This window comes from Dasypus novemcinctus, chromosome 30, assembly GCF_030445035.2.
Source record: "Dasypus novemcinctus isolate mDasNov1 chromosome 30, mDasNov1.1.hap2, whole genome shotgun sequence".
NCBI lineage: Eukaryota > Metazoa > Chordata > Mammalia > Cingulata > Dasypodidae > Dasypus > Dasypus novemcinctus.
In genome coordinates, this window is record NC_080702.1 from 6,821,714 (window position 1) to 6,893,802 (window position 72,089).

Consider the following 72,089-nt stretch of genomic DNA (forward strand, 5'->3'; position numbering starts at 1 on the left):
AGCTGTCGCAGTAAGATGACACAACAAAAAAGAGACACAGAGGAGAGACAATAAGAGACACAGCAGACCAGGGAGCTGAGGTGGCCCAAGAATATGATTGCCTCTCTCCCACTCTGGAAGGTCCTAGGACCAGTTCTTGGTGCCACCTAAAGAGAAGACAGGCAGACACAGAAGAACACACAGCGAATGGACACAGAGAGCAGACAAGGAGAGAGTGGGGGAAGAAATAAATAAATCTTAAAAAAAAAATTGGAAAATCTAAAAATAACCAAACCTAAGCCAGCCCTCTCTCTTTAAATGGAACACACATTTGCACTGTACATAGACCTCGGCATTCTTGATTGTGTTGCCAACACTGAACCCAATTAATAAAAGACTTTTATCATTTTATACCCAATCCATTTTACTCATTTATGTTACTTGTAGGACATTTGTACGCACTTGAAATTGTTTTGTTGTTGTTGTTCTAAAGCATGTAATCATAGGGATAAGTTTTACTGAAAAGATAAAGATTAGTCAATGTTTACACAACTCCAAAGCAGCTTGTTATTATAATGTAGAAAAGTAACAGTTCATAAGCTGACCATTTATTTACATTTACATTTACATTTCCTTGTCAATTAAGTCCAAGTAGTACTGGTATTTGGAGATAATTCTCCATGGGTCTCCTGTATTTCTTCATATCTTCTGCTCAAGGTACTGTTGCCTTTTATGCACAATCATCTCAGAAACATCTGTGTAAGGAATAGAGTTGGGGGATAGAGCTAGTGATGCCCTCCTGAAGGAAGGAAGTCATTCTTACTACCATTGGAAAAGATTCCGGTTCCCTAAATTCAGGATTTCTCCCTTATAATGCTACCCACCGTGTGAGCAGACATCAATCTGGACCCTTGTGTCTTCGGCCAGCATCCATGAAATTGCTACTGCCTAACTTGTTAGCTTGCAAATAGGGTAAAATCTCAGACCTTTCACAGATTGAATCTTGGCCATTAGTCTGGTCACTAATTTTCATGAATTAATTGAATCATTGGAGCTAACTCTAGTCTAAATCATGCCATATGATTTCAAAGGGCTCATCACCTCACTCATATTCACACAAGGAAAAATATTTAGGGCCATACAAACCTACAGAACTATTCAGAACATTCTAAGTGAATTGTTCATGGTCAGGATAATATACTCTAGGTGATGTGCTTTAATGACTATGAACTCAAGTTTTCGATCAGACAGACCAGAAAGTAAAGGTCCTCCCACTTATCAGTTGTGCAAACTTTGGAAAGTGCTTTACTTCCTTAAGCCTCAGTTTCCCCATCTATGAAATGGAGTGATTCTTTTTCTCTTATAATGCTGTTGTAAGCATTAAATCTAATATTTCAAAAGTATATTAGTAGGAAGAACCAGCAAGATGGCAGTGGAGTAAGAAGCTCCTAGAGTCAGCTCCTGCTACAGGGCAGACAGTAAACATCCAGAGCTCTCTGGAGCTAGCTGAAGCACCTGTTTGGGGGCTCTAGGAGACCAGAAGAGCATTGTGCAATGTCCTTGGGGGAGTGGAAGGAGGAGACTGCCCATCTGCAGAGAAGACTCATAAATAGAGGCTCCACGCCCTGGAGGCTGGTGCCCATCCTCCACTGGAAGCACAAGCTGCCTCGGGAGCTGTCTTGCAGCTGGAATTGAAAGATCCACTTCCCCAAAACTGGGGAGAAAGAGATGGTTGAGCACCAGTTTCAGCTACTCATGAGTAAATTCAGCGGGCTACCGTATAAACCTAAAGTTTGAGCCTTTCAAAATCAGAAAGAGGCTGGGAGCTGCCATCTTAACTCCGTGCCTGGCATGAGGGGAAACGGGGTGGACTGAACATCCCAGTGCTGGTGGGGACCGGCTTCTTCCCACCCAGGTCAGATTGCAGGTTTAGCCTAGGACCCACTGCCACCTCTGGCAGGGAGGAAGCTGCAGGGACGTGCGCCAGCCTCTTTGGGAAATTACCGGCTAAGCCACAGAGGCCGGTGACTGTCCTACTCTGGCGGCATGAGCCACCCCAGGGGGTATTCTGTGGCTGGAATTGGAAGCTCTATTTCCCAGAAACAGGGTAGGAGGAGATGGTTGACTGCCAACTGTGGCTACTTATTAGTAGACTCAGCTGACTGAGACATAACCCTGGGAACAGCTGGGGTGTGAACCAGCCCAAGTCAGAGAGAGGCCAATAGCCCCCATTCTGACTCTGCCGCCAGCATGAGGGGAAACTGGGCTGAGTGAAACTCTCAGTGTCAGCAGGTACCAGTTTCTTTTACACAGATCAGCCTGCAGCCCTAGCCTAGGCTTCAGCCCTGCCTCTGGCAGGGAGGAGGCTGAGGAGCCCTGCACCAGCCTATACATGTAACTGCAGGTAACTTTGGCTGGCATAGACTGAAAATTAGCAGTCTACCAGCAACTGTGGTCATCTTGAACCCACACTGCAGATTGCTGCCCACACCTGTAGCCCCTTCCCTGCCCCAGGCATAGGAGAAAGGGATGTGAAGCTTCATCAATCTCTCTGGGCAACTACAGCCTAATCCTGCACTTGGATTATTCCACATAACTTTGACTCTGTACCTACCCCTGGCAAAGGAGAAAGTTGGAAGAAAAAAGTGAATGGCTGGAAAACAATCATACAACCAAAAAAAGGCAGGAGTAGCTATATTAATATCAGACAAAATAGACTTTAAATGTGAAACAATTGTGAGAGACAAAGAAGGATACTACATTTTAGTGAAAGGGACAATCTGTCAAGAAGATCAAACAATCATAAATATTTATGCTCCTAACAAGGGTGCCTCTAAATACGTGAGGCAAATGCTGGAAAAACTAAGTGGAAAAATAGATGCATCTATTATAGTGGGGGATTTTAATACACCACTATCAACTCTGGACAGAACATCTCAAAAGAGAATCACTAAAGGAACAAAACATTTGAACAGTATATTAGAGGAGCTGGATCTAATAGACATATACAGATCATTACACCCAAACACAGCAGGATATACATTTTTCTCAAGGGCACAGAGATCATTCTCCAAGATAGACCATGTGCTTGGCCACAAAGAAAGGCTTAATGAATTCAGAAAGATTGAAATCATACAAAACAATATCTCTGACCACAGTGGAGTCAAGCTGGAAATTTGCAAGGAACAGAGGCCCAGATTTCACACCACGATTTGGAAATTAAACAGCACATTCTTAGAAAAACAGTGGGTCAAAGAAGAAATCTCAAAAGAAATCAATGACTACCTTGAAACAAATGATAATGATAACACAACATACCAAATTTTATGGGACGCAGCAAAAGCCGTACTGAGAGGGAAATTTATAGAAATAAATTCATATATCAAAAAAGAAGAAAGAGCAAAAATTGAAGAACTAACTGCACATTTGAAGGAATTAGAAAAACAACAACAAAGTAACCCAACAGGAAGAAGAAGGAAGGAAATAACAAAGATAAGAGAAGAACTAAATGAAATAGAAAATAAGAAAGCACTTGAAAAGATAAACAAGACCAAGAGCTGGTTTTATGAGAAGATGAACAAAATTGACAAACCTTTAGTGAGAATAATAAAGAAAAAAAGAGAGAAGATGCAAATACACAAAATAAGAAATGAGAAAGGCAATATCACCACTGACCCCACAGAAATAAAGACTATCATAAGAGGATATTTTGAAAAACTATATTCCAACAAAAATGAGAATTTAGAGGAAATGAACAAATTCCTAGAAACACATAAGCAGCGCATATTGACGAAAGAAGAAATTGATGATCTTAAAAACCAATCACAAACAAAGAGTTAGAATCAGTCATTAAAAATCTCCTAGCTAAGAAGAGCCCAGGGCCAGATGGCTTCACAGGTGAATTCTACAAAACATTCTGGAAAGAACTAACACCAATCCTGCCGAAACTATTCCAAAAAATCGAAACAGAAAGAACATTGCCGAACTCCTTCTATGATGCCAACATTACCCTAGTACCAAAGCCAAACAATGACACCACAAGAAAGGAAAATTACAGACCAATTTCTCTAATGAACCTAGACGCAAAAATACTTAACAAAATACTTGCTAATCGTATTGAACAACACTTTAAATGAATTATACACCACGACCAACTGGGATTTATTCCAGGTATGCAGGGATGGTTCAACATAAGAAAATCAATCAACGTAATACACCATATAAACAGATTGAAGGAAAAAAATCACATGATTATATCTATAGATGCAGTAAAAGCATTTGACAAAATACAGCACCCTTTCTTGATAAAAACACTCCAAAAGATCGGAATACAAGGAAATTTTTTGAACATGATAAAGAGTATATATGACAAACCTACAGCCAACATTGTTTACAATGGAGAAATCGTAAAATTCTTCCCTCTAAACTCAGGAACAAGACAAGGATGCCCATTGTCTCTGCTCCTATTTAACATTGTCTTAGAAGTACTTGCTCGAGCACTGAGGCAATAGCCAGATATAAAAGGCATTCAAATTGGAAAGGAAGAAGTAAAAATTTCCTTATTTACAGATGACATGATCCTATACATGGAAAACCCTGAGAGGTCTACAACAAAGCTTCTAGAACTCATAAATGAGTTTAGTAAATTTCCAGGTTATAAGATCAATGTGCAAAAATCAGTAGCACTTCGGTACACCAATAATGAGCAAGATCAGGAGGAAATCAAGAAACAAATACCATTCACAATAGTAAATAAAAAAATCAAATACTTAGGAATAAATTTAACTAAAGAGGTAAAAAACTTATACACTGAGAACTATACAAGACTGTTCAAGGAAATCAAAGAAGACCTAAATAAATGGAAGAATATTCCTTGCTCATGGATAGGAAGACTGAATATTATTAAGATGTCTATCCTACCAAAACTGATCTACACTTTCAATGCAATCCCAATAAAAATCAACACAGCCTTCTTTAAGGAACTAGAAAAACTAACTATGAAATTTATTTGGAAAGGAAAGAGGCCCCGAATAGCCAAAGACATATTGAAAAAGAAAAACGAAATTGGAGTAATCATACTTCCTGACTTCAAAACATACTACAAAGCTACAGTAGTGAAAACAGCATGGTATTGGCATAAGGAGATACACACAGACCAGAGGAATCGAATTGGAAGTTCGGATATAGAACCTCATATATATAGCCATATAATATTCGATAAAGCCACCAAACCCTCTCAACTGGGAGAGAATGACCTATTCAACAAATGGTGCCTGGAGAACTGGATATCCATATGTAGAAGAATGAAAGAGGATTACCATCTCACACCTTATACAAAGATCAACTCAAGATGAATCAAAGACCTAAATATAAGAGCCAAGACCATAGAGATCTTGGAAAGCAGTGTAGGGAAACATCTACAGGACCTTGTAATAGGAAATGGCTTCATGATAATCACACCAAAAGCACAAGCAGCAAAAGAACAAATACATAAATGGGACTTCCTCAAAATTAAAGCCTTCTGCACCTCAAAGGATTTTGTCAAGAAAGTAAAAATGGAACCCACACAATGGGAGAAAATATTTGGCAACCATATATCTGATAAGAGACTTATAACTTGCATATATAAAGAACTCCTATATCTTGAAAATAAAAAGATAAACAACCCATTTAAAAAATGGGAAAAAGATTTAAACAGACACTTCTCCAAAGAAGAAATACAAATGGCTAAAAAGCACATGAAAAAAAGCTCCAAATCTCTAGCTATCAGGGAAATGCAAATCAAAACTACAATGAGATACCATCTTATTCCCATAAGATTGGCAGCTATGAAAAAGAATACAAATACTGAATACAGAAGAATACAAATGCTGGAGAGGATGTGAAGAAGGGGAACCCTCATCCACTGCTGGTGGGAATGCAGAAGGATCCAACCATTTTGGAGGACAGTTTGGCGGTTTCTCAAAAAACTAACCATAGATTTGCCATATGACCCAGCAATACCACTGCTGGGTATATACCCAACAGAACTGAAAACAAGGACACAAACAGATATATGTACACCAATGTTCATAGCAGCATTGTTCACTATCGCCAAAAGTTGGAATCAATCCAAATGCCCATCAACAGACGAGTGGATCAATAAAATGTGGTATATACACACAATGGAATACTACTCGGCTATAAGAACAAATACACTACAAACACACGTGATAACATGGATGAATCTTGAGAACCTTATGTTGAGTGAAGCAACCCAGGCATTGAAGGGCAAATACTACATGACCTCAATGATATGAAATAAGCAAGCTGCCTCAGAGAGCTAGAGACTGGAAAATAGGCTTACAGGAAACCGGGGGGTGGAGGAAGGATGTGAGCTGACGTCTGCAGGTTGGAATTTATGATGAGCTGGCAGTAAGTATGAGCACAAAGAAGAGATAAAATGGGGGCAAGGGGTTGCCTTTGGGTGGGGCTTTGCAGGTTTGAGGGGGGCTGGGGATGGGTGGATGGGTAATATTGCCCAAAAAGTGGGGGGAGGGAGGGACAACATATGAACATAGGAGAGTGTCAGGTGTTGGTTGAGAGTAAAATGCTGAGATTCGTATCAAAATATAATTAGGAGGGTTACCTGTTTAGGATGCTTGGAGGGGATGGTCTGATGCGGGACGGACTCCTGGGGAATGTCTGAATGCTCATTTTGCCAGGGTGGGTTGTACCATTGGGTAGAGACCCAAGAAGTGAGAAGTGAGAAGTTGAACCACAGAGTGGTTCAACAATGGCGGTGGAGGAATACTGGTATGGGATGTTATTGACAGGCTATATATGGTTGACGGGAAGTTATACAGGGCATATGTCCAGGGTGCATGGTAATGTTTAGATATACTCACAGTGGAAACAATTAAAAACAACAGCTGGGGGGGTACTGGGTTCCTGGCCAGGGGGGCTCTGTCGTGGTCCCTAGGGGAGCAGCGGCAGTCCCCCAGGTGCAACCGTAAGAACCAGGAAGGAATGAGGGTCCAACAGTGGGCTCCTGATACTAATGACTATGCTTGTGAGTCTATACGTCTGCAATAAGAACAAGGCCTAGAGCAGCATTGTGCCTGGGAGTTTCCTCCTGACAGCCTTCATGTTACTCAAATGTGGCCAGTCTTGAAGCCAAACTCAGCATGTAGATGCAGTGCATTCCCGTCAGCATGGGACATGACACCCAGGGATGAGCCTCTCTGGCACCGAGGGATCACTACCAAATACCAGCTGAAGATGCAACTAGAAAATGACCTTGAATTAAAGGTTCAATGCGGATCAGCAGAATATCCCTGTCTACATATAATAACATGACTTTAAAATGCTGTTTGACCTAATGTAAGGGGGAAATGGAAAGGGGAAATGAGTTCATATGGCTACGAGTCTCTAAAAAAGTGTCTGGAGGCAATCTGAAGGATTGCCCTTATGCACACCTGAGCAGAGTCTCAGAGACAGATAAAGTAGATACAACCCCAGATATTGGTTCTTTTGAGGGATAAAGAGACCCATGGGTTCTATGGTCAAGGCAGATGGGATTCACTGCCATGTCAAATGGCCCTTCTTTGGAGCTGGTGTTTCTGCGTGATGGAACTGGACTCAGATGGGATCTCTTTTCACAAGACTTTCATTCTACTTTACTGGAATTATAGTTGGTGTTGGGGTTTAAGATATATTTAGGGGATTTGAATCTCTGGACTGACCATATGATAGCCAGGCCCTTAGCCTCAACAGGCTTCAGCTCCTACACTCTGATTTATTGGACTTACCCCACTCAGCTCAGCTAACATGGAGTTGAAGAAGGACAACCACCACACCATGGAGCCTAGAGTGCCTACAACTGAAAGCAGGAGGATTACATCCAGTAGCCATGTGGAATCTAAGCCCCCAGTTGACATAGATGTGCAATGGACACAACCAATCCAATGTCCACAGAGAAAATGTGGAATGGGTGTGGGAAGGGTGGCCATGGTGGCTGCTGGGTGTGGGGAATGGGAGGAAGGGATGAGATGGGGAGGCATTTTCCGGACTTGGAGTTGTCCTGGGTGGTGCTTCACGGACAACTACGGGACATTGTAGATCCCCCCAGGGCCCACTGGATGGAACGTGGGAGAGTGTGGGCTATGATGTGGACCATTGACTATGGGGTGCAGCGATGCCCAGAGATGTACTTACCAGGTGCAATGGATGTGTCATGATGATGGGAGAGAGTGTTGCTGTGGGGAGAGTGGGGGGTGGGGGCGGTGGGGTTGAATGGGACTTCATATTTTTTAAATGTAATATTTTTTTAAAAAATGAACAAAAAAAATTTTTTTAAAGTATATTTTATAAAATAGACAATTATTCTGTACTGAGCTGAAAAGCTACTTATTTCTCACCATGTATCTCAGGAAATTTAAAGTGTAACTATAGTAATTATAGAATAAAGAAAATGCAATATAAAACTTGACATAGGAAGTGGCTGTGGTTCAATCAGATGAGCTCCCATCTGGGAAACCCTCGGTTTGTGTCCCAGAGCCTCCTTGTGAAGGCAGGCTCACCTGCATGCTGCTGAGCACCACCCAGCCCACAGAAGCTGCAGAGAACCAACTGAGCAAGGTGACACAACAAAAAAAGAGAGAAGGGAGACAAGCAAGAACACAGAAGAGCCCACAGTGAATGGACACAGAGGGAGACAGCAAGCAAGCTGCAAGGGGGGAGGGGAAACAAAATAAATAAATACAGACACAGAAGAATGCACAGCGAATGGACACAGAAATCAGACAGCAAGCGAAAAAAAAGCTGCAAGGGGGAACAAAATAAAAAAATGATGTAGCATATCAAATGAAAATATATGGAAAACATGTTGGGCAAAAAGAAGGAATAATATAATAAATGTTAAACTCAATACCAATTATAAACAATTTTGAATTGTATTTTCTCTAACTTTCTACAGATTTTAGATATTTGCTATTTTTAATATTATCTGTATTGCATCTCAAATAAAAAATTGGAATATGTTTGTATATTATGCACTGAATGCTACTTATAAAATTACCTTCAATATTCACAAAGTGAAATGGTCATTGCTATTTTGTATCCAATAAGACATTCCTCTTATTATTCTCATTAAGAATCTTAGAAAGTATTTAACGTGTTTGTATCCGATAGAAGAAGTTGCTGGGTACACAGGTGTTGATATAATATTCTTTTATCTGTGAACGTCACATAGTAAAAAAATTCACTCCTTGTTCAAAGTTTATGTGTTGCGCTGAATTATATACCACAATTTGGACATGTTCTTGGTCTTGGCTGCATTTTGGCGAGTGTAGACCCATTGTAAATAAGATATCTTAAAGGTTACATAAATTAAGTTGTGGCCCCTGTGAATCAGGCAGGGCTTTACTCCAGACTACTAGAGTCCTTCATGAGCAGTGTAAAAGTCATATGGAAAGAGAAGCCTAGAGAACTCTATGTGCTTTGACATGTGACAGAAAAGCCAAGGACCAAGGAGAGCTTGCAGTTAGACCCGAAAGTGAGTCTTCTGGGGGAGAGCACCTCTTTGATGATGACTTGAATTTACACTTCCTTCTAAATTCAAAAGGGTGAGTCAATAAATTCCCATTGTTTACAACAAGCCAAACCATTATACAATTTTTGTATTAGCAGCTAGAAAATTACAACATTTAGAAAGCCCATCAAATTTCTAAATATGGTAGTAGTAGTCTGATTAGAATTTGTATTAATTAATCACTTTGAATGTCTCAAACTAAGGAATGAAACAGCATAGTATAGGATAAAACTATGTATAAATGTGGAAGTAGCCATTTTTAATCAAGATGATCAGATATGTCACCAATAATTTGGCAATAAGTTTGTCATAAAATAACAAGAACAAAAACTACTTAATGAACATTTTTGAGCATCCTGAAATAAATATCACCAGAGATGAGTGAAAGAGTCTTGCTATAGGAAGTTAGTCTGAAAGTGACACTTTCTAACCTTTTAAGAGTTTGAAGTTCTCTATATTACAGGTAATTATGTTCATCATGATACTCCATTTTTTACGATTATGAACATAATTACCTGTAATATAGAGAACCTCTTCAAACTCTTAGAGAGCAGGAAAGTGTCATTTTCAGACTAAGTCCCTATAGCAAGACTCATTTATTCCTCTCTGCCTCACCATCCCAGAATCCTCAGGATTGGGGAATAAATAATATAGTAGAATTACTGTTATTCTACCACAGACTTTTTGTTATTCTAGTAATGGAAGACATTTTATCATTGATGTGAATGCAATGGCCACTGGAAGCTCTAAAGGGAGGGAGAGAGAAAAATAAGTATAATCTGGGAACATATTTAGGACATTTGAATTGTCCTGAATGACATTACAAGGTGAGATACAGGCCATTATATATCTTGCCATAATTTACAAAATTGTGTGGGAGAGAATTTAATCTATAATCCACATTTAGTGATAATGATCCAATATGGGTTCATCAATTTTAACAAGTGTACCAGACTAGTGAAGGATGTTGCTAATGTCTGTTAATGTGGGAAAGTGTGGGAAGGTAGGGAGTAGGGCACATGGGAATTCTTTACATTTTAATCTATGATTTATATATATAAGCATCTTTTAAAAATAAAAGTAATAAAGTAGAATTATAATAAAATGCTTTCATCAATTAAAAAAAAAAGGCCAGGAAATAAGATGTGTGGGACACAGCAAAATGCTCAATTAACAGTGAGAAACTGAGAGTATAATATAAGCACTTCATAAGACAAGTACATTCCATGGTTTCAAATAAGCAAGCCCAAGACAATATGGGATGTTTTTAGGATTTAGTATGTGCTTAAGATAGGATGCTGCAATATTTTCTGTGGGAGACACAAAACACAGGCTACTTATTTACCACTAAGAGGAATAGTAAATAGAGGACAGCTTAGCAAGGAATTAGGTGGTAGTACTGTTGTAGAATTCGAGAGAGGCTCAATTATTTGAGTATAGAGAGGCCAGGACTCAGGAATGATTTTGAGAAAGAAAAATGGTTTATTGACGGCTGGCCCGACTCGGGAACTTCTGTTTGAATCCCGAGCCCCAAACAAGATTTTCAAATGTCTTTTATACAGAGAGGAAAGGCCAAATGGTCCCTTTGTTTCAGTTCTCAATAGGCTTCAATTAGCATATATCTCTTCCACATCTTAGGTAAGCTTTTAGCATGGACTCCAGATAGTCTAGATAAGCTTTTAGCATATTTACTTTTTGCATTTCCCCTAAATACTTAAAGTTTATAGCCCTTGCATTGTTAAACATTTCCTGGGACTGGAGCCGCTGCCACTGTCCCTAAGGGCAGGACTGCAGCCTCTTACCGTTCCACACCCACAAGTCAAACAACTTAGTTATCTCTGAAGGGACAAAGAGCCTTCCACCCATAGCCCACATCATTCCCCCCCTTTTGCCAAAGTTTACTTGCTAAGCTTTGGCATAATTATTGTTGGAGCTATGAGGTGGATGTCTGTTTGTTGTCTTGATTGATTATTTATCAGTCTTTAGTACAGCATCCAGGACGGTTTTTAGAAGTTTAGAACTTTTCATTCTGGACAGCAGAATCTTGGGCAGGGGCCTCCTGCAGTTATTCTGCTGCCACTGGCACTCACGTGGATTTCCAGTCAGGTTCCAGATCCATCTATTACTTTTATTTTACTCTTAAAGAGTTTACACCTTTAATTTAAAAGGGGTGCTGAAGGGAGACGATCTCTTTTCTGTAACTGCTTCCTGCTGGCCATGGGCTGTAGTCATTGCCTAATAAGGTGTAAAACTCTTTAATTTATTCTAACTAGAGGAAGATGGATCTGGCATTCTGTACGAAGTTGGATGAAGTTTTCATATGGTTAATAAGATGTTCACTCTGAGAGAAACAAACTTAATTAAAAATTGGAATACCTGTTTTTAAAAGAGGACACATTGGATTACAGAGGTAGACAAGGTTAGGTGCCTATAAAGATGGCATTCCTTAAAAGCTGGTGGGAACAGCATATATATTCTTTTTTAAGTTATCCATCTTTAGAGAGAAATTGCAACAGACACTTAGCTTTGTCTGAAGACACATTCCAAGCTGTTCAATGATTGACACTCATTCGCTCTGTCAGATGCTCCTGGTGAACTGGCACTCCTTGGGCAACTGGCTTCACTCAGGATTAGAACACTAATTTGGAAATACTCTTAGTTCTCACCTGTGGGAGTGATCAGAACTACAGAATAAAGATTTTTACACCTTGGTTTTCATTGTACAATTTCTAGCAATTTTGACTTGTTCAATAGGTGACTCACCATCAGCAAGCAAGCCTCACTTTTGCTACACAGCAGAGTACAGCAGAATATAGAAGTTGACTGAGACTGGCTGAGACTGCCACCTTATTCTATAGACATGTTATTAACTGTTTAGAAAATGATTTTACCAGGAATTTAGCATGTCTAATATACTTCTGCACTTGATCCAAAATAGAAAAGATAACATTACAATTACTAGGCATATATTTAGTACAGGATAAAAGTACAGCACTTAATATTAACTAATGTATTACTTAATGCATAAGGATTCAGAGTTGCAATTATTAGTTTTGAGTTTCAGGTTTGTAATACTTTACATGTTATCTCTCCATGAGAGCAGGCCATAATGCCAATTGTGTTTAAGTTCACTTACAATATCCTGGTATCATGGCTCCACTTAGCATGTTCTTCAATGCAGTGAGCAAGTTGCAGCATCCTTCATCTTAGAGAGATTTTCCAGTATTCCACTAGCCTGGTGCATAGTGCTCTCTGGCACTATGGAACAGTGCCAGTCTGGAGGCGATATCCATTGTACACTTGGCTGTACCGAGTCATTATTGGCTGCTGCAGGAGATTGAAACTGCAATATAGTTTCCATCGACTTCAGGAGCAGAACCAGAGACTGATATAGCACATATTTTAATTGAGGGGTCAGTGACCAGCCTAGCCAATAACTCACATGGAGAGGCCACTTGTAATGTATTCAAGGCCTGGTTTGAATGCACAAGAGTTTGACAATGTTAAAGTTTATTCCTTGTTTTTATATATATTTTAAACAACTTAATGCAACACATATATCAAATGACTGTTTACTTACACAATTTTACTATGAAGATAACAGTAGGTACTTTACTTTAGTAAGAGGAAAAAATATTTTTCATTGTTAAAATGAAAACAGAAGACTTCCAATATAATCAAGATAACTTTTTATTACCATTTACTTAAATATGTACTTTGCGGTGGCCTTCAGACAGGTTTTATTATCATTAAGTTATTTCTGCTACCAATACCAATCTAAGTTTTAGTTAACAATGACTTCTCTAGAACTAGAACTATTTAAACATTTTCAGTTTGGCAGATGTTTTACAAACTCCTTATAATTGACTATAACCACATTGACTAGCCACCTCATGTTTAAATAAACTTACTAAATTACAATTACCAATGAAAGAAATTCACTCTTTATTTAAGAGAGCATATCTACAATCTTTTTCCTTTAGCATAATCTCACTAATGTGAACTTACAATATTCATTACTCTAAAGATTTCGTACATAATGTTAATTTAGTTTATAAATTAACTATGGGAGATTACACTCAAGTTAAATAAAATTGAAACCATAATAGTTTATTGCAAGGAATGTTCTCTTTTTCCCTTACAGGAAGCTAAAAACTTCTTTTCTTTAAGTTATGAAAATTATTAATTTAAAAGCATACTGACTACCAGGTTTTAAAACACATGCATACTGACTACCAGGTTTTAAAACACATTACACAATTACTTAATTTTTTAAAAATCATAACCCAGGAAAGATCTCTCCATAGTTTTTATGGACTTTCCTTTACTTACTGAAATTTGTTAATAGAGCCACTAATTACCTTTATTTTGTTGGAAAGAAATCTTCTGGAAGAAAATAAGGCTCACTAGATTGTGGAGAAGAAGAAAATAATTTATTCTCAATCTTGCAAGAAGGGGCGCAGAGCCAGATATGGCTGGTGCCCTGAACAAAGAAAAATGACACAATTTATACCCCTAAGCCTAGCATGCAAGCTCTTCCTCTGTTTTTCCATAGATTGGATACTTCAGAAGTTACAGCTTATCTGAGATTTAACTTTCCCACGCAAAAGTTTGATTTAACTGCTTCCTCTATCACATTCCAACCATTTTAGTTTTTACCTGCTCCCCCCTTTGTCAAATAAGGAATAGAATTTAGTGCTGAAATGGCACCGACTTAGTCCTTCTTGGGCATCCTTCCACTGCCCATAGGACTGGCTTAAACTGGTCTCCTCCACTGCTGTCCAACCCAGGAGTGGGAGACTGAGGCAGCAGGCCGCCGGGTTACATCAACATTTTCTTATGTGAAAATTAACCTAATCTTTGTTTTTTTTTGCATTTTATGGCTGACAAAGGTTTAAACTGGGAAATTACCAGGCAAACTGATTCTTAATTCCCTGGCCTAGTAGATAGGTTTAATCTGCCACACCTAGTCTTGCCTTAAAAGCTCTTGCAAAGAGGAGGCCCTTTCCCAATTGTTTCTATAATCAGATTTCTATGACTTTTTCATCCTGCTTAGTTTAATTTGGGCTTTAAGAATATTTATTTACATATATAACTGCATATTCAATTAACAATTTGAATAGAGCTCTTTTAAGAATTTTCATTTGTTAATTTGATATTATTATCCTGATGTATGAAAACATACACTGAGCAAATGGGCAGACACAAAGAGTTAGACACAGAAACAAAACTCATTGATATTATTTATAATTTGCATTATTTTATATACTGTTTAGCTTAATTTGGGGTCCCAAAATATATATTACTTATAACTGCATATTTAACCTCAACAATTTGAGCAAATAGGCAGACATGAATAGTTTGACACAACAACATGACTTTAGTTACTTTAAACTTCTAATTCTTACAAAACAAGTGTGACTGCAAAACATTTCAAAGACTTTTGAAACTCTTCTTAATTTGCACTATGACCATGCAGTTTACCACAAGAATTTTCCTTCTTACTTAATGGATTGTAATAACCAAAATGTTCTCAATGCCTTAGCACCATTTTGTTTTAGAACTTTATATTTTACTTTGAAATTAGCAGAATTTTGGATAAGCAACAAGATTAATTTTATATATATTTACTGAGGCTATTTGAAGCCCCAGGGAGACAGACTGCTTTCTCTCATGAATTGCCACTCTTAGGAACACTGACCGTCAAGGCAGGAGACTTCTCCCCCTTCACCCCCCCTTTTGGTTTTGGAGATAATAAAACTCCAGTGGTCATTTAACCTTATTCTATCAGGCAGCCATTTATTTAGTTTACACTTGAATTCATGAGAGAAAGGGTTACTAATACCAGGAGAGGAGACAGTGATGTCCCAGCTCTTCTCAATTATGAAATAACCATAGGCAAAGGCAAAGGGTGAGGTTAGGCTTGAAGTAACCATAAACAAAGGAAAGGTTTAGAATTTACACTTAAATAATAGTTTCAGGCTAAATTCACCCAGCTATAATTTCAGTTATTGTCTTTCCACTGTTTTATAATATAAATGCATTTATAAATGATTTTAACTCTTAGTTACAGTTTTTATTAATTTTTTTTAAAACCTATTAATTTTATAACACCTTTAAATACCTTTCATTCAACTTATAACATATTAAATGAACTTAACCATTACTTTAATTTTTCCTTTAAAGTAAAAGAATAAATCTCTTGCAGTTAGTTTGAAATAAAAGGCTACTTTTCAGGATTTGATTTCTAGAACATAAAATGTTCTTTTAAAAGAGGTAAGACTCTTCTTCAAACACTGAGGAAATGATGAGGTTAAAGCACAAGAAGCTATTGATAAAAGATTTTCTTTGTATATTGATCTTACTCAATTTAAGCATAAAAATTTTCCTTCCACAAACCTTCTACACTTTCAGTATTCATTCAGGTTCTGTCCCACACTCTACTCTTTCCAATAATCAATCATTTTATCTTAGGACAAAATCATCTTCTGTTTCCTTAACAATAAAAACACACTCCATATATCCCACATACTAAGTTACCAGGCAAACTTCTTACAACATATAATTGCCATTAATACTAAACAAGCTTGTTAAAATAATGAACTTTTCTTCACTTTAAATACTTAGTAGCATGTAATACCAGAAACAGTTTTTTTGGAAGCAAGTTGGCAGGGGAGATTGGCTGCCGAATAAGTTTGTTATAAAAATTGCCTTTTATTATTATTATTATCAATTCAGTTTTGTTAAATAATGACCTTCTGCAATTAGCCACTTAAATACCTTAATTTAAACAATGCTTTGTAAAACTTTTATAATTTATACCCTTAAGACAAATTTTACCTTCACAGAACACATTCTCTTACTTAAGGTTACTACAATACCTTCTAAGAACCTGGGCAGAATGCAAACGTATTTTGGCTTTGACACCCTAAGGAGGGAACTTTACTGCATTTATTCTGATTCTGCTTTTCACCCCCTTCACTTCCCCCCCTTCCAGGCAGTCGGTTGCACAACAAACAGGAATGCAGCTTATGAATAGAAGGGTGGACTCACTGGAAAGGGGCAAGCCGCTCCCCGATTTCCAGCTTTCAGCCAAAATGGGCAGACAGAACCTACTCAAATTTGGCAACTCTCCCAGGAATCCAGCCGCCCTGACTGGGACATTCCCAACAAACTTGGGTGCTTGGCACGGACACAGATGGCCTCCAAGCCCTGGCAAAGGGCCAGACCAGAGACAAGACAGCAGAGCATGCACAAACATCTAGACTCTGCAAACATCCAGACTCCTCAGCTTTTGCCCCAGAATCATTTCACTCCCTTGCCAATGGCAAGGGAGGGTTCCAGCTCAGCTGTAATTCCACTTTACATAAGGACACAACTCCAACACTAGCATTGAGCTGACACAGACAGAAGCACAAAGGTCACTAATCTGACTCACAAGTTTATATATTTATTTTCACCATGGCTGCCCCCACAGCCATCACAAACCTCAGAACACTTAACATTTGGTATAAAGCAAATTCATTCACAAATTAGCACCCTAACAAAAGATTTCAGCTAGACTTTTCCACTGTTTAAACTTTACACCCAGACCAAGCTCCACCAGAAAAGCCGATCCATTTTCCTTTAACCAAGTTTTGTTTTCCTTAATCTAGACCAATTTCCAGGACATTAGGACTTGAACCTATAAATAGCCCTTCCTATTAAAATTGAGACTCCACTCCTTTAGTGGATATAAGACAAGTACCAGATTCTAACATGCAGTTAGACAAACCCAAAACACCAGGGCTTTTCCCCGGTTTTCCTCCTTTTCCCAAGCCTAGAGAGAACGGCTTCCCCCCAGCCTTCTGGGGCTACTAGGGTTCTCTCGGGAGGTGATCAGCCTCCCCTTCCTAGCAATTAAAGCTAGGGCCTTCCAGACTGTGCTCACCCGGGGAGTCTTACCTTCTTCCATGTTCAGAGTTCTTTTTCGTTCCCAGAATCTTTCTCTTCAGACCTTCCATTGCCCTCGGTTTTTGTCGGGAAGATTCTGGTGGAGCCCACATCTTTTCTGGATTAAATTTAATCCAGGGGTGCCCAGATTTGGGGTTCACCCGAGTCCTCCCGGCTTCCTCGGGGATTTGGAAGGGGCAGCAAAATGCTACCGTCTCTGGCCTTCATTTGTTGTCCCACCAGAGTCGCCAAAAATGTTGTAGAATTTGAGAGAGGCTCAATTATTTGAGTATAGAGAGGCCAGGACTCAGGAATGATTTTGAGAAGGAAAAATGGTTTATTGACGGCCGGCCAGACTCGGGAACTTCTGTTTGAATCCCGAGCCCTGAACAAGATTTTCAAACATCTTTTATACAGAGAGGAAAGGCCAAACGGTCCCTTTGTTTCAGTTCTCAATAGGCTTCAATTAGCATATATCTCTTCCACATCTTAGGTAAGCTTTTAGCATGGACTCCAGATAGTCTAGATAAGCTTTTAGCATATTTACTTTTTGCATTTCCCCTAAATACTTAAAGTTTATAGCCCTTGCATTGTTAAACATTTCCTGGGACTGGAGCCGCTGCCACTGTCCCTAAGGGCAGGACTGCAGCCTCTTACCGTTCCACACCCACAAGTCAAACAACTTAGTTATCTCTGAAGAGACAAAGAGCCTTCCACCCATAGCCCACATCAGTACAGCATCCATCAACTCATCCGTCATCTATAATTCACACATTTTGCATATGTACACAGTCTCTTTTTATGTAACAGCTTACTGAAATTTTGAAATAAGTTCAGGTTTATTGAGATTGGCTGTTGCCTCCGTTCCTTCCGGGATAACTCAGTGTTTTACTAGGTCTTCTTCTTCCTTGATATTAGCCACTGCCGGGATCTTTGGCTACCAGACCTGGGCTTGCTCTAGCTTGTTCTGCAGCCTGCTAGCCAACAGCAGGAAAGGTGACTCCTTGTTCCTTCAAGTTCTTATATTATTGCTGCTATCAGAGTCAGCTGTGGGTCATTCTTAAATTTATCTGTCCACTCAACCATAAGAGCTTTCAATTTTTCATAAACTTTAGGATAACCCTTTTTTAAAAATTTCTCTCCCCTTCCCCAACCCCCCCCCAGATGTCTGCTCTCTGTGTCCATTCATTGTGTGTTCTTCTGTGTCTGCTTGTATTCTTGTCAGTGGCACTGGGAATCTGTGTCTTTTTGTTGCATCATCTTGCTGCATCAGCTCTCCGTGTGTGTGGCACACTCCTGGGCAGGCTGCACTTTTTTCGTGCTGGGTGACTCTCCTGATGGGGTGCACTCCTTGTGTGTGAGGCTCCCCTATGTGGGGGACACCCCCACATGGCTTGGCACTCCTTGCATGCATCAGCACTGCACGTGGGCCAGCTCATCACATGGGTCAGGATGCCCTGGCTTTGAACAGTGAACCTCCCATGTGGTAGGCAGACACTCTATCCACTGAGTCAAATCTGCTTCCCTAGGATGATCCTTAATGAATATACCAAAGTCTCTAGACTTCACAACCAAAGTCTCTAGAACATACTTCTAAATGAAAAATTTTGCCACAGTTTGATACACACATTCCTAGAAGTGTCAAGGCTTGCATAGCAACATGCAGATCTTTATGGCTGACCCTTCTCATAATAGAAGGAGCTGAAAGTCAGGAGTGGCATCTCTGATGCCTGCAGTGGTCCACAAGGAGCCCAGGTGTCCCAGGCATGGGAGGATGCAGACAGAGCAAACACCCACTCAGCAGTCAGACTCCTTCCAGCACACCCCCCCATTTTTCTTTTTTTAACATATTTTAATTTTTCTTTTATAAAAGAAACTTAGATTACATAAATGTGTTACAAAAATATAGGGGATTCTCATATGCCCTACTCCATAGCCCTCCCAGCCACCCACTGGTCAAGTTCACAAACAGAAGCCACTTTCACCCTCTGCTGTGCCATTCTCTTCCCAGGGAGGAAGACATCTGTTCCCCTCTCAGTTGCTACAGTGAGTCATGGGTTTTATCCAGGCTGTTCACCTTGAGGGTGAATGGAGGGTGCCATTCCTGGCCACAGAGACCCATAACTCATGGGTTTGGTTTCAGTTTTTTTATCTCTCTGTACCTCAACTCCTGAATGATGCACAGCTTTCTCCTAGTCTGCAGATCCCCAAAGCAGTTTCCTCAGGCAGCTTTGTTCTTCCTCCATTATTTTTGTAGAGTCGAGCTCTGCCTGCCTACTCTCATGCCACCTTCCTGAAGGTCTACAAGGTTTTTTGTAGATTTCAAATAAAAGATTTTATTCATTTTCTAAATCTATGCTCAAGTATTTTATCATTTTTCTATATGACAATATTCTTTTTAATTTTCTTTTGGAATTTTCTTTGCTAGAAATAGATCTTTGTATACTAATGTTATACCTTGCAACCTTCCTTAACTCAGGTTTTACTTTTGTTAGTAATTTTTTAATTAGATAAAAACTCAGTTAATTAACCAGTAGCACATTTGGAGCACCCTGAATATCAATTGAACACTTTATGCAATATTCTTCTTTTTCTTTAAAAACCTTTGCTTGGAGGCACCAAAACAGGATACAATTTGGGTGGGTACAAGAATAGGTGCTCCCTGAATTGCAATTCTAAGACATCAAATAACACCTTTGTTGCTTACAATTTAGTTTGTTATTTCTCTGTTGACATTATGTTGTGTCAGAAAGAGGATCAACAGAGATCTTCTCTATCATACCTAATCTGAACTCCCCTCCTATGATTCCAGACAGCCCTCATCTTATTACACCCTTCAAAACTACAATGTAAACTAAAATCCACGTTGTGTGGCAGTGCTCAAAATGTGTTCATCAATTGCAATGAATGTACCACATTAATGAAAGAAGTTGTTAATGTGGGGAAAAGTGGGGAAAAGTGGGAGGTATGGAGACTGGAGCATATGGAAATCCCTTATATGTTTTTATGTAGCATTTTTGTAATCTAAGTATGTTTTTAAAATAAATAAAAAATACATATTTAAAAACTAAGCCAAATGAAGAGGGAGCAGGCATTTCACCTGCTATACCCTGGACAAAGACCATTATTGAGGTCCGGAATTAAAGATTTCCCAAACACTAATGAATACTCAGTAAATTTTGAAAAAAAATTTATCACTCAGACTTTCGGGCCTTTACTAATTAATTCACATGACTGTTGGTGAAAGTCATGTCCAAATTTGAATAGCTTTGCAAAGGTTCTTTAAATAACTTTTCAAAATGAAGAGCTACTGAGAAAATGGAAACACTTAAGACAGTAAAAGAAATTCATAAGGACTTACATGAAGTTTATCCCCAAATTATTGATTGGACTAAAATCCAATAATGTATACAGAAACTTGATGAACCCATATATGAACATTGTAACAGGTTTTAAAATTCTTTAGTAATTCTCAGATCTTGACAATATTAACTATGAAAGCTCTAGTCTTTTTAATTATACTTTTATTAATGATCTTTCAGGAAAACTAAGCACCACTTTAAAACATAAGCAACTATATTCAGCTACAATGGAATCTAATGATTTAGTAAATCTTACAGATCAATTATATTGTTGTAGAATTTGAGAGAGGCTCAATTATTTGTGTATAGAGAGGCCAGGACTCAGGAATGATTTTGAGAAGGAAAAATGGTTTATTGATGGCCGCCGGACTCGGGAGCTTTCTGTTTGAATCCTGAGCCCTGAACAAGATTTTCAAATGCCTTTTATACCGCGAGGAAAGGCCAAATGGTCGCTTTGTTTCAGTTCTCAATAGGCTTCAATTAGCATATATATCTTCCATATCTTAGGTAAGCTTTTAGCATGGACTCCAGACATTCTAGATAAGCCTTTAGCATATTTGGTTTGCATTTCCCCTGAATACTTAAAGTTTATAGACCTTGCATTGTTAAACTGTTTCCTGCTCCCCAAGGGCAGGACTGCAGCCTTTCATCATCCCACACCCACAAGTCACAGATAGTTTAGATTATCTCTGAAGAGACAAAGAGCCTGCCACCCATAGCCCACATCAATATAACACCTTTAAAAGGCTGACAAAAAGAAATCCTCCCAAGCTAAAACTGTACAAACACTAGTACAAACCATGAGTTTTAAAATACAGAAGCAAAAAAGCCTTCAATGAATCTTTTAAATTTACACATAAGCACCAGGGTTCATAGTGCCAGTACTTGTAGTTGTAAAAGACCTGGATCTTCAAAGAGACTGTCCAAAATCCTTAAATAAAATTGTAAAAATCTCAAAAACTGCAGTAAACACTCAAATGTCCTCTTTGGCCTTTCTCTAATTGCTCTCTTCACATGTTTAGGTGAAATATATCTGATAATTGGAAACCAGGGAATAGGGGCTTTAATAGATACTGGGATCACCCTCTCTGTCTTAAATCCCACGCCCTCATTAACCCTTCTCTTGAGTAGAGAAACCACTCAAATGGTGGGAGTTCCCAGCAAACCCACAGCCACCTTTGACTCCCTCCCAATTTTCTTTCAGTTAAGACTTTTATGAGGCACACCTCAATTTTCATTAATCCCCTCTGCCCAATTCACCTTTTCAGAAGGGATTTCCTTTGATTATTCCAAGTGCACACATCTTTCTCCCCAAAAGAGATACATTAATTTGAAATTTCTAATAAGATCTAAATACAAAGATTAAATACATGGAGTTCAAACCTAGAGTATAGGTTATTCAGAGATAAGCATAATGTGAAGGAATACTGATGATTAATGTCTGCAGAAGTTTTAATAAACTTGACTGTAAAAGCGTGCAAATGGATAGAGTTGATGGTACATTATAATGAGTAGCAGTTGGGTTAGAAATGGGATTGTGGCTGAAAAGTGTAGTCGAGGGACATAAATATCAATTGAAAAAAGCTAGAGGATAATCTAGGGACTGAAAACATAGTGAACACAGAGGTGGATGAGAATTGTGGCTAACAGTACAAATGCAAGAATGTCCTTCTATAAACTATTAATAGAACAAATGTACACCACTATTGTAAGGTAGTGGGAATGTGAAGCATGGGAAATACAATTAATGTAACATATGGACTATGATTAACAGCAATACTGCAATAATCTTGTATCAGTGCCGAAGATGTACTGTGTTAATAATAGGGGGGGTATGGAAAAAATATACCAAATGTACATTATAAACTATAGTTAGTGGTAATAGATGATATTATCTCATAATCTGTAAAAGATGTCCCACAACGATGTAGTGTGTTAGTGGAAGGGTCTTGTATGGGAATTCCACACGTGCAGATTGTTTTGTAAGTTCACAACTTTTCTAAAGAAATATATTTTTAAAAAATTGGTCATTAATGTAAGGGTTTATTTCTGAACTCCCAATGTTATGGCATTTATATATATGTCTTTCATTATGTCAGTACCATGTAGTTGGTAACAGCAGCTTTTCAATAAGTTTGAAATCTGGAAGAATGTCCTCCACTTTCACATTTTTTCCCCAGATTGTTTCAGCTATTTTGAGGCCCCTGTATATCCATATGAATTTTAGATTAGCATATGAATTTCTTCAACAAAAAAGTTAACTGAAATTTTAATGGGAATTTCATTGAATCTACTAATCCATATAGGGGTAGTGTCATCTTAAAATTATCAAGACTTCCCTTCCACGAACTTGCAATATAGTTCCTGTATTTTTTTTTAATTTTTTTTATTGACTTTGTAATAATATTACATTAAATATATATATATATGAGGTCCCATTCAACCCCACCACCCCCACCCCACCTCTCCCCCCCCCCCCCCAGCAACACTCCTTCCCATCATCATGACACATCCATTGCATTTGGCAAGTACATTTTTGGGCACCTCTGCACCTCATGGTCAATGGTCCACATCATGGCCCATACTCTCCCCCATTCCATCCAGTGGGCCCTGTGAAGATTTACAATGTCTGGTGATTGCCCCTGAAGCACCATCCAGGGCAGCTCCATGTCCCAAAGACGCCTCCACCTCTCATCTCTTCCTGCCTTTCCCTATACCCATCAGCCATCATGTCCACTTTACTCAATCCAATGCCACCTTTTCTATGTGGACATTGGATTGGTTGTGTCCACTGCACCTCTATGTCAAGAGGAGGCTCAGATTCCACATGGATGCTGGATGCAATCTTCCCACTTTCAGTTGTAATCACTCTAGGCTCCATGGTGTGGTGGTTGTCCTTCTTCAACTCCATCTTAGCTGAGTGTGGTGAGCCCAATAAGTCACATTGTAGGTGCTGGAGTCTGTTGAGGCTCAGGACCTGGCTATCACATTGTCAGTCCAGAGATTCAAATCCCCTAAATATATCTTAAACCCCGACATTAACTGCACCTCCAGCACATTAGCATGAAAGTCTTATGTAGAGAGATCCCATCTGAGTCCAGATTCATCACACATAAACACCAGTTCCAAAGAGGGGCCATCTGACCTGGTAGTTAACCCCATCGGCCATGACCATAACTCCCATGGGTCTCTATAGCCCTCGAAGGAACTGATATCTGGGGGTTGTATCTGCTTTATCTGTCTCTCAGACTCTGCTCAGTTGTGCATTAGGGCAATCCTTCTGACAGCCTCCTGACTCTTTTTTAGAGACTCGTAGCCATATAAACTCATTTCTCCTTTCCATTTCCCCCTTACATTAGGTCAAACAGCATTTTAAAGTCATGTTATTTTATGTAGACAGGGATATTCCGCTGATCTGCATTGAACCTTCCATATAAGGTCATTTTCCAGTTGCATCATCAGTTGGTAGTTGATAGTGGTCCCTTGGTGCCAGGGAGGCTCATCCCCGGGTGTCATGTCCCACGCTGGGGGGAAGGCATTGCATTTACATGCTGAGTTTGGCTTCGAGACTGGCCACATTTGAGTAACATGAAGGCTGACAGGAGGAAATTCCCAGGCACAGTGCTGCTCTAGGCCTTGTTCTTATTTTAGGCTTATCAGCTCACAAGCATATTCATTAGCATCAGGGGCTCACTGTTGAAACCTCACTCCCTCCCGGTCCCCGCCGCTGCACCTGGGAGACTGTTGCTGCTTCCCTAGGGACCATGACAGAGCACCACTGGCCAGGAACCCAGTACCCCCCCTGCTGTGGTTTTTAATTGTTGCCACTATGAGTATATCCAAACATTGCCATGCACCCTGGACATATGTTCTGGACAGCTCCCTGTCAGCCATATATCCCCTGTCAATGGTATCCCATACCAGTATTCCTCCATTGCCTTTGTTGAACCACTCTGTGATCCAGAACTCCCTGAAATTTGAAGCCCAATATAATGTCAGGGTCCCTTACTAAGAAATGGCATATAGCGATGGGTTTAAAGGTTAGATAAAGAATACGTGTTGACTTGGAAAAAATTCTACATCCTATCTTCCCCCCCCCCCCCCAATTATTGAGCTTCTCTTCACAGGAGCCCTAGACCACAGCAATGCATATATATAGTATACAGCACTCCCATACATCCACCACAAAACCTTTTCCTTTCCACAGCGATACTCTTACACCCTATTCACATCATATTTACTTAACGTGATGTACAGAGTCTGAGACAATAGCTTTCAAACAAGGTGACATCTGTGCTTACATTGTGGTGCATACTTTAGGATACACAGTTTTTTACATTCTTAGTTATCCTATGTTTTACATTATGATTTACATTATCAGTCTGTCATCTCCTATATGTTATGGTGTAATATTACATGTTTTATATCCATCCTTGTGTACTCTCACGAAACTCCTCTCTTACCCCCCATTTACCTTGGTTACACACATTTAACGTCCATTTTCCCTTCCACCTTGGTGCCCACAGTGACAGCCAGCCTCCGTTTCCCGAGGAGCCACTTCCAGATATAGATGGAATAGTGTTCAAGGCCTAACTTGCTCAACTGCCCCAATGCCCTGGGAGCCAACCTTTCTCTCGAGGGATACAGTTCCCTCTATTTGATGGCATTAGTCCTCCCCAGGATGTGGGTCCACCCCCACTCTCACTACTTGGGTTTCTACCCCATGGTGTCACCCACTCTGGCAGAATGAGCATTTAGACATTCCCCAGGAGCCCATCCTGCATCAGACCCTCCCCTCCGAGCATTCTAAACAGGTAACCCTCTTTATTATATTTTGATATGATTTTCTCGGCATTTTACTCTCCACCACCACCTGACCCTCTCCTGTGTTCGTTTGCTACACCTCTCTCCCCCCACTTTTGGGCAATGTTACCCATCCGCCCATCCCCAGCCTCCCTCAAACCCGCAAAGCCCCAACCAAAGGCAACCCCTTGCCCCCCTTTTATCTCTTCTTTGTGTTCATACTTACCACCATCTCGTCTTAAATTCCACCCCTGCAGACATCGGCTAACATCCTTCCTCCACCCTCCGATTTCCTGTAAGCCTATCGTTCAGTCTCTTGCTGTCTAGGGCAGCTTGGTTATTTCAAATCATTAAGGTCATGTAATATTTGTCATTCAATGTCTGGGTTGCTTCACTCAACATAAGGTTCTCAAGATTCATCCATGTTATCACATGTGTTTGTAGTGTGTTTGTTCTTACAGCCGAGTAGTATTCCATTGTGTGTATATATCACATTTTATTTATTTATTTTTTTTTAATTTTTTTATTTTTTATTGACTTTGTAATAATATTACATTAAAAATATATATGTGAGGTCCCATTCAACCCCATCCCCCCACCCCCCCTCTTCCCCCCCAACAACACTCGTTCCCATCATCATGACACATCCATTGGATTTTGTAAGTACATCTTTGGGCACCTCTGCACCTCATATACATTGGTTCACATCATAGCCCATACTCTCCTCCATTCCATCCAGTGGGCCCTGTGAGGATTTACAATGTCCGGTGATTGCCTCTGAAGTACCATCCAGGGCAGCTCCATGTCCCAAAGACGCCTCCACCTCTCATCTCTTCCTGCCTTTCCCCATACCCTTCATCCACTATGTCCACTTTTCCCATTCCAATGCCACCTCTTCTATGTGGACATTGGATTGGTTGTGTCCATTGCACCTCTATGTCAAGAGGAGGGTCAGATTCCACCTGGATGCTGGATGCAATCCTCCCATTTTCAGTTGTAATCACTCTAGGCTCCATGGTGTGGTGGTTGTCCTTCTTCAACTCCATCTTAGCTGAGTGTGGTAAGTCCAATAAATCAGATTGTAGGTGCTGGAGTCTGTTGAGGCTCAGGATCTGGCTATCACATTGTCAGTCCAGAGATTCAAATCCCCTAAATATATCTTAAACTCCAACATTAACTGCACCTCCAGCACATTGGCATGAAAGTCTTATGAAGGGAGATCCCATCTGAGTCCAGAGTCATCACACATAAACAGCATTTCCAAAGAGGGGCCATCTGACCTGGTAGTTAACCCCATCGGCCATGACCATAACTCCCGTGGGTCTCTTTAGCCCTCAAAGGAACCAATATCTGGGGGTTGTATCTGCTTTATCTGTCTCTCTGACTCTGCTCAGTTGTGCATGAGGGCAAACCTTCTGCCAGCCTCCAGACTCTTTTTTAGAAACTCGTAGCCATATAAACTCATTTCTCCTTTCCATTTCCCCCTTACTTTAGGTCAAACAGCATTTTAAAGTCATGGTATTTTATGTAGACATGGATATTCTGCTGATCCGCATTGAACCTTCCGTACAAGGTCATTTTCCAGTTGCATCATCAGTTGGTAGTTGATTGTGGTCCCTCGTTGCCAGGGAGGCTCATCCCCGGGTGTCATGTCCCACGCTGGGGGGAAGGCATTGCATTTACATGCTGAGTTTGGCTTCGAGACTGGCCACATTTGAGTAACTTGAAGGCTGACAGGAGGAAATTCCCAGGCACAAAGTTGTTCTAGGCCTTGTTCTTATTTTGGGTTTATCAGCTCACAAGCATCGTCATTAGCATCCAGGGCTCACTGTTGAACCCTCACTCCCTCCCGGTCCCCGCCACTGTACCTGGGAGACTGTCGCTGCTCCCCTAGGAACCACGACAGAGCACCACTGGCCAGGAACCCAGTACCCCCCCCACTGTGGTTTTTAATTGTTGCCACTATGAGTATATCCAAACATTACCATGCACCCTGGACATATGTTCTGTACAGCTCCCTGTCAGCCATATATCACCTGTCATTGGTACCCCATACCAGTATCCCTCCATTGCCATTGTTGAAACACTCTGTGATCCAGAACTCCCCGAAATTTGAAGCCCAATATAATTTCATGGTCCCTTACTAGGGAATGGCATATAGCGATGAGCTTAAAGGATAGATAAAGAACTTGGATAAAGTTAGATAAAGAACTTAGATAAAGAATGTTGACTTGAAAAAATTCCACATCCTATCTTTTTCTTCCCCCCCCCCCCTAATTATTCAGCTTTTCTTCACAGGAGTCCTAGACCACAGCAATGTATATATATAATATACAGCACTCCCACACATCCACCAGAAAACCTTTTCCCTTCCACAGTGATACTTTTACGCCCTATTCATATCATATTTACTTAAAGTGATGTACAGAGTCTGAGACATTAGCTTTCTAACAAGGTGACATCTGTGCTTACATTGTGGTGCATACTTTAGGATACACAGTTCTTTACATTTTTAGTTATCCTATGTTTTACATTATGGTTTACATTATCAGTCTGTCATATCCTATATGTTATAGTGTAATATTACATGTTTTATATCCATCCTTGTGTACTCTCAAGAAACTCCTCTCTTACCCCCCATTTACTTTGGTTCCACACATTTAACATCCATTTTCCCTTCCACCTTGGTGTCCTCAGTGATAGCCAACCTCCGTTTCCTGAGGAGCCACTTCCAGAGATAGATGGAATAGTGTTCAGGTCCTAACTTACTCAACTGCCCCAATGCCCTGGGAGCCAACCTTTCTCTCGAGGGATACAGTTCCCTCTATTTGATGGCATTAGTCCTCCCCAGGATGTGGGTCCACCCCCACTCTCACTACTTGGGTTTCTACCCCATGGTGTCACCCACTCTGGCAGAATGAGCATTTAGACATTCCCCAGGAGCCCATCCTGCATCAGACCCTCCCCTCCGAGCATTCTAAACAGGTAACCCTCTTTATTATATTTTGATATGATTTTCTCGGCATTTTACTCTCCACCACCACCTGACCCTCTCCTGTGTTCGTTTGCTACACCTCTCTCCCCCCACTTTTGGGCAATGTTACCCATCCGCCCATCCCCAGCCTCCCTCAAACCCGCAAAGCCCCAACCAAAGGCAACCCCTTGCCCCCCTTTTATCTCTTCTTTGTGTTCATACTTACCACCATCTCGTCTTAAATTCCACCCCTGCAGACATCGGCTAACATCCTTCCTCCACCCTCCGATTTCCTGTAAGCCTATCGTTCAGTCTCTTGCTGTCTAGGGCAGCTTGGTTATTTCAAATCATTAAGGTCATGTAATATTTGTCATTCAATGTCTGGGTTGCTTCACTCAACATAAGGTTCTCAAGATTCATCCATGTTATCACATGTGTTTGTAGTGTGTTTGTTCTTACAGCCGAGTAGTATTCCATTGTGTGTATATATCACATTTTATTGATCCACTCATCTGTTGATGGGCATTTGGGTTGATTCCAGCTTTTGGCGATAGTGAACAATGCTGCTATGAACATTGGTGTACATATATCGGTTTGCATCCTTGTTTTCAGTTCTGCTGGGTATATACTCAGCAGTGGTATTGCTGGGTCATATGGCAAATCTATGGCTAGTTTTTTGAGAAACTGCTATACTGTCCTCCAGAATGGTTGGATCCTTCTGCATTCCCACCAGCAGTGGATGAGTGTTCCCCTTTCTTCACATCCTCTCCAGCACTTGTATTCTTCTGTTTTTTTCATAGCTGCCAATCTTATGGGTGTAAGATGGTATTGAATTGTGGTTTTGATTTGCATTTCCCTGATAGCTAGAGATTTGGAACATTTTTTCATGTGCTTTTTTGCCATTTGTATTTCTTCTTTGGAGAAGTGTCTGTTTAAGTCTTTTTCCCATTTTTTAAATGGGTTGTTTATCTTTTTATTTTCAAGATATAGGAGTTCTTTATATATGCAAGTTATAAGTTTCTTATCAGATATATGGTTGCCAAATATTTTCTCCCATTGTGTGGGCTCCCTTTTTACTTTCTTGAAAAACTCCTTTGAGGTGCAGAAGGCTTTAATTTTGAGGAAGTCCCATTTATCTATTAGTTCTTTTGCTGCTCGTGCTTTTGGTGAGATATTCATAAATCCATTTCCTATTACAAGGTCCTGTAAATGTTTCCCTACACTGCTTTCTAAGGTTTTTATGGTCTTGGCTCTTATATTTAGGTCTTTGATCCATCTTGAGTTGATCTTTGTATAAGGTGTGAGATGGTAATCCTCTTTCATTCTTCTACATATGGCTATCCAGTTCTCCAGACACTATTTGTTGAATAGGCCACTCTCTCCCAGTTGAGAGGGTTTGGTGGCTTTATCGAATATTATGTGGCTATATATGTGAGGTTCTACATCAGAGCTTTCAATTCGATTCCATTGGCCTATCTGTCTCTCCTTATGCCAATACCATGCTATTTTCACCACTGTAGCTTTGTAGTATGTTTTGAAGTCAGGTAGTGTGATTCCTCCAATTTCGTTTTTCTTTTTCAGTATGTCTTTGGCTATTCGGGGTCTCTTTCCTTTCCAAATAAATTTCATAGTTAGTTTTTCTAGTTCCTTAAAGAAGGCTGCGTTGATTTTTATTGGTATTGCATTGAATGTGTAGATCAGTTTTGGTAGGATAGACATCTTAATAATGTTCATTCTTCCTATCCATGAACAAGGAATAGTCTTCCATTTATTTAGGTCTTCTTTGATTTCCTTGAACAATCTTGTATAGTTCTCAGTGTATAAGTTCTTTACCTCTTTAGTTAAATTTATTCCTAAGTATTTGATTTTTTTATTTACTATTGTGAACCGTATTTGTTTCTTGATTTCCTCCTGATCTTGCTCATTATTGGTATACAGAAATGCTACTGATTTTTGCGCATTGATCTTATAACCTGCAACTTTACTAAACTCATTTATGAGTTCTAGAAGCTTTGTTGTAGATCTCTCAGGGTTTTCTATGTATAGGATCATGTCATCTGCAAATAATGACATTTTGACTTCTTCCTTTCCAATTTGAATGCCTTTTATTTCTGGTTCTTGCCTCAGTGCTCGAGCAAGTACTTCTAAGACAATGTTAAATAGGAGCGGAGACAGTGGGCATCCTTGTCTTGTTCCTGAGTTTAGAGGGAAGGAGTCTAGAATTTCTCCATTGTACACAATATTGGCTTTAGGTTTTTCATATATACTCTTTATCATGTTCAAAAAATTTCCTTGTATTCCAATCTTTTGGAGTGTTTTTATCAAGAAAGGGTGCTGTATTTTGTGAAATGCCTTTTCTGCATCAATAGATATAATCATGTGATTTTTTTCCTTCAATCTGTTTATATGGTGTATTACGTTGATTGATTTTCTTATGTTGAACTATCCTTGCATACCTGGGATGAATCCCACTTGGTCGTGGTGTATAATTCGTTTAATGTGTTGTTGAATATGATTAGCAAGTGTTTTGTTAAATATTTTTGCGTCTAGGTTCATTAGAGAAATTGGTCTGTAATTTTCCTTTCTTGTGATGTCTTTGTTTGGCTTTGGTACTAGGGTAATGTTGGCCTCATAGAAGGAGTTGGGTAATGTTCTTTCTGTTTCGATTTTTTGGAATAGTTTCAGCAGGATTGGTGTCAGTTCTTTCCGGAATGTTTTGTAGAATTCACCTGTGAAGCCATCTGGCCCTGGGCTCTTCTTAGTTGGGAGATTTTTAATAACTGATTCTATCTCTCTGCTTGTGATTGGTTTGTTAAGATCATCAATTTCTTCTTTTGTTAATATGGGCTGCTTATGTGTTTCTAGGAATTTGTCCATTTCCTCTAGATTGTCATTTTTGTTGGAATATAGTTTTTCAAAGTATCCTCTTATGATAGTCTTTATTTCTTGGGGTCAGTGGTGATATTGCCTTTCTCATTTCTTATTTTGTGTATTTGCATCTTCTCTCTTTTTTTCTTTATTATTCTCACTAAAGGTTTGTCAATTTTGTTCATCTTCTCAAAAAACCAGCTCTTGGTCTTGTTTATCTTTTCAAGTGCTTTCTAATTTTCTATTTCATTTAATTCCGCTTATCTTTGTTATTTCCTTCCTTCTTCTTCCTGTTGGGTTACTTTGTTGTTGTTTTTCTAATTCTTTCAAATGTGCAGCTAGTTCTTCAATTTTTGCTCTTTCTTCTTTTTTGATATATGAATTTATGGCTATAAACTTTCCTCTCAGTACTGCTTTTGCTGCATCCCATAAATTTTTGTATGTTGTGTTATCATTATCATTTGTTTCAAGGTAGTCATTGATTTCTTTTGAGATTTCCTCTTTGACCCACTGTTTTTCTAAGAGTGTGCTGTTTAATTTCCAAATCGTGGTGTGAAATCTGGGCTTCTGTCCCTCGCAAATCTCCAGCTTGACTCCACTGTGGTCAGAGATAATGTTTTGTATGATTTCAATCTTTCTGAATTCGTTCAGCCTTTCTTTGTGGCCTAGCATATGATCTATCTTGGAGAATGATCGATGTGCGCTTGAGAAAAATGTATATCCTGCTGTGTTTGGGTGTAGCGATCTATATATGTCTATTAGATCCAGCTCCTCTAATATACTATTCAGATGTTTTGTTTCTTTGGTGATTCTCTTTTGAGATGTTCTGTCCAGAGTTGATAGTGGTGTATTAAAACCCCCCACTATAATTGTAGATGTATCTATTGTTTCACTTAGTTTTTCCAGCATTTGCCTGACATATTTAGAGGCACCCTTGTTAGGGGCATAAATATTTATGATTGTTTGATCTTCTTGACAGATTTTCCCTTTCACTAAAATGTAGTATCCTTCTTTGTCTCTCACAATTGTTTCACATTTAAAGTCTATTTTGTCTGATATTAATATAGCTACTCCTGCCATTTTTTGGTTATTGTTAGCTTGTATGATTGTTTTCCAGCCATGCACTTTCAATCTCCATGCGTCTCTGGGTCTAAGATGTGTCTCTTATAGACAGCATATGGATGGGTCATATTTCCTTATCCAATGTCCCAGTCTGAATCTTTTGATAGGGGAGTTTAATCCGTTGACATTCAGTGTTATTACTATCAAGGAATTATTTGTGTTAGCCATATTTTGATTGGATTTGTGTTTGTCATATTTTGTTTGTATATATATTTTTTGTCTTTTATGTTGTTGTTGTTGGTCTTATACTCTCCTCCAACTCTGCCTTTCCTGTTTTTTCCTTTCTTCCTGCAGAACTCCCTTTAGAATTTCTTGAAGGGGAGGTTTCTTGTTGGTATACTCTTTCAGTTTCTGTTTGTCTGCGAATATTTTGAACTCTCCATCATGTTTGAATGCTAGTTTAGCTGGATAGAGTATTCTTGGTTGGAAATTTTTTTCCTTTAGTACCTTGACTATATCATACCACTGCCTTCTTGCCTCCATGGTTTCAGATGAGAAATCAGCACTTAATCTAATGGAGCTTCCCTTGTATGTGATGGTTTTCTTTTCTCTTGCTGCTTTTAGGATTTTCTCTTTGTCTTGAGCATTGGATAATTTGACAAGTATATGTCTTGGGGTGGGCCTGTTGGGGTTTATGACTAATGGAGTGTGCTGTGCTTCTTGGATTTGTACATCTGTCTCTTTCAGTAGATTTGGGAAGTTTTCAGCCGTTATTTCCTGCAACACTCCTTCTGACCCCTTTCCCTTCTCTTTACCTTCTGGAATGCCTATAATATGTATGTTTGGGCATTTTGCATTGTCATTCAGGTCCCTACATCCTAATTGGATTTTTTCTATCTTCTTATTGACCCCTTCTACTATCTGTTTGATTTCTGATGTACTGTCTTCCACATCACTAATTCTCTGCTCTGTCTCTTCTAGTCTGCTGATATTTGCTGCAAGTGTATTTTTGATTTCTTGAACTGTGGTGTTCATTCCCATCATATCTGTTATGTTTTTGCGTATGTCTGCAATTTCCCCTCCAAGTGATGTCTTCATGTTGTTAACCTCTTTCATTACTTCGTCAAATTTGTCGGTGATAAATATTCTGAGATCTTTCATTGCTTGTGCCAAGTTTTGCTCCCCTTCGTGATTATTGGTTTGTTGATTGGATTCAGCCATGTTTTCCTGATTACTGGTTTGGTTTATAGATTTTTGTTGCTTTCTGGTCATCTCTTTATCTTGACGGATTTAATCAGTTCCTTAGCTTCTTTGTCTGCTCTTGGAGGTTAATTAGGTGTTATTTTTGCATAGGTGTTATATCTTCTCTTTGTCACTTTTTTCTTCTTATTCTAGTTTCTTGTTGTTGGTTTCCTTTAAAGGAAAGTATTAGTGTTGGGGAAAGGCAATTGTGTAAGCAAGGGTAAAGTGTAAAGTAATATTGGTGATATATGTTAACAAAGCAAGAATATGAGATCTGGGAGGATGGAGGTTAGATTCATGTAAATTGTGTAGAGTTATAGCAGTAGGTAGAGTACTTAATATGAGGTAGATGATTGAATATGGGAGGAATATGGTATGAGCTAAAAAGCTATTGATTTCGTTAGAGAGGGAAAGAGAAAAGAAAGGTAATAGTTTCAAGAGTGGATAACAGACAGAAAACACAACATAGGTATTAGAAATTAAGACTCAGACCCTTCGTGGATCGAAGAGAGGGAGGTGGGAAGTAGAATATAGGAGAGCCAGTAGATGGTGGTGGATATCAAGATGTAGGGGAAAGAGGATAGTGTAGGTAGCCTAAATCAGTTCACACAGAAATGAGGCAGTGGAGGATGAGAAAACCCAGTGAATGTGAGGTGTTTCCTGCCGCACCCATTGTATAATTGAGTTAAAATAAACTAAGTAGAATATGAGGGACAAGAGGGAGAGAGACAACAGAAAAAAAGAAAAAAAATAGAAAGTGGGGGGACGGGACAAGAGGAAGAAAGTAAAAGGGGATGGGCAAAGGGTGTGGAACAGGTAGGGGAAAGAAAAAAAAAACAGATATGCATGACCCAGAATTAAAACACCCACTACACAGCACCTACTACAAAAAAAAAAGCCTTAAATAACTGAGTAAAAGAAAGACTTTGGGGGATACGCTGTGACAGAAGACTAGGGGATAATGCGGTGTTAGCAATCAGGAAATTGAAAAAAGTAAAGAATAAGTCACAATGAAAATAAAAACAAAACAAAATGAAACAATAAAGAAAAAACGCCAACGTTGAAGGCTAGGGCATTCAAGGACCTCAGATGGACCTCAGTGCGTGATGGATTCAGGGATGGAAAGTCTGAGATATTGAGGACTCAAGAGGTGTGAGTCTCTGTGGTGTGGGCCACCAGATTTTAGGGAATTCAGACCTGGCAACCTCCAATCTGGTCTACAGGAAGCCTGGGAGCCCCACAGTGTAACACAGCCCTCAGGGATCCCCACAGCTGGGTGCCAGCCTTATGGGGGAAGTCAGATCCGCAAACTCTATATTATGACTGAACCCTGCAATTCATTTACTTAGCTGGGCTCATTAGTATATCTCACTTCAGCTTTTGGACAGCTCCCGTCCTGTGATTCCAAACCACTTCCACGAGAGGGCCCCTCTACACCGCAGCCACTTTGCTAGTAGAGATCTGAAGCCCGGCCTGTGACACCGAAAACAGATTCGAAAACCGGAATTCCCAAGCTTCGCAAAATATTCCCTAAACGGCTTCCAGACGTGTCCCCCTCCCTTGCCGCAGCCTAAAACAACTTTCCGATTACGTCTCTTTATTGCCTACAGCCTATTTGGGTCGGAGACCGGCTGCCGGGCTTTTGGGGGCGGGGCTTCAGGCGGAAGCCCTATTGTTTATGTTCGCAATCACAAGTTTCTCCCGCTTCACAACAAAACACCGTCTATCTTCCCAAATCGATCTGCAAAGGCGACCTGTCGCATCAACCCGCCCACAGCTCGCCCAGAACTCGCGAACTCCTTAACAGCTCAGAGCCATCTAAAAGCGGTGCCGCTGGGCTGGACCGTGGTTCCCCCCACCCCCAATAGGGAGGAGCCCGTGTGCAGGTCTCACCTACGGGCAATAGAACCCAAATTATATCTACTAGACCAATCCTCTCCGTTACCTTTCCACCCAATCAATGTCCAGGCACTTCTGCCCTGCAAAAATCCCGGAAAAGCCCGGCCTTGGAGAGCCTGTAGCCACGCCCAACCGTCTCTTCCCGGGACCGACCGCAAAGGCAAGTTCACTCAGCGACCATCTTGCCTCCTCCTCCAGTTCCTGTTTTTTTGCCTTTCATTTTTGTTAATGAGGTTTTGTAGTTCACAGCATGTGGTTTGAACTTCTTTTGTTAAATTAATTACTGAGCATTTTATTCTTTTGTAAGCAGTTTATTTTTAATTTCAGAATCAGGAGATTCATTATTAGTGAATTGAAATCCATTAGAAATTTTTATATTGATCTTTTACTCCAGATCCATGCAGAACTTTTTTATGAGTTTAATAATTTATTACTGGGGTCCTTAATATTTCAATATTCAATATTTTATTTGCAAATAGAAATAGATTAGCTTTTTGTTTTCCAACTATTGCTTATTTCATTCGCTGTCTTATTTTCCCTGGCTAGAACCTCCATTACTGTTGAAATGAAGCTCCAAGTTTTTTTCCCTGATATTATGGGCCAAAACATTCTGTCCTTCACCACTATGTCTGATGCTACCTATGGCATTTTCATAGAGGCTCTTTAGCAGTTTGAGGAAGTTTTCTTTTATCCCCAGTTTGCTTTATATCTTTATCATGGAGCACTGCTGGGTTTGTATAAATGTGTTTCTTTGTGGTTGTATCTTTTATTCAATTAATACATTGTACCACATTAGTTGATTTATGAATATCAAACTATTCTTACATTCCTGGGATAAACCCTACTATGTTATAGGTGTTAGATGTTGGGGTGAGACAATTGGTATGCAGAGACCAGCGAATGCAGGTAGGAATTATTGGAAAGCTCTCCCAACAGAGTCACAGAAAAGTAAATTCCAGCCCCACCTTGCCAGCATGGCAGGGGTCTGAAGAGAAACTTCAGCCTGCTCCTGGTAGAGGTAGTCATGAATTTATACAGTACATCTATAGGCAGGAATATACTTGGTTAGTGGAGTGGGTTTGGGCTTAGGTAAGACCTGAGGGCCTATAGGGATGGCTAGGGGGTGGTGGGCTAGGGGGAGTGAATTCTAGGGGTGTAGGAGTTGGTAGAGTGGTGTGGCTTCTTTGTCTATTCTTGTGAGGAAATGAACTGTCTCTGGACATGTGGGCCCAAAACAGGGGCTATTCTACCTCACGGGACGCAGTTTCTTCTGAGTAAACATTTCCACAATGGGGTAGGTTTAATAACAAACTTGCAGCTTCTGCAAGTTGTGGCTGTTACGGGGGCTAGGGATGGGGCCTAGTCCTGTCAGTAGGATGTTTCCCATTCATTTGAGGGTGGATGCTCTTTCCCATTATTTTGTTGATGATGTTTTACTATATAAGAGATATTGGTCTGTAGTTCAGTTCACACTCAAGTAGAAGGGAATGAATATTCCCTTCCTATAGGGATAATTACCAAGGATTAGCAGACATATTAAGCCCCCAATCAGGGGAAATATTCTGAGGCTATACAAATACCTTCTCTCTTACAGTTTACCCACAATTTTTCATATTTCTCTGAATATCACATGCAGCAGTTATTATTGTGGCATGCTAATGCTCTGTCCAATCTCCCTATCCCTTCTACATTTAAATGTTTGAACGTTTCTGTAAGGACAATTTGCCTTTTCTCCCAATTTATTGATTGATTCAATTATTTTATATTAGTATAGGATTATGGTGTTTATTCTGTAATAAGATATGATGTTTTTCTTGCTACTCCATTTATTCCAGCTGACCATTGTGTCTTTAGAACAATCTCATTTGTCTTTTTGACATACCTTTATAATTTTATTCTTTTTTTTTCGCATTCTTTCTCTTTGGTAGGACAAAATCTCTTGGATCATCTATCTATCTATCTATCTATCTATCTATCTATCTATCTATCTATCTATCATTTCCAAAGTTAAAATTTACTTTTCTTAATTCTGCAACAATTAGCTATAAATATTAAAATGAATCTTTTAATGTTCCAATTATTCTGCATACTTTGCCAGAATACAGAATTGTGTTCCAACCATAATTTGATGTGTATTAATATAATTAGTAATCTCCCTTCCATAAACTATTTCTCAGGAACTAGATTTGGATGAGACTGATCACTCCCCACTGGAATCAAGTCATAGGTTCTAAACCTGTTGGCAAAAAGAAGAAGAAAGAAATACAAAGAAAGGAAAGTAATGCCTTGAATTACTAAAGCACTACTTCAGAACATAATCTGCAAACTCTCAGTCACCAATACCTTACTTGATTTTAATTTCAGTTGCTTTCATAGTAAGACCTCTAACCTATGTATATATAGTTTAAAATCACAGCATTATATATTTTTGTTCCATCAAAAACATTTGCACAAGGAATTTGAAAAGGTAATATAAAAAAGGAAATGAAATATAATCCAATATTCACTATGACGATGAGTCTTTTTATTCTGATGGTATATCATAGACTCCCCATAAAAACATTTGCTTGTTCAAAACTAAGCTCATGAATAAAAGCAATTTATTCTTAAAATTCCTAGAGTAAAACCCTTGAGGGGCAAACTTCACTGGAATAATTTTTTTCCCTTCATTTTATTTGTAAAAGGTAAACTGTCATGAAGTTTATATAGAGGTAACTATTGAAAATAGCAACCTGGAGGGGGAAAGAGAAGCAAAAGAGATTTTGTCTGTCTACAGAGCTATTAAGAATAATTATAGTTAAATGACAACTATAATCCAGAAATCTCTCAGAATTCTTTCAAGAATTTTTAACTTTCAAAATCTCCATGAAATTTGTTTTCTTAATAGAGATAGATGTACTATTCCATTTCTATATTTTAACACTAGATAAAATCTATAACACAGTCTTTTTAAAACTGCAGTCTAAGGTTTTAGTTCAAGTGTATAAGAACAGTTACAAATTATGTTCTGGGCTTATCACATTTACAAATGGAAACTATAAAAGAAAGCCCTATCCAAACAATCTTATGAATGGGAAGAAGCTCTATAGAAGCCACAAATTTAAAGAAATTTTCAACATTTTTTTACTTTATCATAGATTTTTAAATTACTTTTTCTGAGATATCAGTGACATTAACTACACTTATATAAACTTATTAAAATAATCACAATTTAACTTATGTGTTGGGTATATTTATTATTTTAAACTGTAAGTAGAAAGTCTTAACATGTTTTAAAAAATTAAACTTCGAACAAGAAAGAATTAGGATATTGGAAATAAATTTCAAAGTTAATATTATTTCTGTAAATTTATCTTAAAGCACTACAATACAAACTCTTTGCATGATATATCAAAATGTTTCCCTAAAAGAATCACTCTTTTTCACAATGCTATAAATCATTGCAGAGGAATTTAAGTCTTCATAAGGAAGGAAAATAAAAATATTATTAAAATAAAATTCTATCTGAATTTTCTTAATCTACATAGCATACAAAATACTGCTAATGGTGAATAAACACTAAATTTCCTGAATTGCATGCCCCTGTACCAGTTACATTTTGATAAAGCATTATATATTAAACGTATCTGTTCAAGAAACCAAAAGCCACCTCTTAGAACTTCCAGAAGCCCAAATGTTTCTGCTCCTTCCTTCCTGAATCAAGCATCGAACTTTCAAATTATAGTGTTACTGGTGCCTTCCCTGTTAATAACTTTTCTTCACCATGTTTCTATTTCCCACTAAGAAGAATAAAGACTACACAAGCATGAGGCTATCCAACCTATTTTATCACTGAAACCATACTATGTTCCTAATACTGATCATTCTGTAATATTATCCAAATCTCACAGTGCTAGTGAGAAGCTGATAACCTCCATTTCCAACAGCTTCCCTATCAAGCCTTTAAAAGAGGTTGATATGTTTCTGGGTAAAGCAAGTTAAATATTCTGTTCGGTATGTTCTATGCATTACAACTTCCAAAGCTATGACAAAGTTTACCAACATCCTATCATAGAACCCAGAGATTATCTGCTTTGCTCTGAAGAATATAGCTTGAGCACGTCTCCAAGCAGCTGTTAGTAACTTGCAGACGGCTTTGGACTATCACTTTGCTAAAATTAATGATAGGTCATCTTGTTTCCGCTTTACTTTTCCCTTTTTAAAATCTTGTAATTAATGTAGAGAACCTACAGATCTGCTTTAAAAATAAATAAATGAAGTAACAAGAAAAACATTACTTTGGCTCCACAACTTCTCCTAAGTTCTTCTTTACAATCCTTACAATATTAAACCACAAGATATCAGCTGTACATGACACGAAAGGCTTTAAAGGATACAATTTTCTACTTAACATTATCAAACATGCTTGCAAGTTTTCAATAATTTCGAGAACCCTCCACATTAAAAAGGACGTAGTGAAGTTCTATCAGATACAAGCCTTGAGCAACCTGCACATGTTAAATTTTAGATGTATTTGGGGTTGGTTATTCTGCAACCTTCATCACCCACTGATGCACCCACCAAGCAAATACTTTCCTTCATTTGAAACGGCCTTCCGCTTACACCTCAAAAAATTCACGTTTGACTTTAAGGTTTTCGCGTATTATCACGGAACCACTAATACCACCAGGTCTCCTGGCTCTAGCAGAATCCTCACAGCAGCCTCCCTGGGGTGTTCCGCTCAGCAGGGCCTTGAACCGGTGGGACTCGCTGCCGGCTGCCTTAGCAAGAGCAGCACCAGAGGGGCTCGACCGCATTGCCGCTGCTGACTTTCCTAGCAGCTTCTGAACAAATCAGCATCATCCTGCAGACCCCGGGGCTCTTCCGCAGCACGAGGAGAAACCCCGCAGAGCGAGCTCAGCCTGGAGAGGCTCGCGGAGGGCGGGCGGGTTAAGGCGGCGCCCAGGGCAGAGGACGCAGCGCCCCCGGCGCCGGCACCTGCCGCCCGTTCGGCCTCGCGCTGGCCGCGGCCGCGGGACCTCGGGGGATGGGGTGCCCGCTGCTACCGGCCGAACCCCGACCGCCGCCCCACGCCCAAGCCCTCGCCTGAGGGAGCGCGGGGCTGCCGCGCCGCCGCGCCGGGGGAGGACATCTACCTTTGTATGAGGAAAAACTCCATAATGTCCTTGTAATTTCACCTATATCATGTAGCATCATGATATCTCTCTTCCTTGTTGTTTAGGTGGTATTTGCTTTGCTTAGATGCTTATATAATTTAAATAATTGTAACATATTAGAATGAATAAATAATTTTGAAAAGTGTGATATGCCGCTTGTTGACTGGAGAAAATAGGGATACATCATAAGGCAGCCTGGCCTGCATTGTTTAGCAAATAGCTTTCTTGGCTCTCTGTATTGGTGGACTTGGAAGCTCTAAGGGCCCAGTGTGTTTCCTACTCACTGTAACATCCTTGAACGTGTGCATGGCCATCAGGCATGTGACCACCTAGCTGCTCTCTTAGGCTTAGGATTGATAGTTGTATGATCATTTCTGACATTCAAATTACATGTTCATATCTGAATCGTCTCTTTCAAATATTTGGGATTAGTCTATATAAACCTCTTTTGTAGAACTTTTATATTGCATCATACCAATCACTTAAGATATAAAATTACTATTACAATTATAAAATTGTGTAATTTTTTTGATGATTCTGACAGGTGTATTTTATGAATGCAAACATTCATTACGAATTGTTAGTAAAATGTAAAATCTAGGAGAAAAACAAATATTAAAAAATCATATATAAAACGTTACTGAAGAGCTGGTCCTCTGAGTTCAATTTCAGAGGCTAAGAATCCCTTACAAGGTGAGTACAGACCCACTGTCACTTTGTTCCCTGAAGGCAGAAATGTTCAGTTGATCAGGCCATGCCAAAGTCAAGACTTGCAGCAAGGAAACTCCAGCAAAGACTTTGAGGTCTCTGTGTGCTGGCATGAGGGTGTCTAAGGAGCCCCACGTGCTGCAGCAAATCAGAGCAAGGAAGTTTTGAGGGCATCACTGCTGTGGAGATCATTAAAATATATATACATTAAATCATCTTATTATTAAACAGTTCAGCAATAAAACCTTTCTTTACCTATTTTTCCCCCATGTTATGTTTTCTTCTTACAGACATATTCTTTTCCTTATGCTGTTCCTCAGTGACCCCAATATTGGTTTTAAAGTAGAACATTTCCCTTTTCATGCCTTCTGGTCTCATTGTGCTCACCTGCCTTTGAGATATTAACCCTGGGATGTATGATTTTGTGGATTTTTTTCCTGAATTTATCCTCAAGTCTTTCAAGTGATTTCTTTGTATCTGTTTTTAAGATTGTCTCAGGATTTAAAAAAAAATTTCATCTTCATTCCTCAGTACTCTGTCAAAGGAAACAAAGCATCAACAATTATTTCAAGCTTTAGATTTGGAGCTCACATTGTGCCAGGACATCCTTTTTTCTTTATATTCCATGTTGTCACTTTTCAAGTATATTGCATAATCTTTGCCATTAACTTGGATGATTTTGTGGCTGTCACACATTTTATTTCATTTCATGTGAGGTGAGAATATTGTTCATGTAATTTCACCATTTTACATATATTATGGATATATTAATTTCATCTCATAATTTATGTCCCTGTACAACACTTTATCTTGTTCTCTAAAGGTTATTGGTCCTATTATCATGGTACAAGGACTCTAACATACCATCGAGCAAACACTAATGCTAAAACCATTTTTCATGAGTTTGTGCTTTCTCAAACTTTACAAAATTCGTAGTCTGTGTTATGTGTCAAAGCAAAATTATGTTAAACTAATTGATCTTAAGAGATTATTCAAAATATCAATGGGAAACAAGGCACTGAAGGACCTTCTGCTTATTTAGAGTCTGCCATTCCTAGATCTGAGAATTGTGAGACGATAAGTATCCCAGTGTCCTCCAGAAAGAGATTACTAAGCACAACAGAAAAAGTTGATGCACACTTCTTTAGAAGGTTTAGAATAAAAATAGTTCTTTTTGAGAAATGATTTGCTGGGGCATGCTCAGTGAAGATAACTGAATCAGCTGGGAGATGGGCTTTAATCTTTGGGCATTTATGAGACATAATAATGTTTGTGAAATAAAAACTCATATGTCAGCATATTAGTCACAATTCTCTAGGGAAACAGAATCAACAAGGGATATCTGTCAACAGTAAAAGCTTTTTTTTTTTTTAAGATTAATTTTTATTTATTTAATTCCCCTCCCCTCCCCTGGTTGTCTGTTTTCTGTGTCTTTTTGCTGCGTCGTTTCTTTGTCCGCTTCTGTTGTCGTCAGCGGCACGGGAAGTGTGGGCAGCGCCATTCCTCGGCAGGCTGCTCCCTCCTTCGCGCTGGGCGGCTCTCCTTATGGGTGCACTCCTTGCGCGTGGGGTTCCCCTACGCGGGGGACAACCCTGTGTGGCACGGCACTCCTTGCGCGCATCAGCACTATGCATGGGCCAACTCCACACGGATCAAGGAGGCCCGGGGCTTGAACCGCGGACCTCCCATGTGGTAGACGGACGCCCTAACCACTGGGTTAAAGTCCGTTTCCCTGCACAGTAAAAGCTTTTATCAGAGCATCTCATATGACCATGGGGATACACAACTCCAGGTTTCTCAGGCAGGTTACAACCAAGGGCTCCAGTGAAAGTCTGATGAAGGTCCTTGAGTTTCTGGGAGCAATGAGTGAAGCTTAATCCATGATAGCTGTCCAAAGATGAGCTGGGAAATGTTCCCTGAATGCTGGAATCACTTCCCTTTTTAAGGCATTCAACTGATTGGATTAAGCATCACTCATTGCCCATGGCAATCTCCCTGACTATGTAATTGGAATCAGGAATCTATGCAGTAAAGTCAGTGGTGACTAAAGGCCATAAATGCCCTTGTATTACAATTAACCCCATGCTTCCTTGACCAAACAACTGGGCACAATTACCTGACCAATTTGACACATTAGCCTAAGCATCATTGTCCACCACTTGGCAAGTTGGCAACCATGCACATTACCTTAAGCCATACTTAGTCTCTAAGTACAAACAATAGCAGACACGTATAGATATATATTTCTGCCTAACAATGTTCAACTCTCCTGCATACCCTGCAAATGCATTAATTCCCTACAGAATAGGGTGCAAGTTCTTGGGTAATATTCACTCTTAAACTTGACATCCTCAAATATTATGACATGAAACTGATACAACTTGTTATATGATAAGGGAAAAGTTTGGGGAAGAAGACAAAGGAATTCATTTTGTGTTCATATGCAATCATACTCATAATGAAACAAGGAAGAAAGATTCATGACCAATACAGTCCTCGTTTCTGTAACTGGTCAGATGACTGAAGTTCATATTTATCACTACCTTCTTCCACTACTCATTCCATGTTTACATTACCTTCAGCAAACACTTCAGCTGGCCGTGCTTCTTTGCCTGGTGGGGTTACCCAAACTTTCATTCCTGAAGATTCTGGGCCATGGTTAATTCTACTTGGATTGGGCTGTTGCAATTTTCCAATGACTTTAATTATAGGGCATGGCAGTACTAGGAGATGCACTAGAGGACCTCCTGTATTCCAGGCAAACCCTCCATTACCCCCTTTATGTAGATGCAGTACTATTTTCCCTTGATAGTCAGGATCAATTGCCCCAGCCAGTGCAGTAATTCCCTTCTTTGTCTCTTGATTCAGAGGGAAGAGGAGCCCAAAGTGACAGTCTTAACTTCCAGTTCAATGGAATCATTGTTGTTTCCTGGTGGCAGTACTCCCTCTGGGACTAAAACCTGTAGACCAACAGAGCTTAAGGTTGCAGGGACAGGTAGCAAAAATCTTCCTAGTGTATCACTAGGGGCAATAGTGAGTGGTGGCATTCTCATTTCCACCCCTTGATTCCTGTACCCATGGATCCTGGTTATGCGAGAAAGATCACCATGGAGTGGGTGCTGATTTAGAGCATACAAAGCCTCCTGGAGAGCATTGTCCCTGTAAGATATTGCCACCTAGTTGGTGCCATAATTGAGTCTTCAAAAGCCATTCCACTTTTCCATCAATCCAGCTGCCTCAGGGTGATGGGAAGCAAAGTAAGACCAGTGCATTCCATGGGTGTGAAATGGATCCCTTGATCAGAAGCAATGCTGTGTGGAATGCCATGGTGGTAGATAAGACATTCAGTATGTCTATGGATGGTAGTTTTGGAAGAAGCATAGCATGAAGGAAATGAAAACCAATATCTGGAGTATGTGTCTACTCCAGTTAAAACAAATAATTGCCCCTTCCATGGTGGAAGTGGTCAAATGTAGTCGACCTGCCACCAGGTAGCAGTCTGGTCACCGCAAGGAATGGTGCCATAATGGGGGCTGAATGTGGGTCTCTACTTCTGGCAGATTGAGCACTCAGCAGTGACGTTAGCCAAGTCAACCTTGGTGAGGGGAAGTCCATGTTGCTGAGCCCATGCATAACCTCCATCCCTAATTCCACGGCCATTTTGTTCATGAGCCCACTGGACAATGGCAGTGGGAAAGAGGCTTCACATTAGGCAAAGAATGGGTCATCTTATCCACTTGATTATTAAAATCTTCCTCTGCTAAAGTCACCTTCTGGTGAGTATTCATGTGGGACACAAATATTCTCATGTTTTTTGCCCACTCAGAAAGGTCTACCCACATACTTCTACCCCAGTCCTCTTTGCCACCATTCATGTTCCTTCCAATTACCTGACCATCCAGCCAAACCATTGGCAACAGCCCATGAATCAGTGCACGAATGCACCTGACCATTTCTTCTTCCAAACAAAATGAACAACCAAGTGCCCTGCTCAAAGTTGTGCCCAGTGGGAGGATTTGCCCTCACCACTATCCTTCAGGGATGTCCCAGAAAGGAGCTACAGTGCTGCAGCTGTCCACTTTCAGGTGGTACCTGCATATCATGCAGAGCCATCTGTAAACCAGGCCTGAGTTTTCTCATCATCAATCAATTGATTGTAAGGGACTCCCCAGGAGGCCAAACTGTGGACCGGGAAAGAGAAGATAACACGGCAGGGTTGATGACCACAGGTATTTGGGCTACTTCCTCATGTAACTTACTTGTGCCTTCAGTACCCTCTTAAGCCCTATCTCATTAAATACCTCTTCCACTTTATTATGGAGTGTTGCTGTGCATACCCAACTTTATGGTTTGGTGGGTCAGACAATACCCAGCTTATGATAGGCAACTCAGGTCTCATGGTAACGTGATGGTCCATTGTTAAGTGTTAAAGCTCTACTAAGGCCCAGTAGCAGGCCAAAAGCTATTTTTCAAAAGGAGAGTAGTTATCTGCAGAGGATGGCTGTGCTTTGCTCCAAAATCCTAAGGGTCCACATTGTGATTCTCCTATTGGGGCTTTCTAAATGCTCCAGACTGCATCTCTATTTGACACTGAAACTTCCAGCTTTGTTGGGTCTGCTGGATCATATGGCCTAAGTGGTAGTGCAGCTTACATAGCAGCCTGGACCTGTCAGGGCCTCCTCTTGCTTCAGTCCCCAATAAAAACTTTTCTGTTCACCTGGTAAATGGGCTGGAGTAGCACACCCAAATGAGGAATATGTTGTCTCCAAAATCCTAAGAGACAAATGAAGTGTTGTGCTCTTTTTTGGTCATAGGAGTGACCAGATGCAACTGCTTATCTTTCACTTTAGTAGGGATCCCCACACCACTGGACATCTAGAAATTTCACTGAGGTGGAAGGACCCTGTATTTAATTGGCATTATCTCCCATTCTCTCTCATGCAAATGCCTTACCAATAAGTCTAGTGTCTTTGCTACTTCTTGCTCACTAGGTCCTGTCAATATAATGGACCAGTGTGATGTGGGAGGGAGAGTTGATCAAGATCCCTGAGGATAATATATGACATAAGGCTAGAGAGTTGATAAACCCCTGAGGCAGATCAGTGAAGGTATAGTACTGGCCTTGGCGGCTGAAAGAAATCCGTTTCTAGTGATCCTTACTAATAGCAATTGAAAAAAAGCATTTGTGAAATCAATAGCTGCATACCAACCACAAGGGGATGTGTTGATTTGCTCAATGATGCCACATCTGAGACAGTAGTTGCAATTGGAGTCAACACCTAGTTAAATTTATGATAATCTACTTTCATCCTCCAAGATCCATCTGTTTTCTGCACAAGCCAAATACGAGAGTTGAATGGGGATATGGTAGGAATCAGTACCCTTGCATCCTTCAAAACCTTAATGGTGGCACTAATTTCTGCAATCCCTCCAGGAATCTGGTATTCCTTTTGGTTTACTATTTTGCTAGGTAGGGGCAGTCCTAGTGACTTCCACTATGCTTTTCCAACCATAATAGCCCTCACTCCACAAATCCAGGATCCAATGTGGGGATTCTGCCAGTTACTATGTCTATACCAATTATGCCTTCTGGAACTGGGGAAATAACCACAGAAGGGGGTGGGGACCAACTGTGAGAGGGGTCTTAGCTAAAACACCATTAATAACCTGGCTTCCATAAGCTGTACTCTGACTGGGGGACCACAGTGATGTTTTGGGTATCCTGGAATTAATGTCACTTCTGAGCTAGTGTCTAATAATCCCTGAAATGTCTGAACATGTCCTTTGACCCAATTCACAGTTACTCAGGTAAAGGGCATTAGGTCTCCTTGGGGGAAAAGTGGGAGGAAGAAGTACAGTATAAATTTTTGGCAGTTTAACAGGATCCTTTCTCAAGGATCTGGCCTTCTTCTCATTCAAGGGACTCTGCATCTGTAAAGTATCTCAAGTCGGGAAATTAATTAAGCGGCCGTGATCCTTTGCATCTGTAATTTGAATTAGAGTTTTGCTCACTCAACCTAGAACTCTTCTGTTTATACAGATCCAAAGAAATTTAGTAGACTACCCATCTATTTCACTTCTAGGTAACCCAAGATGTATTAGCCAATGCCATAACTCTATGAGACTCAGACTATTTTGAATGCTGCTTTGAATCTGCCTTTCACTGGAGTAGCCACACCCACCTTGACTTTGGCGATTAACTGCCAATACTTGACTTTTACCAGCATGATATCTGCTCATCCCCATAATGTTTAAGAATTCTAATTCTATCAGAGCCATCCCTACAGTACTATCTGGACTACAGAGAACAGCAACCACAGAGCTCTTCAGGGAAGATAGAGTTAGTCTTACAAATTTATTTCTCATAGTCCTGGTTTGTCTTCTGGACATTCCTGGGGTGGGTGGGCAGCTCTCAAATGGTAAATCCATTCTAGCATTCCAATCTCTCCAAGCTGTTGAATTCCCTCTTCTACTGTATACAAGGGAAATTTGGGCATCTCAACCTCAGACATGCTAGGCCATCTTATGGTCCATGTTACAGCCAGCCCCTTGAGCTACAGTGCTGAATCTAGAATTTCTGCTTAGTGGGCCCATGTTAATAAATTCAACCTGATCCAACTTTATATTCCTTCCACCATTATCCCATACCCTTATTATTCATTCCCACACATATTCCCCTGATTTCTGTCTATGTAATTTGGAAAACACATGCAGTTCTTTCAGAATATACCATACTTCCTCAAGGGTCATACTTTGTACTTCACCTTTGGTGGCTTGCTGTGATTTTAGTCTAGTAATAGATCTCAAAGACAAGAAGGGTGGTGGGGGTAAGGAGGAGGATTAGAAATTCCTTGCAAACTACTGACCTCAAGGCGTTCATTTGCATTTTCTTCTGGTGAGACAAGATTAATCTCTTTAAGCAGGAGTTGGAAAGCAAAATCCTCCGGGCAGACTGGAGGCTCAGCAGTGTGAGCTGGAGTTTGGCTAGTGCCTGCCTCAGGGCTGGGAGGAGATCCAGACTCCTAGGGGGCATGCTGAGGCTGAGCAGTGCAGGTGTCAGTGTAATTTGACTGGCTGAAGGAGGTCTAGTTTCCCTGAGGCAGGCTGGAGATGGGTGATTCAAGGTTGACTACATGAGGTCTCCACAGGTCAGGCCATCCCAGGCTTATCTAGTAAAGTCTCAGCAGAATTTAAATTTCTAGTAACTCCACCAATATTACCATCACCCCATATGTCTCCATCCCAATCCTCTTGGTTCCACTACTTTCCTATCAATGTCTTCACTTTAACTGCAGAAACCCTGCAGGGTTGAGATTTTAGTCTCCTTTGTAGTTCCACTACTTATAAAATGAGGCTGTGTTTGATTCTCAGATATTTCAAGCCTATGACTACAGGAGACAAGATTTTCTTTCAGAGAACACACAGAAATGTTTGCATCATTCATGCAGTGTTTAAGTTTCAAATTTAAAGACTTTAACTCATCTCTTTCTTTTGTAACAGTATCCAGAGTATCTAGGAGGAGCCAGCTAACATCATTATATCTTTTGGCTCCTCAAAACTCTGTTAAGGTGTTGAAAATACTCTCACCCAGATCCTTGCTTCTTTTAAGCATGGAAGTAGGGGAATACAATGATGTTTTTTTGTGTATGCCCATTACTAACTCATGCCATGGACTGTTACTGCCCTCTTCATTTTTGGAAAGGGACTCATTAGTACTCGAGCTCAATTAGAGCAGAAAGCCAATTGCAAAGCTCCCAGAACCACCTCAGACATCCCATGTTTAAGACTTTATTCCTCAAGAACCACTCCCAGTACCAAGCTGTATTAGTCAGTGTTCTCTAGGGAAACAGAATCAACAGGAGAGATCTGTCAATGGTAAGAGAGTTTATATGAGTCTCTCTCATGACCATGTGGATGCACAAGTCCAAGTTCCTCAGGCAGGGTGCAAACCAGGGGCTCCAATGAAAGTCCAATGAAGGTGTTTGATGAGTTTCACGGAGATGTTGTCTGTCCAAAGATGAGCTGGGAAATTCTCTCTGAATGCTGGAATCACTTCCCCTTTTAAGGCATTCAATTTGAAACTTGGATAAAGTGTCATTCATTGCTGATGGCAATCTCCTTGATTGATGTAAATGTAAAGTCACTGGTGACAAAAGTCAATAAATGTCCTTGTATTACAATTAGTCCAGTGCTTGCTTGACCTAACAACTGGGCACCATTCCCCCACTGAGTGGACACATTAGCCTAACCATCACAGCCATATCTGTTGGAAACCTAACATGAACAGGGGAAAAATTACACCACCAATACAACAGAGCCTTGGGGAACATGGAATGAATCTGACCTTATTCTCATAAATAGTACTTTCCCCAAATTAATCACAGTGTGGAACCTCACTACAAAGGGCCCCTTTGCTGCCCCAAATGATCTGTACTGGATTTGTGGAAAGGTTGCATTCTGAGAACTTCCCGAAAACTGGTGTACCAAGCATACGCTTGGTACAATAAAACCCTCCTTCCTCCTCATTCCCTTAGCAGAAGGGAAAGGGCTAAGCGAGCTGATATATCAAAACATAAGAGAGGGGAGGTGAAGAATGGCCCCCTGAGCATATAATCCACTACTATGGGCCAGCAACTTGGGCAGAGGATGGCATGTGGGGTTATCAAACCCCTATCTATATGCTAATCTGAATCATCTACTTACAAGCCATGGTAGAAATAATAACTAATGAAACTATCCATGCTCTAAACTTACTAGCCAAACAGCAAACTAAAATCAGAAATGCTATCTATCAAAACCATCTTACCCTAGACTATCTCCTGAAGGTTGAAGGGCAGTTTGTGGAAAACTCAATCTCTCTAACTGCTGCCTTGAACTAGACAGCACTGGAAAGGTTATTGATGAAATTACAAGCAAAATGGTAAAGATTGCTCATGTTCCAGAGCAAACCTGGAATGGTTGAAATTTAAATAATCCATTTGGAAGCTGGAAGTCAATAGTAAGCAATTTCAAACTTCTACTGGGAATAATTGCCTTCCTCATAGGAGGTTGCACCATACTTCCTTGCCTCCTCCCTTTCATCATAAACAGAATACATGCCCTAATAAATGGTTTAGTAAAAATGCAGACAGCTGCCCATCTCATGGCTCTATATACATACCAGTCAGTCCAGAGGGACTCTGACAATAGTGATGCCGAATCTTAATAACCTTAAGCAGGCATCAAAGGGGGGAAATAATATGGCCTGTGTATAAATTCAAACTTATTCTGTATCCAAGTATGCCTAGTTCCCTGGAGAGCCAATTGAGAGGTATAAACTCTATAGGTTTTGGATATTCAGGGAGGATCCAAACTAAATGTGTTAAAAGCTTACCTGGGATGTGGGGGGTTCATGTTAAAAGCTTGCCTGGAATGTGGAGGATATGTGTTAATTCAAGCTTACCTGGAGGATATAACCCATCTAATACTCAGATAAAACTTGAAGAAGCTAAAATGTCCTTTTGCAGGTAAGCACCATTTGACTCCCCACGCTTACATCCTCTGTATAAAAGGAACCCAAATATTCTATTTTGAGCTCAGTTTTTATTAGGACAAGAGTTTGCTGGGTCTTTTCAGAATTCTTGCATCCTGGTCTTTGACATCACATACACCTGACTTCTCTCTGCTACAACAGAAGAACTGGAGTATTTTCTGGTCCTGAGACCTGATTAGACAGCAGTATTTCTTACTCATGCTCCTGATCTGTGTCTCATCCATACTACAGAATGTAAGCAGTTCCCAATTTTAACCTTTACCCAGGAAATAAATCTTCCTCCCTGTTATGGGAGCAGGCTGTGTGTACCTCAATTTTAGCAGTCATTTTGATATATGCTCTTACTAAAGTAAACTTCTTAAGGACAGGGTTTGCATCTTGTTGATTTTGTATTTCCAACTCAACCCCAGCACCTAGCCCAATGTCTTACAGAAATAAGATGCTAAATGTATGCTGAATGAAATTGACAAAGTTTACTACTAGCACTAGCACATTTCAGGCCTTACTTGTGAAAGTTTGTTGTTTCCTTTGTGCGGCGGCTTGCTCGGTCAGTAGAGGTGGGGTCTGGCTGCGGACGAGGGGTCGGTCCCCCGCCCCCTCCTTTTTTGTTTGAACCCCCATTGCGTTGCAGATTGGGCCGCCCCATGTCGGCCCGCCCCATTAACATCGGCCTCTCTCACGCCCGTGACGACTTTGGCCTTCTTGTTGTCCTCGCCTACGTCTCCACCACTCCTGATGCTGCCGCCACCACCGCCGCTGGTGCCCTGGCGCGACTTGTCCTCACAGCTGCGATCCTCCAGACCATCACACAGTCTGCCTCTGCCGCTCTTTGCCGCCAAGAAGAGGTCAACTACCTGTAACGCGCTGTCACCCTGGACTTTTAACAGCAGATAGACCTTATAGCCACCGAGATCAACGAGAATTGGACACTGGCCACCCTTGCTTGCAACGGCAAGATACCACCCCCTAAATTGTACATTTATATCCCCATCATACTCACCTCCCTCTTCAGCCCCGCTTCCCTCATTGCTTACTGCCTCTTGGGCCTCAGCTACTTGTTGCTGCTGCCATCCTGGTCCTTATTTGAAAAGAAGGGGGAAATGCAGTCACCCCTCGGGTTGAAGTATGGTTTGCTAGCCTGGCAGGGGAGCAGCTGCGGTAGGCCTAGTTCTGCTGCCCCCATGATGGGGTGGCTGGTCGGACTCACCGCCACCCCTGAAGGGAGCTTGGCATGGGCACAGAGTGCCCTTGGGTCTCCCCTTCTCGGCAGCCATGCTTCCGCGGCCGCCCCTGCTCCCAGATGGTGCCACCCGATGCCTGTGGGGCGGCACCCTTCTTCTTCTTTCTCCCTGCGCAGGCGCAGGGCGGAAAATTCCAGCCCGCCCTTTTCCCTTCCCCGGACAGCAGCAACAGCCAGGCGTGGGCGGGAAACTCAAGTCTGCCCTCCACCCCAGCAACAGCAGCCACCAATCCCTAAACCCCGCCCCTTCCCCCAGCAACAGCGACAGCCAATCCCTAACCACCACCCCTCCCCCGTCCAGTACCGCCCACTGACCTTTCGCCGGCAACCAATCAGAACAGGGTGTGGCTTCGACCAATCAGCCTTCCCCAGCCCCTATAAAACTGTTGCCTCTCCCTCAGTAAGGTGGACTTGCGTGTTTACCTTGTCTCCGCGGTAGTTCTTCTGCCGTGCGCCCTCCAGTCCTGAGAGCCCCCGACAAGGGCCTGGCCTCCCTTGTCCCCAGTTCGTCGCCTGCTTCTCCAGGCGACCCCTTCATCGCCTGCTTCGCCGGGCGACCCCTTCGTCGCCGGCTTCGCCGGGCGACCCCGTCAGCCGAACCGCGCGACCTCTTGTGAGACCGATCCCTCGTCTGCTGCCGGACCGACCCCTCGTCCCAAGTGGGACCGACCCCTCATCCCAAGCGGGACCGACCCCTCGTCCAGAGCTGGACCGACCCCTCGTCCGCAGCCAGACCCCACCTCTACCGACTGAGTAAGCCGTCGCACCTTTGTTTTTTTTTCTGCAAAATTTCAATTATGTTTATCTCTCACCACCCCCATGAAACCATTTAAAGGAGTTTTGCCTTCTTTCATTCAGATACTACTTTATGACCATTTAGCTCTAGCAAATGTGATTGCCTCCATGAAATGTTTATCCTCAAACTCTCTACTCCTGGATATACTTTGTCAAATTGAAATGTGAATTCTCTGAATTGCTGGTCATGTCCAGAAAAAAAAAAATCAAAACAGAAAACTATAAGTGCTGCAGGGGATGTGGAGAAAAAGGAACAACCCTTCACTGTTGGTGGGAATGTAAAATGATGAAACCTTTGTGGAATCCAGTTTGGCAGTTCCTCAGGAAGCTAAATACAGAACTGCTGTGTGATCTGACAAAGAACTGCTGTTTGATCCAGCCATCCCACTACTAAGAATTAATTCAGATGAACTGAAAGCAAGGATGTGAATTGACATTAGCATACCAGTGTTCATAGCAACATTATTCACAATTGCTAAAAGGTGTATAAAACCCATGTCCATCAATCAATGAATAGATAAACAAAATGTGATATGTACATAAGATGGAAAACTGTTCAGCTGTAAGAATACATGAAATCATGATGAAAGTTGAGGACTTTATGGTGAGTAAAATATGCCAGAAACAAAAGGACAAATATTGTATAGTATCAGAAATATGAACTAATTATGATGTGTAAGCTCATGGAATTAAAATCTAGAATAAAGTTTGCTGAGAGATAGAATGAGGGTAGAGAAGGGGAACTGATGTTTAATATATGTAGAATATTTAATAAGGTTATTTTAAAGGTTTGCAAATGGATAGAGTGGATGGTAACACATTATAGCAAGTATAACTAATATTAATGATTTATAAATATAATTGTGAGTGAAAGGGTAGGGTAGGGACATAAATGCCAATTGAAAGAAAGCTATAGTATAACCTAGGTCCTTGTAATGTACTCAGGGTGGATGATGACTGTGGTTAATAGTACAAATACAAGATGTTCCTTTGTGAACTAAAACAAATGCATGTCATTCTTACAAGGTGTTAAAATATGATGATACATGGGAAAATACAACGAATATAACAAGAACTATAGGTTATGGAAATATTTTAAAATTCTTGCATCAGAGCAAAGAAAGTACTATATCAATGTAAGGGTTAACAATAGGGGAGTAAATGTGTATATATGGCATTTTTCCTTTTGAAGCGATAAAAGCATTCTAGAAATGACAGCATAACTTCATGATGTAGTTGAGAGCCACTGACTGCACACTTTGAATGGATTATTCATGCCATGGTACTGTATAACATAGAGAACCCTGTGATGGTTGATGGACTGTGGTTTACAGTATAAATGTGAGAATGTTCCCTCATAAATGACAACAAATGTCCAAAACATGGTGTTAAGAGTAGAATTACTTATGGAAAAAATACACCAAATGTAAGCTACACACTATAGGTAATAATATTTGCTATTTATCCATCATTTGGGTGGTATTCCCATGTTCATGAGTTTGAAGCCTAAATAACATCACAATGTCAATTCTACCCCAAATAATCTATATATTTCACATAATCCAAAGAAAACTTCCAATATACTTCTGTGTAGAATTGAAAAAAGTCAATTATCAAATTTATCTGGAAGGTTAAGTGTCCCTGAATAGCCAAAATTATCTTTAAAAAGATGTAATTTGAAGGACTTTAATGCATATTATCTAGCTACTGTGGTAAAAACAGCATGGTACTAGTATGTAGATAGATTGACCAATGAAATCAAACAAAGAGTTTGAAAATAGATCCTCACATCTAGGGTCAAGTGATTTTTGACAAGGCTGTCAAACCCACTCAACTGGGTCAGAAAAGTCTATTCAAGAAATCCTGCTTGGAGAACTGGATATCCATATCTAAAAGAAAGAGGACAACTATTTCACATCTTATATGAAAGTTAATTCAAAGTGGATCAAGGACTTAAATATAAAATCTAGAATCATAAAACTGTTAGCAGAAAATGTAGGGAAGCATCTTCAAAATCTTGTGGGTGGTGGTGGTTTCTTGGACCTTACACCCAAATATGAGAAACAACAATAACAAAAATAGATAAATGGGGCTGACTCAAATTTATCACTTTTGCTTTTCAAATGATTTTGTTAAGAAGGAGAAAAGACAGCCCACTCAATTGGAAAAAAATCTTTGGAAACCACATATTTGATAAGGGCCTGATCTCCATGTCATATAAAGAAACCATACAACTTAACAACAAAACATCAAGCATCATAATTAAAAATGCATAAAATAATTAATAATACATTTTTTTCCTGAAGGGAAATACAAATGGCCAAAACACACATGAAAAGATATTCAACATAACTAGCTATTCAAGAAATGAAGTTCAAAACTACAATGAGATATCTTGTCAAACAATACATAATGGCCATAACATAAAAACAACAGAAAACTGCAAATACTATCAAGGATATGGAGAAATAGGACCTTCTGTGGCAGATGATTTGGCAGTTCTTCAGAAAACTAATTATAGAACTGCCATATGATCCATCAATCCTGCTACTAGGCATATATTCAAAAGAACTGAAAGCTGGGACATGAACAGATATTTGCACACCGATATTCATAGTGGCATTATTCATATTGCTAAAAGAAGGAAACAACATAAGTGTCCACCAAACAAGGAAAGGTTAAACAAGATTTAGCATATTCATTAACTGGAATATAATTCAGCCTATAAAAAGAAATCAGGAAGCACATGAAAACATGGAGGAACCTTGAGGATATTATGCTGAGTGAAATAAGCCACATACAAAAAGGATGAATACTGTATTGTCTCACAGATATGAATTAAATACAATGGGTTGACTTATGGTATTGAACTAGGAAATGTAGGTTGGTGGGAGATGAAATGTGGGATGAGAAGGGGGACATAATGGCGGATGTGTGTAGAATGTTTTGTAAGTTCAAATGTAAATATGTGGTAATGGATGGACTTGATGGTAACACATAATGAATGTAACAAGCATTGTTGATGTATGAATATGATTGTGGCATAAATGAGTACTCCAGAAAATTAATATTAGAGGACTGTTAGATATTAATATGGGGAATGTATGACAGTGATTTTGGTGGTAGATGAAGATTGTGGTAAATCATAAAAATATAGGAATGTTCAACTACAAGTTGTTAATAATGTTGTGATACATGGGAAATATGGAGCCAATGTAATTTATAGACAAACAGCATTGTAATATTTTTGTAGCAAATGTACAGATGGTAATATATTAATGATAAAGGTAAAACAAAGAATATGTGGTTTGCTTTTGTGAGATATGAATATGTTTTTCTCTCTTAATTTTTTTTATTAATGAGGAGACCTTAACTACATCATTTAAGTAATCTGTGTTAGTCTACATATCCTTCTGAACTCTAGAGGAACAATTTAGTAGTTGGAATTAGAAGGGTAAAAAATTGCCTTGACAGGACTTGCAGGAATAATACTTCCATAGCTTTTGAGCTGCCTTTTTCTGTTATTTTATTTTTTTGATTTTGAAATAAAGTTTGAATAAAAATGCATTATTGCTAAAAAAATGCTAACCATCATCTGAGCCTTCAACAAGTCATGATCTTTTTTGTTGGAGGGTTCTTGCCTGATTATTGATGGATTCTTACTGGTCAGGTTGGTGGTTTTGGAAGGTTGGGGTGGCTGTGGCAATTTCTTGAAATAAGACAACAATGAATCTTGCAGCATAACTGGACTCTTCTTTTCACAAAAAAATTCCCCTGTAGCATCTCACCCTCAGAACTTGGATTCTTCTCATTGATTAAAGTTTTATCATGAGATTGAAAAACTAAGGAACATCTTCATGCTCTACTTCTAATTATAATTCTCTTGCTATTTACCCCACACCTGCAGCTACTTCCTCCACTGAAGTATTTTTTTAATCTTTAAAATTTTTATACTTTATTAAAGTTAATAGATCACAAAGAATGTTACATTAAAAAACATAAAAAACCTTAAGAAGTCCCCATATACCCCATTCCCCACACCCATCCCATCATTTTTGTAAATTGTATTTTTTTGAGAATATATACATTACAAAAAAATACATTAAAAAATATAAGAGGGTCCAATATAACTCCCCCCCCACCCCACTCCTCCCACATCAACAACCTCCTCCATCATTGTGGCACACTCATCGCTCTCAGTGAACACATTTTGGAGCACTTCTGCACCTCATAGATAATAGTTTACCCTGTAGCTCACACTCTCCCCCAGTAGGTTATGGCAGGATACATAAAGTCCAGCATCTGATCCTGCAGTATCATTTAGGACAATTCAAAGTCCCCAAAATGCCCCCACATCACATCTCTTCATCCCTCTCCCTGCCCTCAGCAACTACTGTGGTCACATTCTCCACCTCAATGTTAGTCACAATAGTTTTATAGTAGGATATCAGTGAGTCCACTCTAATCCAAATTTTATTCCTCCATTCTGAGGACCCTGAGATGGTGATATTCACTCCATCTCTAGATCAAGAGGGGGCTTAGATTCCACATATATGATGGATGCAATTCCTCTGCTTGCAGTTGTTGGCACTCTTGATTCCCTGGTGTGGCATTTGACCTCCTTTACCTCCCTGTTAGCTGATCTGGGTAAGTCAAATGAACCAGAGAGTAGGCGTTGCAACTCTGCTGAGGCTCAGGGTCCAGCTGGCATAGGGGCAGTCCAGAGATTCAAGTCCCCTGAGTATGCACCATCCCTAGCATCAACCACAGGTTCAGTAAAAGTGATAGAAGAGCCATGTGTAGGAACATCACATCTGAGTTCAGCTCCATCACACACAGGAGCACAAATTCCAAGTAGGGCCCTCTGTCATGGCAAAGAACTCCAAATCCATCTGTCATAACCATATACCCTGTGGATCTCCATAGCCTTCAGGAGAACTAGCACCTAGGGTTGTACCTACTTTGGCTCTCTCTGGCATCCTGCTGAGGAGTGCATAAGTGTGACCCCTCAGATGACCTCCTGATTGTTTTTGGAAGACTCTTAGCCATAAAAACTCATTTGTCTTTGCCATTTCCCCCTTTTATTCAAGGTCAAAAAGCAGTTTTTAACACTTGATCTAATATGTAGACAGATATTCTGCTGGTCCGAGTTGACCCTTTTATTCAAGGTCTCTTTCTAGTTGCATCACTAGTTAGTGATTGGTAGTAATCCCTCGGTGCCAGGGAGGCTCATCCCCAGAAGTCATGTCCCATGCTGGGGGGAAGGAAATGCATTTACATGCTGAGTTTGGCCACATTTGAGCAACATGGAGGCTTTCAGGAAGTAACTCTTAGGCACCCTGCAACTCTAGGCCTAGTTCATATTTCAGGCACACAGGCTCATAAGCATAGTCATCAGTATCAAGGGTTCATTATTGGATCATACTCCCTTGTTGGTCTTTGCCATTGCACTTGGGAGATTATTGTTGTTCCATTGGGGAATGTGACAGAGCTCCCCTGGCTAGGAACTCAGCACACCTTCAGTTGATGTTTGTATCTGTAACTACTATAAAAATACCCAACATATATCAGAACCTTTTTACACCCCCTATATACATGCCCTGGACAACTACCCCTAATCATGTGCCCCCCATCAATAACAAACCACACCTGTCCTCCTCTCCTGCCATAGTTGAACTGCTCTGTGGTCCAAAACTACTTCAACAATGATGCGTAATATATTGCCAAATTCAAAATTAATAGGAAATTGAAATATAGTGATGGGTTTAAGTACAGAAATAAAATACATAATAATTTGAAATACTAAAATAAATTGATGTATTAATAAAATGAAAAATATTATAAAGCTTTGTTTCAAACATTTTGCCTTTCATCCTTGTAATAGGTTTTTCCTTGTATGTACAGTGGCAAGGCACTTTCTTTCATTTCTTCCTCAGTGTCTACATCCTTTCTATTTTTTAATCTAATTTTTAATTTTGTCTTCAAAAAAGTTTTAGATCACATTAATTCACATACACAATATAGGGAACTCCCATATATCCACTATCAAACCCTTTTCCTCTTTTCCAAGCAATGATCTTTTTATGTGTTCATGTTATTATTTGCTGCAGCTGATGTACATGTTTTGAAACATAGGTATTAAACATGGTTCCATTTTGGTTTACATTATGGTTTATATTTTATACCGTACAAATTTCTAAATTTTAGCTTCCTTATGTTTTATATTATGGTTTATATTTTACCTTATAGAGTTTTATACACTTTTGGTGTAAGTTAACACGTCCTACATTTATCACTGCATGACCTTGTGGAGCACTTCCATTGTCCCCCAGTTGCCCTCATTCCATCTATTCTATACCTCTCTCCCCCACCACTCAGGGTCCACAGTGACAATCAATCTTCACTACTTGAGGGGCAGATTTCCAGATACTGCAACAATGCTGAGGGCTTGACATAATAGGTTGCCCTAACTAATTGGGAGCCACCGATTCTCTCGAGGGATACAATTCCCTCTATTTGGGAACATCAGGTCTCCCCAGGATGGGTACACCTTCACACTCATTGTAGGGCTCTCCACCCAATGATATAACACACTATGACAAAATGAGCACTCACACACTCCCTAGAAGCTTGCCCCTGTACCAGATGCCCCCCGTTAAGCACCTTAAACATGTAATCCTTCCTTATTTTATTTTCTAAAGAGTTTTTCAACATTATAGCTTCAAACATATATCTGACATTCTCCCATATTCAACTGATTCCCCCACCACTCCCCCAAATTCCTTGGACCATATGACCCATCCTCCCAACTCTAGCCCCCCTAAAGCCCACAAAGCCCCACCCAAAGGTATCCCTATGCCCCCATCTTATCCCTTCCCTGCACAAATACTTACCTCCAGCTTATCATAGACTTCACCCATGTAGGCATCAACTTGCTATCTTCCTCTCCCCCCAATTTCATTTAAGCTTGTCTTCCAGTGTCTAATTCTCTGAGACAGCTCAGTTTGTTTGTTTCATATCAGAGAGGTCATGTATTATTTGTCCTTCAATGCCTGGCTTGCTTCACTCAACATAAGGTCCTCAAGATTCACCCATGTTATCACATGTGCTTGTAATGCATTCTTTCTTATAGCTGAGTAGTATTCCATTGTATGTATATTCCACCTTTTATTTATCCTTCATCTGTTGATGGGCTTTTGGGTTGATTCCAAATTTGACAATAGTGAATAACGCTGCTATGAACATGGGCGTGCATATATAGGTTTATGTCCTTATCTTGAGTTCTTCTGGTTGTATATCCAGCATTGGAATTGCTTGGTCATATGGCAAATCTATAGCTAACTTTTTGAGAAACCACCAATCTCTCCTCCAGAATGGCTGGATCCTTCTGCATTCTCACCAACAGTGGATAAGTGTTTCCATTCCTCCACATCCTCTCCAGTACTTGTAATCTTCTGGTTTTTTTTTTTTTTTTTAATAGCTGCCAGTCTTATGGTAATAAGATGGTATCTCATTGTAGTTTTGATTTACAATTCCTTAATAGCTAGTGATTTTCAGCATTTTTCATGTGATTTTTAGCCATTTGTATTTCTTCTTTGGAGAGGTATCTGTTCAAATCTTTTTAGCATTTATTAAATAGGTTGTTTGTCTTTTTATTTTTGATATAGGAGTTCTTTATATATGCAGGGTATAAGTCTCCTTTCAGATATATGGTTACCAAATATTTTCTCACATTGTGTGGGCTGTCTTTTCACTTTCTTGACAAACTACTTTGAGGTGCAAAAAGCTTTAATTTTGAGAAAGTCCCATTTATTTATTTGTTCTTTTGCTGCTTGTGCTTTGGGTGTGAAGCTCATGAAATCATTTCCTATACAAGGTCCTGCAGATGCTTCCCTACATTGTTTTTCAAGGTCTTTATGATCTTAGCTCTTACATTTAGGTCTTTGATCCATCTTGAGTTGGTTTTTGTAACATGTGAGATGGTAATCCTCTTTCTGTTTTTTGTTTTGTTTTTTGCATATGGAAATCCAATTCTCTAGGCTCCATTTGTTGAAAAGTCCATTCTCTCCCAGTTGAGTGGGGTTGGTGGCCCTGTCAGAACTCTCAGGTTCCTTTGGTCACTGTTTCTATACTTGTGCCAATACCATGCCATTTTCACTACTGTAGCTTTGTAGTATGTTTTCAAATTGGGTAGTGTGATTTCTCCAGTTCCATTTATCTTTTTCAATATGTCTTTGGCTATTTGGGGTCTCTTTCCCTTCCTAATAAATTTCATAGTTAGTTTCTCTAGTTCATTAAAAAATGCTCTGTTGATTTTTATTGGGATTGCATTGAATCTGTAGATCAGTTTTGGTAGGACAGACATCTTAATAACATTTATTCTTCCTATCCATGAACAGGGAATATTCTTTCATTTATTTAGGTCTTCTTTGTTTTCCTTGAACAGTGTTGTGTAGTTTTCTGTGTATAAGTCTTTTACATTTTTAATTAAATATATTCAAAGGTATCTGATTTTTTATTTACTATTGTAAATGGTATTTGTTTCTTGATTTCCTCCTCAGATTGCTCATCATCGGTGTACAGAAATGTTAATGATATTTGCATATTGATGTTATACCCTGCAACTTTACAGAACTCATTTATAATTCTTAGAAGCTTTGTTGTAAAGCTTGTTTGTAGAAAGTCTCAGGACTTTCTATGTATAGGATCATGTCATCTGCAAATAGTGAAATTTTGACTTCTTTCTTTACTATTTGGATCCCTATTATATCTGGGTCTTGCCTCAGTGCTTGAGCAAGTACTTTTAACACAACGTTAAATAGAAGGGGTGATAGTTGGCATCATTGTCTTGTTCCTGATCTTAGAGGGAAAGATTTTTGTATTTCACCATTATAAATGATGCAAGCTGTGCACTTTTTATATATACCCTTTATCATTTTCAGAAAGTTTTGTTCTATTCCTATCTTTTGCAGGGTTTTTATCATGAAAGGGTGCTGTATTTTGTCAAATGCTTTTTCTGCATCTATAGATATGATCACGTGGTTTTTTTTTTCCTTCAATCTGTTTATGTGGAGTATTACATTAATTGATTTTCTTATATAAACCATCCTTGCATACCAGGAATGAAACTCTCTTGGTTGTGGTGTATAATTCATTTACTGTGTTGTTGAATATGTTTACCAAGTATTTGTTTGAGGATTTTTGCATCTAGATTCATTAGAGAGATTGGTCTGTAATTTTCCTTTCTTGTGGTGTCTTTGTTTGGCTTTGGTATTAGGGAAATGTTGGCATCATAAAATGAGTTAGGCAATGTCCCTTCTATTTCAATTTTTCAGTTTCATATTAGTGTCCATCTGGTTATTGGTGTTAGTTCTTTCCAGAATGTTTGGTTGAATTCACTTATAAAGCCATGTGGCCCAAGGCTATTCTTATTTGGGAGGTTTTGAATGACTGTTTCTATATCTTTACTTGTGATTGATTTGTTGAGATTGTTGAATTTCTTCTTTTATCACTGTAGGCTGCTTATGTGTTTTTAGGAATTTGTCCATATCCTCTAAATTGTCTTGTTGGAATATAGTTTTTCAAAGTATCCTCTTATGATGGTCTTTTTTAAAAAAAAGATTTATTTATTTATTTATTTCTCTCCCCTTTCCCCCAACCCCCCCTCATTGTCTGTTCTCTATGTCCATTTGCTGCATGTGTGTTCTTCTTTGTCTGCTTCTGTTGTTGTTGGCAGCACGGGAATCTGTGTTTCTTTTTGTTGCATTATTTTGTGTCAGCTCTCCATGTGTGTGGCACTATTCCTGGGCAGGCTGCACTTTCTTTCACACTGGGCAGCTCTCCTTATGGGGTGCACTCCTTGCATGTGGGGCTCCCCTATGTGGGGACACCCCTGCATGGCACAGCACTCCTTACGGTGCATCAGCACTGCACATGGGCCAGCTCCACATGGGTCAAAAGGAGGTCCGCGGTTTGAATCATGGATCTCCCATGTGGTAGATGGATGCCCTATCCACTGGGCCAAGTCTACTTCTGTATGATGGTCTTTATTTCACTGGGGTGTGGTGATATCCCCTTTCTCATTTCTTATTTTGTGTATTTGCATCTTCTCTTTTTTCTTCTTTTTTAGTCTAGCTAAGGGTTCATCAATTTTACTGATCTTCTCAAAGAACCAACTCTTTGTTTTGTTTATTTTTTGAGAGTTTTCTTACTTTCTATTTCATTAGTTCTGCTCTGATCTTTGTTATTTCCCTTTTTCTTCTTTCTTTGTGGTTAGTTTGTTTTTCACTAATTTCTCTAATTGTGCAGTTAGTTCTTCAATTTTAGCTCTTTCTGCTTTTTAAAAAGATTTATTAATTTTTATTTATTTCTCTCCCCTTACCTCCCTGCCCCAGTTGTCTGTTCTCTTTGTCCATTTGCTGCATGCTCTTTTTTTGTCTGCTTCTGTTGTCAGCGACATGGGACTCTGTGTCTCTTTTGGTTGTGTCATCTTGGCATTAGCTCTCCATGTGTATGGCACCATTCCTGGGCAGGCTGAACTTTCTTTCATGCTGGGCAGCTCTCCTTACAGGGTGCACTCCTTGTGCATGGGGTTCCCTTATGCAGGGGCACCCCTGCATGGCATAGCACTCTTTGTGTGCATCAGCACTGTGCATGGACCAGCTCCACATGGGTCAATGAGGTCCAGGGTTTGAACCTCGGATCTCCCATGTGGTAGACGGACACCCTATGCCCTGCGCCAAGTGCATTTCTCCTCTTCCTGCTTTTTTGATGTATGAATTTATGGCTATGAATTTTGCTCTCAGTACAGCTTTTGGTGCATCCTCTAAGTTTTGATATGTTGTGTTATCATTTTCATTAGTTTCAAAGTAGTTATTGATTTCTGTTGAGATTTCCTCCTTTTTTCCCTAAGGGTGTGTGTTGTTTAGCTTCCATATTTTGGTGCCAAATCTGGGTCTCTGGCCCTTACATATTTCCAGCTTCATTCTACTGTGGTCAGAGAAATTATTTTGTATGATTTCAATCTTTCTGAATACATTGAGACTTTCTTTGTGGCCTAGCATATTGTCTATCTTGGGGAATGGTCCATGCGCACTTGAGAAGTATGTTTATTTTGCTTTATTTGCTTTATCCTGCTTTATTTATTTATTTATTTATTTATTTGCTTTATTTTGTATATGTCTATTAGGTTCAGATCCTCTAATATATTGTTCAAAGTGTTTGTTTCTTTATTGATTCTCTTTTGAAATGTTCTGTCCAATGGTGATAGTGGTGTGTTAAAGTGCCCCACTATAATTGTAAGGACATCTATTCCTTCGCTTAGTTTTTCCAGTGTTTGTCACACATATTTGGAGGCACCCTTGTCAGGGGCATAAATGTTTATGCTGGTTCTTTCTTCTTGAAAGATTATCCCTTTCACTAATATGTAGTGTCCACCTTTGCTCTCCTAATAGTTTTGCCTTTAACATCTATTTTGTTCAATATTAATATAGTTACACCTGCCCTTTTTTGGTTATTGTTTGCCTGTAAGATTGTTTTCCAACCATTCACTTTCAATCTCCTTGAATCCCTTGGTCTAAGATGTGTTTTTTGTAGATTGCATATAGATGGGTCATATTTCCTTATGTAATCCTCCAAGCCATGTCTCTTAACAAGTGTGTTTAATCCATTGATATTCAGTGTTATTAGTTTCAAGGGATTACTTATACTAGCCATATTTTCTTTGGACTTGTGTTTGTCATATGTTGTTTGAATTTTTTTCTCTTTCTGTCATTTTAGTTTGATCTTACACTCTCCTCCAACTCTGTCTCTCCTGTTTTTTTTCTTTTCTCCTGCTGTACTCCCTTAACATTTCCTGAAGGGCAGGTTTCTTGTAGGCATACTCTCTTAGTTTCTGTTTATCTCTTAAAATTTTGAACTCTCCATCATTTTTGAAGGCTAACTTAACTGGGTAGAGTATTCTTGGTTGGAAATTCTTTTCTTTTAGTACCTTGCATATGTCGTACCACTGCCTTCTTGCCTCCATGGTTTCAGAAGAGAGATCAGCACTTAATCTTATGGAGTCTCCCTTGTATGTGATGATTCTCTTTTCTCTTGCTGCTTTTAGTATTTTCTCTTTGCCTTGCACATTGGGTAATTTGACAAATATATGTCTTGGGGTAGGCCTGTTGGGATTTATGCTGTTGGCGGTGCATTGTGTTTCCTGGACATGTACATGCATCTCCCTCAAAAGGTGTGGGAAGCTTTCAGCCATTATTTCCTCCAACACACCGTTCATCCCCTTTTCCTTCTCTTCTTCTTCTGGGATGTCTATGATGCATATGTTTGTCTGTTTTGCATTGTCATTCAGGTCCCTAAGTCCCTGTTGGATTTTTCTATATTTTTATTGATCAATTCTACTATCTGTTTGATTTCAAATGTACTGTTTTCCACATCATTAATTCTTTCCTCTGCCTCTTCAAATTTGCTGTTATTTGCTGAGAGTGTATTTTTGATTTCTTGGATTGTGCTGTTGACCCCCATGATATCTCCTATCTTTTTGTGTGTGATTACAATTTATTCTGTATGGTCTCCAATTGTTTTCTTAATATGCTTAATCTCTTCTTTCACTTCATTGAATTGGTCCATGATAAATGTTTTGAGAACTTTATTTGTTTGGTATTCCACTTCCTTTCCTGGTTTTTAGTTTGTTCATTGGATTGGGCCATGTTTTCCTGATTGTTGGTATGGTCTGTAGTTTTGTGTTGCTTTCTGGTCATCATTTTATCTTTTTGCATTTATTCAGTTGATTAGCTTCTTCATCTTGGGGTTTAATTAGTCATTGTTTTTGTGTGCATGTTACGTCTTCTCTTTATCACTTTGTTCTTTTTATTCTATTTCCTTATTGTTGGGCAAGTTTCCTTGAAGGAAAATATTATGGCCAGAGAAAGCAAAAGGGGTACTAAAACAAAATATAATAGTAGTATTGATAGAGAATATTAGCAGAAGAACCATGTGAGATTAGGAGAATGGATATTGAACTCACATAAACTGTGTATATTTGTAATTGTAAAAAAGTCAAGTATCTATAATGAGATAGTAAACTGAATATGGGGAGGAATATAGTATGAATTAAAAGGTCAGTATGGTCAGGAGAGAGGGAAAGAGAAAAGAAAGGACAGTAATATAAAGAGGGAATAAAAGATAGAAAACAGATTAGAGGTATTAGAGATAAAAAGTCAGAAATATTGAGGTTAAACAAAGAGAGGTGGAATGTAAGATAAACAATAAAAGATGGAGGATAGAATGATGTAAAGGAAAGGGGATAGTATTGGTAGCCAAAATCAGTACACTCAGAAGAGGAAATTGAGGATGAGGATGAGGAAGGAGAGCCTGCATCACCTCATATAAGAAAGAAAGAAGAAGAAGAAGAAAAGGAAGAATTTTAAAAAGTAAAAAGCAAGCAATAAAAAGAGAAAGGAATAGAAGGCAAAAAAAGGACTGTGGCGGGGGGGGGGATAAAGGGGAAAGAAAAACAAGAAAACAAACCAGCAAAAAAGACCAGATAAGGCCTCAGGCGAGGAATCTTCTTTGCAATTAAGTAAACTGCTTAGGAGTCTGACTTTCCTCCTTTTTCCCTTCCTCACTTCCCTCTATCCCAGGACAGCAGGAAGGCTGTGAGAGAGCTCCTGTAGGATTTTCAAATGGGTCCCTGGTGAACCTACTCACATCAGAAAATAATGTCTCTTAATTTCTTGAAAATAAGAATCCACCCTTTGCCAGGAACCCTAAATATGCTATTGGAAGCCTGCGAAGCTCATCCTACAGTCCCTCTCCCTTAGGTGTGCTACAGGGAGGCTAGTTAATTTTCTGACTCCACCTTCTCCCAGACCAGGTTTCCCATCCCAGGATATTTAGGTAAATCAGTCTCTCTCAGCAAATTTGCCTTTCCTCTCTTCCTAGGCACCCCCCAAGTCAGCTGATATGCTCCTCCAAACTCAATAACCAAAAAAATTGAACCTGCACTCCTTGGGTCCCTCTGCACTTCCTACCTAAACCCTTCCACTTCTGATGTTCATCTGTGACCATAGGGGCAGGGCAATGCTGGGTTTCTGGGAGTGCTGGGCTCAGGAAACAGAGCCCTGGGAGAATGTGGACTCAGAGTGTGTAGGTCTGTGAAGTGTGAGTTGCAGGGGTTCAGGGAACATGGACTTGGGGTTCAAGCATTTGGGGAACACAGGTCTTGGGAACATTGCTGCATGTTAGCAGCTCTCTGGGAGCACTATGCCCTTAGCCCTAGGAGGAAGGGGTTTACCTTCTCACAGCCTGCGAATTCAGTGTTAGAAACTCGCCAGTCTACCTTGAGCAAGCACTAATTCTGCTGCAGTCTCTCCAGGTCAACATCCAGACACCTCCTGCCCTGTAGGTTCCTAGAACAGCCTGCTCCAGCAGAATTGCTTCACCACACAGCCTGTCCTTTGCAGGAGAGATGACAATGGTGTACTTAGCTGATGCCATCTTGCCCCACCTCTCCACTGAAGTCTTGAATCCCTATCTATGACAGTTGGAATAAACTTCTTTCAATCTTGTTCATGGTGATTTTTTGACCTCTTCCCTTGAAACAAAAATGTTTTCTTTTATTAAAGAAGTTTTTGATTACATAAATGTTACATCAAATATATAAGGTATTCCAATATACCCCACCCCTTCCATTTATCACAACTTTTCCCCATTAGCAACATCTTTTATTAGTGTGGTACATTTTTACAATTGGTGAATAAATATTAAAGAATAGCTAGTAACTATGGCCTAGAATTTACATTATGGTGTATGCTTTGCACTTTATTGTGTAATGCTTTACACAATTTTATCATTTTGACAAAATGTATATTGTCATATATCAGTCATTGCAATGTCATACAGAACAATTCCAATGCCCCCAAAGTATCCCATATTACACTTAGTCTTCCCTTTCATGCCTCAGAATTGCTGGTGACCACTGCCTTTATATAATTGTACAAGATTTTCCACTATAACAATTAAAATAAGTCCATTTGGTCCATAGTTGCATTCCCCCCATATGTTTGCTCATGCCTCAATCTTGAGGATTTGAAGATGGTGATGTCTACTCTGCTTCTGATCAAGAAGGGGCTTAGATCCCATAGGGCATATCATTGGAATTGTCTTGCTTGCAGTTCTAGATTCTGTTTTGGAGGATGAGTGTTGTCCATCATTCTCCTTTTTTAAATTGCCCTGAGTGAGTCCAATGAACTGGAGAGTAGAATGTTGCAACTCTACTGAGATTCAGGGCTCAACTGGCATATGAACAGCAAAAAGATTTAAGCCTCTGGGACACATTTAATGGGTATAGTGCTAATTATAGGTTCAAGTATAAGGACCATATGAGCCATGTGTAGTAAAATTATAAATGAGTCTAATTCTGATACATTGGGGGATAGATTATCACATATTCTAAGGCAAGACCCATTAAAAGGACATTGAATTCTTGGGATTGTCTGACTTACCATTTAGTTACTAGATGTCTCTAGAACCCTCAGGAGCCCCCCTGCTTAAGGCATTGCTTTCTGTGGCAGTGAGATCCTCCTGAATTATGCATAAATGTAACCTCTGGAATGACCTCCTGACTCACTTGGAATCTCATAGTGATAAAAACTCATTTGTATTTAATATTGCCCCCTTTTGCTCCAGGTCATTATCCAAATGCATGGCAATTTGGCACTTAGTAGTAATCCCTTGTGCCAGGGAGGCTCATCCTCAGGAGTCATGTCCCATGCTGGGAGAAAGGATGTGTTTATAAACTGAGTTTGGTTTAGGGAGAGGCCATATTTGAGAAACAAGGAGGCTTTCAGGAGGTAACTCTTAGGCCATATGTAAAATTAGGATAAGTTTCAATTTCAGAAGAATGAGGTTCATAAGTGCAAACATCAATATCACAGGCCTAGCACTTTGGTCTGTCCTCCTTCGCTAAGTACTGCTCATGTACTCTAGGGATTCTAGCCACATATAGTGGATGTAACAGGACTCCCTAGGATGGGAATTCAATAGTTTTTTTGATTATTGTGTGTGTCTCCACTGAACCAAACCCCATGATACTTGAACACATTCATATTCCATAGAGGCATGCTCCAGGTACATCCCTCCCCATATCTCCCCCCACCATAGACATCCTGAATCAGTGATTTTACCCTGCCACAGCTGTGACCCTTCTGCAACCCAAAGTCTCCTCTAAAAGAAATCCAAAAAATAAAAAAGAAATTTAAAAAAATAATAAAATACAAATGAAAAAACAAATTGCATTGTTTCTTTCATCACCATGAGATCTCTTTTATTTAGTGACAATTTCTTCCATATGTCCTCCCAGAGTCTTATGTTTTTTTTCAGTTTATTTTGAAAGAAACTTTAGGTTACAGAAATGTCACATCACAAATACAGGGGATTCCTATATACTCTTCCTGCTTCCCCACTGCATCTCACATTTTCCCTTATTAATAACATCTAACATGAGAATATTAATTTTTTTTACAATTGATGGAAAATATTGAAGCATTGCTATTAACCATGGCTGTACCATTCTAAATTTCCACCAACAGTGAATAAGCTTGCCTACTCTACACATAATCTCCAACATTTTCAGTTGTCTGACTTTTTAATAGTGACCCATCTAATAGGTGTGAAATATCTCATTGTACTTTGTTTTGCATTTCCCTAATAGCTGGTGATGTTGAACATATTTTCATGTGTTTCTTTACCATTTATATTTCTTCTTTGGACAATTGTCTTTTCAAGTCTTTTGCCCATATTTTAAAAAACTAGGTAGTTTGTCTTTTATTATTGAGTTATATGATCTCTTTGCATATCATGGATATTATACCCTTATCTTATATGGGATTGCCAAATATTTTGTCCCATTGAGTTGGCTGCTGTATTAGTCAGTCAAAGGGGTGCTGATGGAAAATACTAGGAATTGGTTAGTTTAATAAAGGGTATTTATTTGGGGTAAGAACTTACAGATACCAGGCCATAAAGCATAAGTTACTTCTTGCACCTAAATCTATTTTCATATGTTGGAGCAAGCTCACTGCTGATGTCTATGAGGGTTCAGACTTCTTGGGTTCCTCCCTTCCAGGGTCTTGCTTCCTTACGGGCTCAGGGTTCCTCTCTTCCTGGGACTTGCTTCTCTTTTCTCTGTGAGCTTACTTCCTGAGGCTCCAGATCGAAGCTTCAGCATCACACTCCAACATCAAAACTCCAACATCAAAAGCCCTCCAACTCTGTCCTTCACAATGCCTTTTATCTGTAAGTCCCCACTCACCAATACCCTACTGACCTGGCCCAACCAAAGCCCTAATCATAATTTTATCACACCCAGGTACAGGCCAGTTTACAAACATAATCCAATATCTATTTTTGGAATTCGTAACTATATCAAACTGCTACACTCCATCCTCTGAATTGCAAAAAGACATTACAATATTCAAGAAAACTTTAATCAGTGGAATGCAAGTCCTAAATCATATCAGAATAAATTTAAAGAATTACAGTTCACCCTGGAGCTAAGTCCTGTCTGCTTTAGACTTCTAAAACCTACAAAAGAATTCATCTGCCTCCAATATACAAATGGTCAGACAAAGGATAAATATTTTCATTACAATAAGGAGAAATTGGGAGGGAAACATGAGTCACAGGTTCTGTAGAGCTCAATAAACTTGCAGGGCATTCTCTATTCAATTTCAAAGTCTTAGAGTCATTTCTAAGACAATGGTTTCTTCTCCTTGAAACCTTATGGGAACCAACCCTTTCTACAGGCTTGCCCAATGGTCATTTTCTCCATTCCACCCTCATCAAGCATCTGGGTTTTGACCAAGCTCCAGACCTCACCCTCAAAGAGTGTTGGGGTGATTGCCACATCTCACCCAATCTTTGGGTTAGAGTCTGCGACGGTTTGCTCGGTCGGTAGAGGTGGGGTCTGGCTGCGGACGAGGGGTCAGTCCAGCTCTGGACGAGGGGTCGGTCCCGCTTGGGATGAAGGGTCGGTCCCACCTGGGACGAGGGGTCGGTCCGGCAGCAGACGAGGGATCAGTCTCACAAGGGGTTGCGCGGTTCGGCTGATGGGGTCGCCCGGCGAAGCCGGCGACGAAGGGGTCGCCCGGCGAAGCCGGCGACGAAGGGGTCGCCCGGAGAAGCAGGCGACGAACTGGGGACAAGGGAGGCCAGGCCCTTGTCGGGGGCTCTCAGGACTGGAGGGCGCATGGCAGAAGAACCACCGCGGAGACAAGGTAAACACGCAAGTCCACTTTACTGAGGGAGAGGCAACAGTTTTATAGGGGCTGGGGAAGGCTGATTGGTCGAAGCCACGCCCTGTTCTGATTGGTTGCAGGCGAAAGGTCAGTGGACGGTACTGGATGGGGGAGGGGTGGTGGTTAGGGATTGGCTGTCGCTGTTGCTGGGGGAAGGGGCAGGGTTTAGGGATTGGTGGCTGCTGTTGCTGGGGTGGAGGGCAGACTTGAGTTTCCCACCCACGCCTGGCTGTTGCTGCTGTCGGGGGAAGGGAAAAGGGCGGGCTGGATTTTTCCGCCCACACCTGGCTGTTGCTGCTGTCGGGGGAGGGGAAAAGGGTAGACTGGATTTCTCCGCCCACACCTGGCTGTTGCTGCTGTCGGGGGAGGGGAAAAGGGCAGACTGGAATTTTCCACCCTGCGCCTGCGCAGGGAGAAAGAAGAAGACGGGTGCCGCCCCATAGGCATCGGGTGGTGCCATCCAGGAGGAGGGGCGGCCGCAGAAGCATGGCTGCCGAGAAGGGGAGACCCGAGGGCACTCTGCGCCCATGCCGAGCTTCCTTCAGGGGTGGCGGTGAGTCCGACCAGCCACCCTATTATGGGGGCAGTGGCTTGGCCTGCCGCGGCTGCTCCCCCGCTAGGCCAGCAAACCACACTTCAGCCCGAGGGGTGACCGCATTTCCCCCTTCTT